The sequence below is a fragment of the Peromyscus eremicus genome, chromosome 7 (genome assembly GCF_949786415.1).
Source record: "Peromyscus eremicus chromosome 7, PerEre_H2_v1, whole genome shotgun sequence".
Taxonomy (NCBI): Eukaryota; Metazoa; Chordata; class Mammalia; order Rodentia; family Cricetidae; genus Peromyscus; species Peromyscus eremicus.
The window spans coordinates 72,696,758-72,751,164 of NC_081422.1; the positions used below are offsets into that span (position 1 = coordinate 72,696,758).

Consider the following 54,407-nt stretch of genomic DNA (forward strand, 5'->3'; position numbering starts at 1 on the left):
TGGAGAGATGGCTCAGAGGTTAAGAGCACTGACTGCTCTTCCAGGGGTCCTGAGTTCAATTCCCAGCAACCACATGGTGGCTCACAACCATCTATAATGAGATCTGGTGCCCTCTTCTGACCTGCAGTCATACATGCTGTATACTAAAATAAATAAATCTTAGGGAAAAAAAAGAAAAGAAGTAGACGAAGGAAAAGGATAGAGACACAGGAAAGAATCAGAAGGGTCCTGGGTCAAAACCCAGTCACCTCATGTTTGTTTTTTGTTTTTTTGTTTTTGTTTTTTTGTTTTTTTGGTTTTTCGAGACAGTTTCTCTGAGTAGCTTTGTGCCTTTCCTGGAACTCACTCTGTAGCCCAGGCTGGCCTCGAACTCACAGAGATCTGCCTGGCTCTGCCTCCGGAGTGCTGGGATTAAAGATGTGCGCCACCACCGCCCTGCTCACTGTTGTCTTCTAATGCTGACAAATCTATACCTGGCTGCCCTGAGAACAAATGTATTATGCATATGCTTGAATAGTCTATTTCATTCAGAGACATTGGCTATCAAATGGGAAACCCTTTCAATTGTCGCATTACACCGTGAGCAGTGTGTATGCTGAGAAGGTTTGGAAATGAGAAGGTGCTGATGATTTAGATTTGTTTCAACATGTAGGGAGAATGGCAGGATGCCTTCCTGCAACAGGATGCCGTTTGTGGCATTTTGGCTTGATTCTTTTTTGTTTTGAGTAACATGTAGCCTGGCTGGCCTCAATCGAGGCCTGAGAATGGCCTTGAATCTGACTCAACTGCCTCTACCTGGAATTACAGGAACCAATTCAGCTTGATTATTTTGTATTATTTTAAAGGCCTTTAGCAGCAAGGCTATGGCTTTTATGTCCCATCTTCTTCCTCTTGCTCCCCTTTGCCATCTTTCTTCTCTCCAGCGGCATGGCATAGCAGCCCAGTCCACACTTCCATCCACTTACATCCACATCAAGAAGGCTCCCTTGTAGTCACATGTAGTGGTACATGCCTGTAAGCACTTGGGAGGCAGAAGTGGGTAGATCTTTGAGTCTGAAGTGAGCCTGGTTTATAGAGCAAGTTCCAGGACAGCCAGGGCTGTCTCAAAACAAACCAACAAAAAAGAGGGCTGCTTATTGGGTCTTTTTTTTTTTTTTTTTTTTTTTTTTTTTTTTTTTTTTGAGACAGCGTTTCTCTGTGTAGTTTTGGAGCCTGTCCTGGAACTCACTCTGTAGACCAGGCTGGCCTCGAACTCACAGAGATCCACCTGGCTCTGCCTCCCAAGTGCTGGGATTAACATACCAACAGTTCCTCTGCTTCCTCCTAGATTTTCCAGGTGGCATTCCCGTGAAAGAATCTTGTAGTGTAAGTGTCTTTGTGTCTCTTCTCTAAAATACAGCTCTATTTTCAGTCAATGAGTATTTTATTCTTTAAAAGGCAATTTCCTTGGTGGGTGGAGCTCAGTGGGCAACTCCTACTGATGCATCTATGGCTATCTACTAAAATTTGCATCACCACATCCACTATGGGAAAATCAGAGCAATGTTTTCCTCCGACATGCTTTGCCTTCTAATTCTGAAGATTGTGTTCTTGTTAGTGTATGGACTTGAGAATGCATTCTGCAGAAGTGCTTCCTTTGTCCACTCGTTCTCTCTGTGACAGCTTTGAGTACAGGTGACCCCTGAGTGAGCCACTGTTCTGTTTGGTTTTCCTAAATCAAGAGAAAGTCAGGACACCGGTGCAGTGAACAACACAGGCTGATCCTCACACTGTTTTCTTTAACTTTGCAGCAGCATGAAAACCAATGGGGCAGTTGTAAGTATCTGAAATCCCTCTACTCGTGGAGGACATATCTTCTCTTTCAGCCCTGAGACCCTGACTCAGGGTTCCTGTGGGGAAGGAGGGTGGGAGATTCTACTGGAGGAAATAACTCCTGTCGAGAATTCTATGACCCAAGAAAAGCTGAGCTTGATCTTGGGTAAGCCCCTGTGGCTTTAGCTAGTGTAGGAAGGAACAGGTATGCCACTTTCTTCTGACTTTCTTCCAGGTATCGCCCAAGTTGGTGACTGGGAAGTTATTAGTATAAAGACTAACGAGGAGGTTCCAGGTATGTAGAACATCCCCATTGTAGACATTGGCAGAGGATCCCAGGTACACTCAGGCCACACCTTTTCGGGTGGATGAAAAAGTGGAAAGGTCTCTGAGGACAAGGAGATGGATGTGCAGGTTTGGGTGCACTTCCTCTTTCAAAACATAATGATGGTCAGCAGCGCTGCCTGTCATTTGAAAGGCTTTGCTTCTAGCTGTAATCTCAAGATGCTCTTTGCCAGAACAACCGCTTCTTCCTTCCTCTGCCACCACCAAACCTACAAGCTTTTGGTTATTTGGTTATTATCAGTCGTAACTCTCCTTGGACTTGTGCCCATGGAGTGTCATGCTCACTTGGAGTTGTTGACAGAGAGGGAATCACCTATAGGGCACAGTTCTCTCAAGGCCCTGACAGAGTTTTTTTTTTTTTGTTTTTTTTTTTAAAGATTTATTTATTTATTATGTATACAGTGTTCTGTCTGCATATATCCCTACATCCCAGAAGAGGGAACCAGATCTCATTATAGATGACTGTGAGCCACCACGTGGTTGCTGGGAATTGAACTCAGGACCTCTAGAAGAGCAGTCAGTGCTCTTAACCTCTGAGCCATCTCTCCAGCCCGAGACAGAGTTCTTACAGCAGATCCTCGCACTCTGTCTTTCATGACTTAGAGCAAGCACCTTCATGGTCCTCTCTTCCCTGTTTAGTCCTGCTTCAGAGGGCAATCCCAGGGTGGGTGGCAGACTGGCTGCTTAGTTGGGCTCATGCAAGAGATTCAGTGTCCTGTGAAGTCTATGAACCAGAGGAAAGCTGGAGCTGATCTGGTATGATTCCGTGTGGTGTCACACGCTGCAAGCAGGAGTGGGGGGGGCCACTGTCTCTACTGACTTTCTTGCAGAGGTGAAGCAAGTGGAAGAATGGGAACTACAAAGCATATCAAGTGTGGAAAATCTGGGTAGGTAATTGCATTCCAAGCCTGTCTGTCAGGTTGTAACTTCTACTTGGGATATGCTCAGTGGGTAGGTAAGGACACGGACAGGGGATAGATATTTGACTGTGACTTCATTTGTATGTGTTCCTCAACCTGGGCTGATTTACAGGGTTCATGAGGGAAGGGAGGAGAGAAGCCCAAGGTTCACCTTGTAGCCTACGGGATCTAGTGTAGGAGGAGGTGTCCAGATTCTCAGGCTCAGTTTTGGCCCTGTCTTAGGCACTCTTGTTTAAAGCAGCATGCAGAGGGTAGGTTTGGGAGTTCTTTAAACCATTTTCCATGTTCTTAACTAAGCCTAAGGGTGTAGATATGTGGTTATTGCTTCTCCTATGATCTCTCTCACATTGGTCTAACACCCCATGTCCTATATTCTTGATCTGTCTCATCATATCACCATTTCAGGTCTGTCTGGGGTCTGTCTCTCCTCTAACCATTCTGGGACTCCTGTGTCATCTACTTAGGATAGTTCAGACATATCTTACATTTGCGGAGAGGGGGATGCATTTATAATCTGAGGAGCCCGTTTCTCCCAAATGTGGAGCTTTTCAGAAGAACAAGGGCCTGTGCTTACCAAAGTATGTCTCCTCTCTTGCACTCACTTACCACGCAGCGGGATTTAGGCCTACTGTTCACAGGCCACATTTGAAGATTTACCACACTGAGTCCGCCCTCTGTAAACTCATGGGCTTCTGCTTTTGAGCAGTATATCCCACGGAGACCCAGGAGTCATCTACACCCCGACACTCTCCAGTCATACTTCTCCTGACTGCCTCTTACCCATCTGCTTCTCCATCCTATTCCTCCTGCTCCCTCCTCTCTGTTGGCTCTGGGTAGTCTGTGGAGGGTTAGAGATCTCATCCCCTTGCTACCTTGTTCCTGATCCTGAACCCTGGGTCAGTCGGGTCAGACTGTCCGCAGAAGTTTACCTAACGTGGTTTCCTAGCCTCAGTCCTGAGTGTTCCGGGTCTCTGTGTCTACAGGAATTTTATGTACTTCAGTGTGAGTTATCACCTTCCCCGTGAAAAATAGCTCCATTCTCTCTATCACAAAGCTTATCACACAGACACAATGCCACGGGTAATGATAATCAGTATAATTCTTAGAGACAACGGACCCAGAAAAATGGACAGTTGAGTCTCCATAGGTCATGTAATTCAGGCCTTTTACTTGGGACAGAGGGGAAAGGTTGCTGCTGGTGAGCAGCTGAGTGTGGTGATATATTGTGTATCCTAATAAAATTTGCCTGAATATTAGAGAGAACAAGCCACTAGATTAAACATAGAGGCCCGGCAGTAGTGGCACACACCTTTAATCCTAGCACTCAGGAGGCAGAGATCCATTTGGATCTCTGTGAGTTCAAAGCCACCTTGGACTACATGAGATTGACTCAGTCTAGAAGAGAAAACAGAGCCAGGCAGTGGTGGCACACACCTTTAATCCTAGCACTCAGGAGGCAGAGATCCATTTGGATCTCTGTGAGTTCAAAGCCACCTTGGACTACATGAGATTGACTCAGTCTAGAAGAGAAAACAGAGCCAGGCAGTGGTGGCTTACACCTTTAATCCCAGGACGTGATGGCTGGGCGGAGAAAGGTATATAATTTGTGAGGAGACAGGAACTAAAGGCTTTTCGGCAGAAGCATCCCTTTCGCTAGAGGCTTTTTTGGCTGGAGCCTTTTGGGTGAGGACTCAGAGGATTTCAGTCAGAGGATTTGTGGAATTGGTGAGGTGAGACATGGCAGTGGCTTGTTCCTTTGTCTCTCTGATCTTTCAGCATTCACCCCAATATTAGGCTCCGGGTTTTTTGTTAAAAGACCTTTAGAAATTCAAGCAACAGCTGAGAGGCAAGGAGAGCTGAACAGAGAAGAACCATGTTAGATGTCCTCTCCCTGGGGTGAGACACAACACAGATAAAGAACAAACAACAATCAAATATCACTGGAAAAGTTTTCCAAACCTTGAGGACAGCAAGGAGGAAGTGGGAAGGAGTCACCTACCTGTATGATTAACTTGATCCTTTCAGGAAACAGCCAACACTGTGACATATTTGAACAGGAATACCTCTCTAACTTGACTCTTTCCCCACTCTTCCCCAGCTCTGAGTACTATATACACAGCCCCTGATGTAGAGCCATACAACATATGTGAAGAGAACTGTAAGGAAAGGTGAGTGGAGATAGTGCCTTCCTACACAGGAACATTTTACTGCCTTAGTTACTTTTGCTGTGATGAAACCCCATGACCAAGGCAAATTATAGAAGAGTTTATTGGGGGCTCACCCATGCAGAGGGAGAGTCCACAACCATGGCAGAAAACAGGGCAGCAGGCAGGCAGACAGCGCACTTAAACAGTAGCTGAGAACTCATATCTTGACCAGAAAATAGGAAGCAGAGAGAGCTAACTGGGAATGGACCTAGTCTTTTGGAACCTCAAAACCTGCCCCCAGTGACACACCTCTTCGAATAAGGCCACACCTCCTAATCCTTTCCAAATAGTTCCACAACTGGAGACCAAGTATTCAAATACATGAACCTATAGGGGCCATTCTCACTCAAACCACTACACTCACCATCCCTGGCTGTGTCAAGTTACTTGTAGCAGTCACTCTTCTTGAGGATTGGGCACCCCCAGAAGCCTTTCCCATTTGCACTCCTCAGGAGGACTCACTCACCTGTGAGGCCTCATCCACTTTCATGCCCCTAGGACCAACTAGACCCAAGAGTTTCTAGTCCCAGCAGATGCACCGAGAAGAACTACGAGGCTATGATGGCTGCAGATCAGCCCATAGTGTGGTGAGTACTCTGTTTCTGGGAGGTTCCAGTCCCATCTTCACCTCTGTAGTGATGGGGAGCTCTTGTCATCAGCTGTGACCCTCCCTAGTACCACAGCTTGCTTGGGAGGCTCCAGCCCCACCCATTGCCCCAGCACAAACTAAGTACCTACCAAGGCTCCTGCTTGGCCAAAAACCCCAATGAGGGCTTCACACACTGAGGTTAGATCACAGCCCCACAGGTGTCCTACCAATGAGGTCAGCATGCCCAGGAAGCTTTCTTCTTGCCCAACATGCAGGCAAAGACTGCATATATGTGAAGCCATGGTCCTGGCCAATCGCTCTGCTGAGTCCATGACTCAAGCAGGCTCTGGTTTCTCCTTCCACCTGGCCAGGACCTCACCCCCATGTGGTTCCTGTGTAACCCACTGCAGAGTGTTAAGGCTGCCTGCCCACAGTGCTTCGGCTATACCACTGGCTTGGTGAGCATAGCCTACTGGAAGATTCCAGCCCCACCTATTGCCTCAGCAAACTCTTCATAGCCAGGGAGGCTCCTGCTTTAGCCCTGGTGAGTAGAATAGCCATGGAAGCTACAGTCCCCTCTTTGTGAACAATGTCAATTGTGAGCCAGCATGGTTCAGCCCCGCCCACACTTTGGGAAAGTAGCAGACTTGTGATAGATCAGGGATACTGAGCAAAGACCAAATTTAAAAATCATGGGCATGAAAAATGGTGAAGAATTCCATTCTAAAAGCAGAGACACCTTTCCAATGAAATCATTGCAGAAAAAAAAAATCTCTAAATGAGGAAAAGTGACACCAATCCAGAAAAAGGAGCCATTTAGAATACCAGCCAAATTTTAAGAGAGCAGAAAAGAATGTCCCTTCATGCTATCAGTAATAAAATGTCATGGTTCGATGGATAAAGGCACTTCCCACCCAAGCCTGACACCTGACTCTGATCCCCAGAACCCATAGTGGAAGGACAGTACTTACTCCCAAAAGGTGTTCTCTGACCTTCCAATGCCTGCCCCCCAAGCCTCAATAGATAACAGGAAAGTCTTTTAATAAATTCCAGTATTCCTTCATGATAAATATTCTGAAGAAGCTTGATAGAAACTCTGATAGAAACTTGATAAATAGGAGAGGTGGCCCAGCACTAAGAGCATTAGCTGCTCTTCCAGAAAACAGGGTTCAAGTCCCAGAACCCATATGGCAGTTCACAACCTTCTAACACGCCCCCTTCTGGCCATCTTGGGCAGTGCACAGACATACACACCAGGCAAAACACCCATACACATAAAACAATAAAAAAACGTAGAAAGCTGGGTGGTGGCGGCACAGGCCTTTAACCCCAACACCTGAGAGGCAGTAGCAGGCAGATCTCTGAGTTCAAGGTCAGCCTGGTCTACAGAGTGAGTTCCAGGACAGCCAGGGCTACACAGAGAAACCCTGTCTGGAAAAACAAAACAAAACAAAACAAAAACTCCAAAAAAAAAAAAAAAAAAAAAAAAAATATAATCATGCCAGGCACTGATGGCACACATCTATCTTTTTTTTTTTTTTTTTTTTTTTTGGTTTTTCGAGACAGGGTTTCTCTGTGTAGCTTTGTTCCTTTCCTGGAACTCACTTGGTAGCCCAGGCTGGCCTCGAACTCACAGAGATCCACCTGGCTCTGCCTCCCGAGTGCTGGGATTAAAGGCGTGCGCCACCACCACCCAGCCAGACTCTTTTTGGTTTGGTTTGGTTAGGTTTTTTCAAGACAGGTTTTCTCTGTGTAACAGTCCTGGCTCTCCTGGAACTCACTCTGTAGCCCAGGCTGGCCTCAAACTCACAGAGATCCATCTGCCTCTGTCTCCCGAGTGCTGGGATTAAAGACCTTGAACATGCAATCCTCCTGCTTCTGTTTCCTCAATAGCTAGGACTTGTGGGAATTTTGAAAGGATTAAATGAGAAGCCTGGCAAGCTGCATGTACCCAACAAAAGAGCTCCCTTGTTACATGTGGTAAGTGAACCCCTATGTGTGGGTGTGTGTCGGGGGGGGGGGGGGGGTGAGGGTGGGTGGATGGGGGGGGGGGGGCGTGTTCCCAGTTAGGCTTTTGGCTGAATTCACACATCAATTTCTAACTAATTCCAGGGGGTGCTCTGAGAATCAGGGGGTGCTCTGCTGCCCTCTCCTGCTGTGGCTCAGATGCCAGTCTGGTGTAAATGGGATTCAAGTATACAACTAAGCTTTTCAGAGAATCTGGTCCCGGAGCAACCCTGAAAGAAAGCAGACAAAGGCAGGTGAGGCAGAAGATGAAAAGGCACTGACCTGTGTGTGTGTGTGTGTGTGTGTGTGTGTGTGTGTGTGTGTGTGTGTGTGTTTCACTTCTCCCTCCCATGCGGAGGCTGGAATCACTGCTGTGGACACCTCTGAGAACACCAGAGCAAAGTAGAAGTGGGTGTAAACTTTCTACCTGAACAAAGGAAACTCCTCCGAAGGCTCAGTAGGTTAAAATTGAGTGGGTATCCTGCCCCTCCTTTTAGTCTTCATCCTTTCCACTGTCTGGAGGGATAAAATAGGAGGTGGATGGACCCAAAAGCCTTTCAGTCTGAAGTATTCTCTACTTGCTTAGTGAAAGCCCTCCCAAATCATGGATTGAATTGTTCCTAAGTGAGTCTACTCCCCCCCCCCCCAAACACACACACACACACACACACACACACACACACAAAAGGTTTAGTGACACAGATCTGGGAGGAAAAGTGCATTTGCTCTGTTTTGTGAATAGCACACAAAAGCAGGAAGCATGCTGTTACCTAGAATTACTGTTGATTTCGTTTATTCCTCCCTCGCCTTCCCTCCCCCTCTACTCCCTACTGGGAATCTTCAAGATTTCCTGTTTACTCAGCAGCCTTTCCCTCACTAAGGTGGAAAGCCTCCCCATCCCAGAGCAGTACATCTGTTACAGTGGAAGACACTGGACCTCGGAGGTAGCAAATGCCTCTCTGCTTCTAGTTTCTGGCCTTCTCAAAGGAGGTAGCAAATGCCTCTCTGCTTCTAGTTTCTGGCCTTCTCAAAGGAGGTAGCAAATGCCTCTCTGCTTCTGGTTTCTGGAAAAGGTTCTATGGAGGCATCATCAACAATGCCAATACTAGACAAAGGCATGGCAAGAAAACTGCTAACAAAACCTCTCATGAGCACCCATGCACGATCCCTCATCAATGTTCGCACATCAAAGGAAAGTCATTTCCAAAGGCTGCTAACCACCATTTCAGATGAAGGATCAGATACTGTACAGAGTTGCTCTACTCTCCTCACTTCTCCTTGCTCTCCTGTGCCCACACCTCATTATTTGCTGTTTGAATTTATTATTTTATATCGCTGTCTGGGGGGGCCAGCCTCCAGCAGCACAGGACTCAAAGAGTTGGGCATACTAGACTTTTTTATCTGAGGGAGGTCAAGGAAAAGACACTCACACACTCTCTTGATGGTTTCCTTCAGACCTTTTCTTTATTCTTCTTCTGTATTCTCTATTCCTTATTTTCCTGGTGATTTCCTTCTCTCATTCTTGATATTTTCCTTCTAACTCTATCTTTTTTCTCTTTTTAATTAAGAATTTTTTTATTCATTTTACATACTATTCACAGATCCCCCTCTTCCTCCTCCCACCCCTCCAGCCTTCCCCTGCCCACCTCTATCTTTATTCTTAATGTTTTCCTTCTAACTCTATCTTTATTCTCAATGTTTTCCTTCTAACTCATTTTAACTCTCTCATTCTTGATATTTTCCTTCTAACTCTCATTCTTGATGTTCTCCTTCTAGCCCATGTTAACTCTATCTTTATTCTTTCCCTTACAGCTTATATACCCCAGCAAAATCTTTCAGGCAATATAAAAATTACAATGTGGTTACATTCTGTTTTTCAAGTGAATGATTACACTGAATACAAAACAAATGGTAAAAAAAAAAAAAGCATGTTTTCCATATCCCTTACATGATTAAACATTTGATGTATTACAGGTGAAAAACAAATTATCCCAAGAACCCACATACATTCATACCTAAGCAACTTGTTATAGATTAACCATGTAGGCCAGCAAGATACTTTTTTCAGTCAAGTCTTTTACTGGCAGGCTGCAGTTTTGCAGTTACAAAGAAAAGGCCAATTACTTTATTACTTACCTTGAAAGGTAATCTTATAAGGAATCTTAAAGGAATCACAAACCTAAACTTTTATATATGAAAAAGAATCAGTCAGCTCTACTTTAAATCTTTGGGGTACATAACCACTCATCAATAGTTTCTTATATCAGGAGATTGAGGGCAAAAATGGGCACAACAAATTTATCATAACCTTTGATCACCAGCCAAACCTAGCAAGGAAAGTACATCAGCTAGCAACAATTGGGCTGCTTTGTATTTTTGACCCTAACTTAATGAATCTAAAACTCAACTATGTGTCCTTGTGAACTTTAGATTGTTTTCTGGGGCTTTTCATCTCAAAGCTATTATCAAAACATCTGATCTAACCTGAAGTTAAAGACTTTGTTTCAGCTAATGATGCACACTGAAACCTGTGACTGCATTATTCAACATTAAGAGAATTAGAAGCAGCCTGGCTCCTGGGGACTCAATTGTTTTCCTTAATTATTAACCTTTACTGTGATCTATGCAGCTCATTAGGTGAATCTCATAGGCCTTAGCTGTGTGACATTTCCTTGTATTTATCTGTATTCATCAAAACTCTGTAACTAACATTATTATCAATTAGACAGTACAGCTTAGGAAAGAAACATCTCACAATAATCCACAGGTAAAAATGCCCAGTAGAACGAGATGTTTCCAAGAGATTAAATACACTACATTACAGGTAGTGGGGATCTCCCCATACCCATTCACACCATGCCAGATACTAGAGGAAGATGGCAGGGGCAAACCTGTGAAAGGCACAGCAGAAGCAAAGACACTCTAGGGTCTGTAGTCTCAGGGCCTTGCCTATCCAAGATTCACTGATCAAGGATTTTCCTCCCGGTGGGATGACACCCTGAAGTCAATTGCCACCTGCTGCTACTCTGACATGGCCATCAGCAACTTTAGATCTTCAAGCATAGTCAAGACATGTTTTGTGATTGGCTTATTTTAGTTTGATTTTGTTCAATGTTTTCGTGTAATTCCAAGGTGCTTTGATATAGCTTTATTCACATTTCCCCAGAGATTCTTGTATCAAGAGATACTGCTCCTATATCTGGGTATGATAACAGTCATCTGTAATCCCAGCACTTGAGCCCCTGAGGCAGGAGGATTAAAGCTAGCTTCAGGAAACCTAATACTATAGTTAATTGTAATTTATTTTATCCAGGATGGACCCAATCCTACACTTTTCCCCCAGTCCCTATAAGCATAGTGCTAAAATTATTTTTGTTGTTGTTGTTTTGAGACAGGGTTTCTCTGTGTAACAGCCCTAGCTTTTCTGGAACTAGCTCTGTAGACCAGGCTGGCCTTGAATTCACAGAGACCCACCTGCCTCTGCCTCCCGAGTGCTGGGATGAAAGGCGTGTGCCGCCACCACCTGGCTTAGTACTAAGATTCTAAGCTGTTTGATGGATGGTTGATGGATGGTTGACCTGAGATCTCTTCAGACAATTCGAGGATCCCAATCCCAGCAGGGACGCTATGGTTTTAGCCCAGCCCTGAAGGAGTGTGTCCAGCTCCAGAATCCTTGCAAAGCTGGGGGTGCTTCAGTCTTGCTTCTATTCTTTTACTTACTGAGGTATGGGGGATTGTGCTATAGGGTCTCCTATGGTAAGGCAAGCGCCGCACACCTGAGCTGTATTCCCAACGCTTTCATCGATTTATTTTTATTTTTAGAGTCTTACCAAGTTGCCAAGCTGGCCTTAAATCCATTGTCGCGCAGACCCTCCTATCCCAGATCTCAAGCCCGCACCATCAGCCCGGCTTGAACGTGAATTTCGAGGCACGGTTGGGATCGTTTCCGAGGCTCCGAGGTGCGACGTCTTCAGGCTGGGGATTCACCGACACGAGGCCAGACAACCAGGAGCGGCGCAGGTTCAGGCGGGCCGCGTGATTGCGAGCGCCGATTGGCCAGACCGGGCAGGCCCCGCCCCCCCGGGCAGGCCCCGCCCCCCCCGAGGCGCGACGGCCAATGAGCGCGCCGAGGACCGGCGGGCCAGCTCGCGGGCGGCAGCGGAGCTTCTTCGACGCCGCCGCGGCCTGTGCTGCAGAGTCGGGAACGACGACGTGCGACGTGCGACGCGCGGGTCTCCTCAGAGCCATGTCTAGGCGGGAACCCGCAGCCAACGCTTCCTCCTCGGGCGTTGCTCCCCGGCGAAGCTCGACGGGGTCCCGCGGCGCGGAGCGGACGGCGGCGGAGGAGCCGAGCCGGAGAGGCCGGGTCGGTAGCAGGAGGGCGGGCGGCGGCTGGAGAGAGCCTGCGGGGGCCGCTGCCGAGGCCACGGCCGCCGCCAGCCGCCGCGAACCGCCGCTCTGCTTCGGGGTGAAGAACGACGTGGTGGGCGCGGTGATAGGTGAGCGCGGGCCGGCGGCAGCGCGGGGCGCGGTCCTGGAAGACTCGCGCGATCTCCGTGGGAAAGCGGGGTGCTGACGAGCGGGCCTTTCCGGTTCCCCCTTAGAGGGGCAGCGGCAGCGCGGGGCTGAAATCGGGCTGTTTCGGACGGACACCGTCGAGGACGTTAGCACAGACAGAGGGTGCGGTAGAGCCTCGGCTCTGCCTCTGCCTTAGCTTAACTTGGGGTCCATTGAACGGCGGGAAGCTGCACACGGGGACTCTCCCAAGTGCAATTTTCAGCTTTTCTGAGATGCATTTACAATGATGGGGATGTTTCCCTCAGTATCTGGCGTTAATTCCTAGTTCCAATCACAGTTTGTTTTTTTTTTTTTGTTCCCTGGGTCCTTGGAGTTAATATTTTTAGTAATAAAAGCCTGCTTTGTGGCGTACTTATCATATGTTTTAAGGCTATTTACTTAGTAGACAGATTCTGTTTCCAAGGTTCATGCCCAAAAAAATCTGAGCGAGAACCCCGATATTTGAACGAGAACCTCACCAGAGAGCTAATAGGTTTGTAATAGAAATTAGGCCGACTGCAAGAAACAATGAAGTGTATGAACTGGAATACACACACTTGTTGTTGGGCGTGCATGCTACTGTTTTTATTTTTTTTCTTATTCTTGGTATTGAACCCAGGGCATCCCAAATAACTAGGAGCAGACTCTGCTACTGAGCTACATCCTTAGCTTTGCAAGCTATATGGTTTATTCGTGGGTGTGGGTGTGTGTTAAAATATGACAGACTTTTCTCCCCTACTTTTCTTTCTTCCTTTTTGTTTTTTGTTTTTGTTTGTTTGTTTTTGAGACAGGGTTTCTCTGTGTAGCTTTGGAGCCTGTCCTGGAACTCACTCTGTAGACCAGGCTGGTCTCGAACTCACAGAGATCCTCCTGCCTCTGCCTCCCGAGTGCTGTGGTTAAAGGCGTGTGCCACCACAGCCCGGCTTCATCTACTTTTCTTCTTCTCCTTTCCCCCTCTCTTTCTTTTCTGTCTTCCCCCTCTCTTTTCCTTCCTGTTGTACTCAGGATTGAACCCAGAGCTTCATAAAGGTTAAGAAAATACTTTACCCAGCCGCACCTTGTTTTTATACTTAAAAATAAATATACAGTGCAGTATTAATGATAAACAGAAGATTGTGTCCCATCTCTTTCATGATTAGAACTATACCGTTTCTCAGCTCATTTCTCCTTGTTCCTGTGCCTCCATATGGACATTCTGTGCTGTCGGAGCTTTTGACTTTAGATCCTCAAGTAGAATCAAGACATTATAATGTTTGTGATTGGCCTACTGTGGTTAGCATAATACCCTCAATCATCACCTGTTTCTTAGTATCTGACAGAATTTCCTTTTTAAGACTGAAAGTTAGGTCCATATTGTTTATCTCTTCCACTGTTTAGCCACTATCCCTTGGTGATGTTTGAGTTGCTTCCAGCTTTTTACTGGTGAACAGCGCTTCTGTGAGCACAGCAGTACAGATATTCACCACCATGCTTCCATTTTTTTACAGGTGTACCCAAACATGGCAATGCTGGATTAGTTGGTAGGGTGTTTGTTTGTTTTTTCCAATCATACTAGTAGTTCACAGGTTTCCTATTTGACCAGATCCTAAGTAAAGCATGTATATTTGCTTTATTTATTTATTTATTTATTTATTTATTTGTTGGGGTTTTTTGTTGTCCCCCCGCCCCCCAGATAGGGTTTCTCTGTGTAGCTTTGCACCTTTCCTGTGTCTTGCTCTGTAGACCAGGCTGGCCTCGAACTCTGTATATTTGCTTTAAATAATAGCCATTCTAGGGATAGTGATAAGGGTCCATGGTAGAATACCTGCCTAGCATGCACAGAACTCTTGGTTTAATACCAAGTACTGCAAATTATCTCAAGGCAGGAAGACAACATGCCTATGATCCGGATCTTAAGGCTGGAAGATACAGGCTTTTCATTGGGATCTTGAGGTGGGATGGCATGTCTTTAATCCAGCCCTTGATGCCGGAAGGCACACCTTTAATCTGGGCCACATCTCCTGCTGGAAGCCTGTATAAGGACAATGGAAGAAGGAAGTGTTCATTCTTTGCCTGCTTGCCCTGGCCTTGTCAGCAGATCCATTCCTTTACTGGCATTGGAGCCTAATTCTTCAGGATTCCCGCATATGCAGAAGACCATCTGAGACACCCAGCCTTGGGACTGAGTAGCTACTAGATTATTGGGCTTTCCATTCAGTAAGCCTTTCTCCAGTTCTTCCCCAGAGAGACCTATGGCCTTTTACAAGGGTAACTGTACACTGGGGGAAAGGAAACAGACTTTCCGGGGTCTATTGGATACTAGTTCTGAATTGATACTGATTCCTGGGGATCCCAAGAAACACTGTAGCCCTCCAGTTAAAGTAGGGGCTTATGGAGGTCATATGATTAATGGAGTTTGGGCTGATGTCTGACTCACAGTGGGTCCCTGAACTCATCCTGTGGTTATCATCCTGTGGTTATCATCCTGTGGTTATTTCCCTAGTTGCAGAATATATAATTGGGATAAATGTACTTAGAAGTTGGCATAATTCTCACATTGATTCCCTGACCTGTGAAGTGAGGGCTATTATGGTTGGAAGGGCAAATGGAACCCTTTAGAGTTGTCTCTGTTAAGGAAAATAGTAAATCAAAAACAATCCTGGAGGAATTGCAGAAATTAGTGCCACCATCAAGGACTTGAAAGATACAGGGGTGGTGGTTCTTACCATATCTCCCTTTAGCTCTCCTATTTGGTCAGTGCAGAAGACAGATGGATTGTGGAGAATGACAGTTGACTCAACCAGGTAGTAACTCTGATTGTAACTGCTGTACCAGATATAGTATCCTTAACTTGAGAAAATTAACACATCTCCTGGTACATGGAGCTGTTGATTGATTTTTCTCGGTGCCTGTCTATAAGGACCACCAGAAACAATTTGCTTTCAGTTGGCAAGGCCAGCAGTATACCTTTACAGTTTTGCCTCAGGGATGTATCAACTCTCCTGCCCTGTGTTAAAACTTAGAAGGGATATTGATCGTTTGTCTCTTCTACAAAATATCACTCTGATGAACTATATTGATGACATTATGGTGATTGTACCAAGTGAGCAAGAGGTAGCAACCACTTTGAACTCATTGGTAACATATATGCATATCAGAGGATAGGAAATAAATCCATCCAAAATTCAAGAACCTTCTACCTCAGTAAGATTCTTAGGAGTTCAGTGGTGTGGGGCATCCAGAGATATTCCTTGTAAGGTGAAGGATAAATTATTGCAGCTAGCCCCTCCCACCACCAAGAAAGAAGCACAACGTTAATTTGGATTCTGGAGATAGCGCATTCCCTACTTTGGTTTGTTACTCCAGCCCATATACCAAGTGACTCAGAAAGCTGCTACCTTTGTGTGGGGCCTGGAGCAGGAGAAGGCTTTTTGACAGGTCCAGGCTGCAGTGCAGGCTGCTCTACCACTTGGACCATATGATCCAGCAGACCCAATGGTACATGAGGTGTCTGTGGCAGATAGGGATGCTGTTTAGAGCCTTTGGCAGGCCCATACAGGTGAATCACAGGAGAGAACTTTGGGATTTTGGAGCATGGCTCTACCATCATCTGCAGGCTATTCTCCTTTGAAAAACAGCTCTTGGCCTACTATTGGGCCTTAGTGTAAACTGAACGTTTGACAGTGGGCTACCAAGTCATAGTGTAGGACATGCACAGAAGCAATCTATTATCAAATGGAAGTGGTATATATGAGATTGGGCCCAAGCAGGTCCTGAAGGCACAAGCAAGCCAGTAAGCAGCTCCCCTCCATGGCCTTTGCATGAGCTCCTGCCTCCAGGTTCCAGCCCTGCTTGAATTCCTGTTCTGACTTCTTCCATCATCCAGTGATGGACTATGATCTGGCAGCCAACTTGCTTTTTGGTCATGATGTTTTGATACAGCAATAGGAATCCTAACTAGGAAATCCTGTTTTAAGAAGTAATCTTTTTGTAGTTACAGTCTGTGTTATACTCTTTAGAGGTATTAGATACCTTATAGACTTAAATGTTTCTGAAGAATGCCTGCTCAAACCCCTCACCTTTTGAACTTGTTTTATTGGTCAGGGATCCCAAGGGTCTTAGGTATGCTACTCAGGCAAGTGCTATACCACTCAGCTGTATTTCATCCTCCCTTGCCCACCCACTTTTTAAAAAACTGAATGATTTAGCTGGATATGGTGGCTCAGTGCTTGAAATACCACCACTTAGGAGGCAAAGGCAGGAGAATTGCCTTGAGTTTACAGCCAGTATGGGCAAATGTGAAATATCTCCCGGGTGTGTGGCATATGTCTTTAATCCCAGACTTGTGAGGCAGAGGCAGGTGGATCTCTGTGAATTTGAGGTCAGCCTGGTCTATAAAGTAAGTTCCAGGACAGCCAAGGCTATTACACAGAGAAACCCTGTCTCTGAAAACAAAAAAACAAAAACAAAAAATGTGAAATGCCATCCTCTTCCCTCTTCTGAAATAGAAAGTGTTACTGCACCCTAGAACCTTCCCTTGAATGATTTGGGTAAGAACCACATAAAGGCCTTTGAGGGAACTACACAGACCCCTTTTACTGATTTCAGTTAATAATCATATATTTCTTTATTTTTAAAAACAGGTCGTGGTGGGTCAAAAATTAGAGAAATCCAAAATACAACAAACACTAGAATACAGGTAAGTCACCTGTGTTCTTGAACCCTGAGAGCATAGCTCTTCATAAGGAGCACCTGACTAGCATCAGCTTGGTGCTTAGCATGGTGTTGAAGCAGATGGCCAGAGCTCTTCATAGGACTTCATCATTTGCCTGAATTTTATTATCTTTTCTAGGTGTAGGGTTTGTGACTCTTGGAAGTAAAAACTAAATCTTTAAATACAATCTCCATTTAAGAACAATAACTCAGAGCTGGACAGATGGTGTGGTGGTTAAGAGCACTTGTGACTCTTTGCAGAGGACCTCGGTTTGCTTCTCAGCACCTACATGGCAGCTCACAATCATTTGTTACTCTGTGGATATTCATCATGCCCAAATTCTCCCTGCCTGAGTCCATTACCTTAATCTGGTACCCTCTTCTATCCTCCCTAGGCACCAGGCACAAGCCATTAAAAAATAAATTCAAATAGCCGGGTGGTGGTTGCTCATGCTTTTAATCCCAGCACTCAGGAGGCAGAGGCAAGCAGATCTCCCTAGTTCAAGACCAGACTGGTCTACAGAGTGAGTTCCAGGACAGCCTTGACAGAAACCTTGTCTCAAAAACAAACAAACAAAACAATAGCAACAAGAAAAAAACCTAAAATACAGACAAAAAAAAAACTTTGTAAGGGGAGTTTGAGTGAAGTAATGGTAAGTGGATATGATAAAAGTACATTGTATAAGTATACTGTAAACATGGCCAGAGAGGGAATAGAAAGATTGCAAGAGTCAGAGGACCAGGAAGTCTGCTGAGATTGTATCTCCTGGAAGTTACAGGTAAGTTGCACCCATCAAACCTCAAGATGGCTGTCTAAACAAGATCTGAATGATGACAGCACCAGTAGACATGCTAACATGGAAGGGAAACCTGAAGGGGGAACCCAACCCCTAGATGAAGAGCTACAGGCGATTAATGACTCCTAAGAGAAGAAACAGTAGTTTTCCCCCAAATTGGTTAGCCAATACCAAATGGTCAGACCTGAAAACATATACATATACATATACATATACATATACATATACATATACATATACATATACATATGCAAGCAACACTAAAGGGTCTTAGCAGGCTATATTGATATACTTGTGTTTGTGTATGTATATATGTGACAATAATTAAAAAGAGGCCATGAATTTGAATGGGAGTTAGGGGAGGCCAAAGAAAGGATTTGGAGGAAAGAGAGGGAAGGGATAAATTATGTAATTATATTTTAATTTAAATATTAAAAATAAAAAATACATTGTAAATGTATGAGAATATCAAGGAATAAATATATACTTTTTAAAAAAGGAAACAATATAGAAACTCTTGCCTGTAATTTCAGCACTCAGGATGTAGAGGCAGGAAGGTCTTGAGTTCAAGGCCAGATTAGCCAATAGATCAATTCCTTACCTTAAAAATAAGTAGTTAATCTCTGTGGGATATTCATCATGCCCAAATCCTCCCTGAGTGAGTCCATTACCTCAAACCTTAATCTGTTCCTATTTTCCTAATCTTACTGACAGTGAATGGCATTGCTAAACTCTCAGGCCAAGAAAATAATCCTCATCTTCCACTGAGTCAGTCTCTATTCTGTCCTTTTCCTGGGGAATGCCATGATTTTCATCTTCCCTCAGTTGTCCACCTTTCTTCTTGTCTCCCCTAACCATTCTCTACTAGTCAAAGGAGTCTCCCTAAATATAATCCTACAGAAGATCCTTCGGTGGTTTCCTAGACTTGGATTTTTTTTAACTATTTAGTTGGGGTACTGGGGATTGAACCCACAGTCTTGTATGTATTTTAGGCAAGTATTCCACCACAGAACTACATACCAGACCTTGTATTTTTTTTTTTTTTTTTTTTTTTTTTTTTTTTTGGTTTTTCGAGACAGGGTTTCTCTGTGCAGCTTTGCGCCTTTTCCTGGAACTCACTTGGTAGCCCAGGCTGGCCTCGAACTCACAGAGATCCACCTGGCTCTGCCTCCCGAGTGCTGGGATTAAAGGCGTGCGCCACCACCGCCCGGCTAGACCTTGTATTTTTATTCTATTTGTTTATGTGTGTACATACGTGTGCATTAGTACACTAGCACCTGTGACACATAGAGGTCAGAGGGCATCATTCAGGAGTCAGTTTTCCTCTTTTAGTATGTGGTTCTTAGAGATCTAACTCAGGTTACTGGGCTTGGCAACAAATACCTTTACCCACTGAGCCATCTCACCAGACCATCCCTTTTATTCTTGAAGCAAGATCTCAATGTTTAGCACAGGCTGGCCTTGAACATAGTATTTAGTTCAGGTTGGCCTCTAACTCCAGAGTCTCCTGTGCTTCAGCCCCGTGAGTGGTGGGATTCCATGTGTACACTATCCCAGACAGCTAGGATCTGAGCCTGTTAATCCCAGACTCTTCGGCATAGTCCACTTGACCTGGCTTCTTTTAACCCTGCTACTCTTTGAAGACTGCCATCTACTTCCTAATATTGTCACACAGTAGTTGTCTCTTTCTAGGCGACTTCTGCTGAGCTTCAGGTGAGTCAGGTTAGGACCTCCTCCCAGCATCTTTTAATGGTTTCGTTTTAACAGTTAACACAGAGTTAGTTGTATATATCTGTAAACCCTGAAGTTGACAAACATTAAATAACCAGCCAAGACAACACTTGACATGCAGTAGTTTCAAGATACATATCTAATAAATGTACATTTGAAGGTGTCATTTGTTAGCCCTGGTGCTGTGGGCCTATAAACCCATCTGCTCAGGAAGCTCACAAGTTCAAAACCTGCCTGGGCTACAGTGTGAGTTCCTAGCCAACCTGGGTAAATTAGCATGACTCTGTCTAAAAGTAAGAAGTAAAAAGAGGACTGGGACATGGTTTAGTAACAGAGCACTTACCTGGCATGTGTGAAGCCCTGGAGTCAATCCTCAGGAGTGTAATAAATTGTTACTTATATTCTACCCTAGTTTTCATTACACTAGCCTTGAAAACCTGAATCTGCAGGACAGTGGTGGCACACACTTTTAATCCCAGCACTCAGGAGACAAAGGCAGATGGATCTATGAGTTGAAGGCTAACCTGATCTACAGAGTGAGTTCCAGAACACACAGAGATACACAGAGAAACCCTGCCTTAAAAAACTAAACAAAAAACAAAAGTAGCTCCATCATTGTATACATATATAATTAGAGAATCCTTTTAATTTAAAATTTATCTAACTTAAGTCAAGTTCAGCAAACTGTAGCTTATAGTTACTCTACTCCAGCTGTATCATTCTCTAAGATATGACCCCAAAAGTACTATTTTACAGGCTAGAGAACACCAACTCATAGTAATGTCGCCTGTCAGGTTAATATTTTCAATGTATGATTTGTGTGTGTAGGAGCACAAACACCAGAGTGTGTGTGTGTGTGTGTGTGTGTGTGTGTGTGTGTGTGGACTTCATAGGAAAACTTGTGGAGTTGGTTCTCTCCTATCTTTAGTGGGTACAGAAATGGAACTCAAGGCCAGGCTTTGGGGCAGTGCCTTTGACTGTTGAGCCATCTGGGAAGTACCTGTATTAATGTTGTATGTTTTCCTCTACCAGTGTGTTCTGAGTTAAGTTTACCGAGGGTCATTGTTACCCAGCAGGAGACAAAGCCAGGTGGATGCATAGGATCCCACTCAAACTGGACATGAAATAGTAGCAAGGCCGTGTTTGTGTTCTTTCTTACTATTTAAAGTTGAGTAATTATTGGGGCTTGATGAGGAGACTTCAATCTCACCTGTGTTTCTCCTTTTGCCTTTAGGTAATAAAAGGAAATCCTGAGGCAGAAATCAAAATTTTTGGCAATAAAGCCATGCAAACAAAAGCAAAAACAGTGATAGATAATGTTGTTAAAAAACAACAAAATTACATTCCAGGACACAGAGTTGGTAAGTAATCTTTATACACTTAAGTGCTTTTTGTTGTTGCCGCTGACAGATCCTTACTGTGTAGCCTTGGCTGTTCTGGAACTCTCTTGTAGATCAAGCTGGCCTTGAACCCATAAAGATCTGCTTGCCTTTGCCTCCCAAGTGCTGGGATTAAAGGCATGTACCACCATGCCAAGCCTACTCTAGAAAAAAATTTTAAATTTATTTATTCTCTCATTTATTACATCCCAGCCAGAGTTTCTCCTCCCTCCTCTCTTACCAGTCCTTTCCACCACCTCCCCTCTCCCCCAGATCCACTCTGCCTCCATTTCCCTTAAGAAAAAAGCAGGCCTCTCAGATATATCAAACAAACATGGCATAACAAGTTACAATATGACCAGGCACAAACCCTCATCAGAGCTGACAAGGCAACCTAGTAGGAAAAAAAGAGCCCCAAAAGCAGGCAAAAGAGTCAGAGACAGCCACTGTTCCCACAAGAATACTAAGCTACATAACCATAACATATATGCAGAGGACCTAGGTCGGATCCATACAGGCTCCCTAGATAGTCACTTTAGCCTCTATGAACCACTGTGAGCCCTGGTTAGTTGATAATATGGGCTGTGTTCTCCTGGTGTCCTTGGCCCCTCTGGCTCCTACAATCCTTCCTTTCCCTCTTCTGTGAGATTCCCTGACCTCTACCTAATGTTTGGCTGTGGGTCTTCTCCCATCAGTTGCTGGATGAAGCTTCTCTGATGATGATTATGCTAGGCTCTGGTCTACAAGTAGAGCAGAATATCATTAAGAATCATTTCATTGATTTTTTTTTCTCCCTGATATATTTTAAAGGTACTTTTTACCAGTGTTTTTGTTGGTTTTGTTTTGTTCTGTGATATGGAGTCTCCATACGTAGGACAAGGTAGCCTCAAATTCCTAATCCTCTTGGCTCAGCCTCCTGAGAGATGAGAATTCAAGTGTGCTTCAACATACCTGGTTCTTTTCCAATGTTAGAAACATCATACTTGATTCCTTTCCTCAGACAAAGCTTTAGATTTTCCAGATCTATACTTTTTTTTTCAATAAAAAGCCAGATTACTTTGGCTTTTTAAAATTACATAATATCAGCAAAGGTGCTTGTCACAAAGAATAACAAATTGACTTGAGTTCTATCCCCAGAATGCACACAGTAGAAAGAGAAGACTACTTCCTACATGTTGTCCTCTAACATGTGCTCCATGGCATATTCAGGGACATGTGTGAATGCACACACATGCACACATACTGCAGATAAGCAAATAAATAGATGGATGGGAAAAAACATACTTAATACCCATGGCTACTTAACTATTATGGTTAAATCTAGTTTCACTTTTAACCTCAGGTAAGTTAAAATGAAAGAACTCTTTAGCATCCACCTTAGTATTAAGGGTAAAAATTGGTCCTATGTGTGTTTATGCCTCTGTGTGTGTGTGTGTGTGTGTGTGCTCTATCTTGGTTCAGAGGCCAGCAGTAGATCTGAGTGCTCTCTACCTATCTTCAGGTATGGTCTTTCTTTTGAATCCAGACTTCACTGATTGGGCTACTCTAGCTAGCCAGCCTGCTCTGAAGAACCTCTGTGTTTAGCTCCCTAGTTCTGTGATTCAGGAGGACCGCCATGCTCACTTGGAACTGACATGGGGGCTGGGGATCCAAATCCAGTACTCATGCTTGCTTTGTGTTTTACACATAGAGCCACACATTTCCCTAGACCCTCAAAATTATAGATTTTTACATTTCAAGTATTAATGTCCTTTTATGAATAAACACAATAAAAATACTACATTGGGGATTTTATGCCATCAGGATTTACTCCAAAGCTAATTTTGTAAAAATCTTTTAACAGATATTATTGCATTCCAACCTTCTGTTGGAACAGATACCAGTACAAGTGACAGTGTAACAGAAGATCAGCCATTGATAGATTGGGATCAAATTCGAGAAGATGCTTTGAAATGGGAAAAGAAAAAGTGGGCAGGTGAGTGCTGTATCTTAGCATTTATATGCAGTGATGCTATTTCTTTACTGAAGTTCATGTCCTCTGTGACCTGTGGGTCATGACCTACGTAATACATAAGGTCATGTAACTGAATTCAAGGGTCATAAAAACTGTGGCAACAGTACAGGTTTCTGAACACTCAGTGACCAAACATTAGTTCAGAAGCAAAAGCATAATAGACCTGAGGGGTTTCAGGCAGGGCTCACGTGTGTCACAACCCAGGCAGGCCTTCACCACAGCCTTGGTTCTGACACAACATGCGCTCTGCCTTGTACATTGCACCTTATCACACAGCGTCACCAGATGCCTCCTGAGTACCTCTGCTCAGGGTTGATACTCTCACATGTTAGGAATTGCAGTGAGTGTTTTTTACTGTACATGCGAAGTGTTCCGACCTTACAGAAACATAATGCTTTAACTACAGAAAAAAGGAGTTGGTATTTTTTAAACATTCCTCAGCATGTTAAATATCAAATTAGTGTGTCTTTGAATTATATTGTTTTAGAATGTTTGATTCTAAAAATTGCCGGCCAAGCATGGTAGCACACACCTTTAATCTCAGAACTCTGGAGACAGAGACAAGGAGATCTCTTTAAATTTGAGGCCAGCCTGGTCTACATAGCAAGTTCCAAGGCAGCCAGGGCTATATAGTGAGACCCTGCCTCAAAAAATAAGTAAACAAATAAATAAAATAAAAAATTGCTATTTGAGTTACAGAGGAATTTCAGAGCAGAAAAATATGCAGTGAATTTGCCATGGGAGTAAGATAGAATATCCAACAATTTACAAAATGACCATTTCGTAGTATGTATTTGTGTGAAGTGGCATTCTTAAGTATAGATGATTAGAATATTAAAATACTGACAATTCTGAAAACTATTGACAATGCTTTATACCCTGCAGTGTTATTCAACTAAGATTTAATTCTCTGTATAAAAAATAAATAAGCTGGGCAATGGTGACGCACGCCTTCCAGCATTTGGGAGGCAGGCTGATCTCTGAATTCAAAGCCAGCCTGGTCTACAGAACAAGTTCTAGGACAGCCAGGGCTATGCAGGGAAACCCTGTGTCAAAAATAATAATAATAATAAATTAAAAAAATAAATAAGCCGGGCGGTGGTGGTGCATGCCTTTAATCCCGGCACTTGGGAGGCAGAGGCAGGCGGATCTCTGTGAGTTCAAGGCCAGCCTGGGCTACCAAGGGAGTTCCAGGAAAGGCACAAAGCGACACAGAGAAACCCTGTCTCAAAAAACCAAAAAATAAATAAATAAATAAATAAATAAATAAATAAATAAATAAATAAATAAACAAACAAACAAACAAACAAACAAACACATCTATCTCATTAGAATACAATTTTACCTTAATCTTAATAAATGGTAAAATTCTACGTGTAACAGAATTTTTGAAGTAAATCTCTGGTTTATTATCAATGATGTTATATATTTTATATATATATATATATTTTTTAACATAATATCCAGGGTTATGTAAAAATTCCACCAGTGAAATGTGTTTCTGAGAGAAAAGTTTAAGAAGCCCTGCTTCATAAAATGTTCACTTTTAGGCTCAAATTGAGAACTAAGTTTAGCTATTAAAATGAGGCAACAATACAACATCATTATTTATATTTGGTTGTATAGGCTGAAGAGATGGCTCAGTGCTCAAGAGTACTTATTGTTCAACCATGAGGACCTGGGTTTAGCTCTAGCATCCCACGCACATAAAAAGCTGGATGTGGTCCTGTGCATGCCTGTAACTCTAGCATGGGGATAGGGAGATGGAGCCAGGAGGACTGAAAAATTTGAACTCCAAGTTCACCAAGACAACCTGCCTCAAAAGAATAAGGTAGAAAGGGATAGAGGGGGATACCTGATAACCCTCTGGCCTCTACAAACTGGAATATACTCTCACACACAGATGTTTGTATACACATCACACATACTTCACATGCACACAAAAGATAATACACTATTAACGAAGTAATCAAAGTGTTAATAACTATATTGTTATATGGGCCTGAACCTCTCTCTGCATGTTAAGTTTTAGGCCGTTGATGTGTTATGGGGGGCACTGTGTAAGGATTTAAGCTTAGAAGAGGCGCTTTTACAACCTCGGGCTGCAGAGAGTCAGAACTGTGCTTGCCATATAAGCATGAGGACTAAGTTCAGATCTCCAATACCCACATATAAAGTAAGGTGGGTGCTGATCATCTATGATCTCATGGCTGGAGGAATGGAGACAAGTAGATCCTAGGAGTTCACTAGCCCACCAGTCTAGCCAGTTGGTGAGCTTCATATTCCGTGAGAGGTCCTGTCTCACTTAATAAAATAGAGTGCAACTAAGGAGGACACCCACCATCCTTCTCTGGCTTGCACATGCACACTTATATGCATACACACATACACCACACTCAACACACAGAAAGACTCAGATAGAGACAGCCTCAGAAAATTGAATGAAGATCTGTATTTAAGGCCTAAAAGTAGTAGTACGAGGGGGCTAGGAATTTGTGGATCAATGGTAGAATACTTTTCCTGAACAAGAAGGTCTGGATTTGATTACCAACATTAGAAAAATAAACACTAATGGTATGGGACTGAAGAGATGGCTTAGCGGTTAAGAGTGTATGTACTGCTCTTGTAAGAAGACAGGAGTTTGGTTCCTAAGACCCATGTCAGTTGTCTCAGAACCAGCTCTAGGGCAAATTCAATGCCTCTGGTCTCTGCAAGCTTCACTCCCATACCCACACATAGACATACATTCATACACATAATAAAAGTATCCTGGTGTGGTAGCAGATTCCTTTAATCCCATCACAAAGGTGGCAGAGGCTGGTAGGTCTCTGTAAGTGTAAGCCCAGCCAGAGCTACATAATGAGGTGTTGTCTCCAAAACTAATTAAAATCTTTTAGTATGGACCTTTGAAAAAAATTAAAATAAATCTAAAGTGTTTGAGAGCAAATTCAATTGTTGCAGTAATTTGGACTTCTTTAAAAATCATGCTCTTCAGCCAGGCTTAGTGGCGTACATTTAATCCCAGCATTCAGGAGGCAGAGGCAGGTGGATCTCTTGTTAATTGGAGGCCAGCCTGGTCTACATAGTGAGTTCCAGGACAGCCAGAGCTACACAATGAGATCCTGCATAGAAAAAAAAGAATCATGCTTTCCTTTCCTTTAATGTAAAAGACTTCTTTGTGGAGGCTGCAGACATGCCTGAATGTTAAGGATACCTGCTGCTCTGCCAGAGAACCCTAGTTCAATTCCCAGCACCCTTGTTGGGTGGCTCACAACTGCCTGAGACTCTAGCTCCAGAGGTTCCAATTGCCTTTTCTGGCCACCATGGGCACCTACACACTGATGGCATACACATATATAATATGTAACAAAATACATATTTTTGAAAAGATTCCTTCCTGGGTGAAAAAATGTAGTTGAAAGAAAAAGCAAAAGGAGATCTTTTAGACTGGCATAAGCCTAGATGGCAACATGTAGACCTATCTAAAACTTTATGCATAGAAGACTTAATGTTACTCTAGTTTGATACCTGTAGTTTTGAATAAGTGTTAGTAAATGTACATTCTCATTATTTATCAAAGTTTGGATTGTCATCTTTGTCTCAGATTTACCTCCAATTAAGAAAAACTTTTACATAGAGTCAGCAACGACAAGCTCAATGTCACAAGTGCAGATAGACAACTGGAGGTGGGTAGTTGTTTCATTACCTCAGTGTGTTCTTAGGTTCTTACTGTTGACTTGTTCGGCACGGACTCTGAGTGACTGTGTTGGAACACTATACCCAGCTTCCGTGTTTGCTCAACTGAAAACTTAGCTGCACATTGCATGATGAATTTTAGAGCATTGTTGTCAGGTACCACGGTGGAGCATGGTGGCACATGCCTGTAATCCCAGCACTGAGGTGGCAGAGGTAGGAGAATCATGAGTTCAAGATCAGCAAGACTGTCACAAACAACAACAAATGTCTGATTTTGATGATGGAAGCTGGTCTGTTTATGTCTCGGAGGCCATACATAGCAAATGAACACGTATTGTGGTTCTTGTAGCCGAGTAACTAAATACAATATATGCTGGGGATTTAACAGTCAACCTCAACCTGCATGATAGTGACCCCATAAGATTATAATAGACCTGAAGAATTACTATTTTGAAGTGATTGTAGCTGCCATAAAGACAATGCAATGCATTATTCACGTGTGTGGTGACAGTGGTCTAACTAAAGGTATGCTAGTCAGAGTATAGTGTGTTTATGTACAGCCTGTAAAACTTTATAATGAGAACAGACAACTGCTACTAGTATAATATTTGCTATACTTCCACTATTATTTTAAAGTGTATTCATTCTGACGAAAGTATACTAGGGCTGGAGGTTTATCTCAGCAGTAGAGTGCTTGCCTGGCATGTGCAAGACTCTGCATTTGCTCCCACCCCACCCTCATTAAAAAGCAGTACTGTAGGACTGAGGGTATAGTTCAGTTGGTGGAGTGCTTGCCTAGCATGCACAAAACCCTAAGTTTGGTCCCTAGTACCACATATCTAGGCATGATAGGACATGGTGGCACATGCCTGTAATCCTAGCCCTCCAGATAAAGGCAAGGATCATAAGTTGAAGATCATCCTTACATACATAGTGAGCTTGAGAACAGTTTGAATTACAAATCCCTGTCTCAGAAAAAAAAAAGAATTGTTGTGTGTCACATTATACTATCAGAAAACACCTATCTTTCTCTGTATAAAAATATTTATTTTTATTTTATGTGTATGCATGAGTGCTTGCATATATGTATATGTACTTCATCAGTGTCCTTTGTGGATGCTGGGACCCACACCCAGGTCTTCTGCAAGTGTAACAAGTGCTCTTAACCTCTGAGCTGTCTGTCCATTCAAACTCATATATCTTGTCTTTATTGCAGACTAATGATAGCATTAAGAAGCAGGTTGTTGGGGGAGGACTTTGTAGAAGATGAATAAGAACAAAGTAAAAGTATATGTATGAAAACGTCATAGTGACACCCATTGCTTTGTGGGCTAACTTAAATTTTTACTTATTTTTTATTACATTTGTGTATGTGAGTGAAGGGGAGTGGTACTCCTGTCAGGGATAGAGGTCAGATCCTGTGTGTGGAGGTCAGAAAACTTGCCAGCTCACTTCTCTGTTTCCACTGTGTAGGTTCAAAGAATCAAATTCAGGTCATCAGGCTTACTGGCAAGTGTCCTTACCCACTGACCCATCTCTCCAAACCAAAATTAATTTTGAAAGGGAGCTTGAGAGAGAGTTCAGTTAGTAAAGTGCTTGCCACAAAAACAGAAAGATCTGAATTTAATCACTAGAACATAAAAAGCTGGCTTAGTGAACATTAGGGGAAGTGAAGAGAGCAGGCAGATCACTAAGGCTTGACGGCCAGTTAGCTTTCCTACCCTACTTACTTAGCTCCAGGACAGTGAGAGACCCTGTCTCAAAAAAACAAGGTGCACACCTCCAGAGGAACAATATCTGAAGTTGACCTCTGTCCCACATAATCACACATACACATACACACTTTGAAAAGGCCAGATTGAGGTACTGGAGAGATGGCTCAGTAGTTAAAAGCACTGGCTGCTCTTGCAGAGGACCCAGGTTCAGTTCCCAGCACCACACAGCAGATCACAGCTGGAGACTTCATGCACATTGTACACATAATTGTGCAATTGAAACGCTTACAAACATAAAATGAAAATAAATCTTTTTTTAAAGGCCAGGTTGGGCTAGAGAGTTTAAGAGTTTTAAAGGACCCAGGTTTGATTCCCAACACCTGAACATCCGCTCACAATCTTCTGTAACTCGTTCCCAGGAGAACCACCATCCTCTTCTGACCTCTACAGGCACTTGACATGCATGTGGGACACTCATACACATGCAGACAAAACATTTATACACATAAAATAATAAGATAATTTTTGAAGTACATAAAATTATAAAGGCCAGGTTATATTTAACAATCACATATGGGTTTGTGTAAGTACACTGTCATGTTTATGAAACAGAGAAATTGCCTATCAGTGATCTCTCAGAGTGTATCCCCCAATATTAATTGACATGACTGTATTTTAATTTCAAATTTAAATTGTCACTTGTGGGTGATGCTGTTATATTAGATAGTAGTTTAGAGAATTCTGTCTCCAATACTGGAAAATTGAGGAGTTTGGGGGGCTGGCAAGATGGCACAGCAGGTAAAAGCACCTGCCATGACACCTGGAGACCTGAGTTTGACACCCTGAGATCCACTATGTGCAAGTTGTCCTCTGACCTCTGAATGGGCACTGTGGCAGGTGTGCGTCCCACCCCCAACACACACACACACTAAGTAAATAAATGTAATTGATTTTTTTTTCCTGAGACTGGCCTCCCAGACTGGTCTCAAAGTTACTATGCAGCTGAAGATGCCCTTGAATTTCTTATCATCCTGCCTCTACCTTCCTTATGATGAGATTATAAGTGTGCACCATCATGCCCAGCTTAGGTTGTACTTAGGAGTGAACTCAGGGCTTCATGCATTCTAGACCAGTACTCTACAACTGAGCTATATCCCCAGCTAACAGTGAAAAGTAGAAAGGTAACAAAAATTTAAATACAATAATTTTTTTCAACGAAACCCATTACTTTTTTTTTTTAAAGATTTTTTTTATTTATTATGTACACAGAAGAGGGCGCCAGATCTCATTACAGATGGTTGTGAGCCACCATCTGTGCTGGGAATTGAACTCAGGACCTCTGGAAGAACAGTCAGTGCTCTTAACCTCTGAGCCATCTCTCCAGCCCCGAAACCCATTACTTTTTAATTATACTTATTTATATATGCATGGCATGGCACACATATGGAGGCCAAAGGATCACTTGCAGGGATTGCTTCTCTCCTACTCTGTGGGTCTCAGAGATGGAACATTAAACTCACTGTCATGCACCTTTACTCACTGAACCATCTGGCCAGCACTGTAATTTCTTTTTTTTTTTTTTTAATTTTTAAAAATTTCACAAATGTGTACTATATTTACATAATTTCCCCTTTCCCTCCAACTCCTCATGTGTCCCTTCTACTCCCTCTCAAATTCATGGGTTTTTTCCTCTTTGTTACTGTTATATATCATTGTTACATGAATTATACAACCTGCGGAGTCCATTTATTGTTGCTTATATATATGTTTTCTAACTTGGTTAGAAAAGTTAGATAACTGATTAGGGCCTTTGTCCTTGGGGAAGACTGATTCTTCCTCAACAGTTATTGCCTGTAGCTCTTCATTTGGGGGTGGGACCTTAGGACATTTCCCCCCATCAGCCTTGGTATGTCAACTGGTATAATTATTCAGGTCTTTATTTAGGAGCAATATAGTTGAGATTTCATGGGTGCATCTTCCCTCTCATATCTAGAAGGCACAATTTCACCAAAGATGCCCTGATCCTCTGGCTCTTACAATCTTTCTACCTCATCTTTGGTGAAGGTTCCCCTAGGCTAAGATATAGGGCTTGTCTTGTAGATACATCAATTGGAGCTGGACATTCCAGTCAGTTTGTTGTTTGAGTTTTAACCAGGTATGCTTTTCTGTAATTATCTGTCTGCTACAAAACAAAGAATAATTCCTTAAACTCTTGTTCTTATCTGAAGTCATAAGAATTTTTTTTGGGTTTGTGAGAGTTTAGCCTGTGTGTGTGTGTTTGTGTGTGTGTGTGTGTGTGTGTGTGTACATATACACCATATGCATTTGGTTCTCAAGGAATCCAGAAGAAGGCATTAAATGTTCTGGAACTGGAGTTATAAACTGTTAATAGCCACCATGTGGGTACTGGGAACTGAATCTCAGTCCTTTGTAAGAGCAAATAGTACTCTTAACCACAGAACCATCTCTCCAAACCCTTAATAACAACCTTAAAAACTGACACAAATCTTAAAGACAATAAGTCTGTTCTAAAAATAAAGGCTGGGCATGGTAGTGTACGTCTGTAATCTTAAGACTTTGGAGGTTGAGGTAGGATGATCAGGAGTTCAAGGTCGTTGTAAGCTACATGTGGAGTTTGAGGCTAGCCAAGGCCACATGAGGCTGTGCCAAAAAATAAATAAAATAAATAAATAAATAAAAAATAAAAATAGGTGTAGCAGAAAGATGATTGAGATAATGCTAAGCCTTGGCCAAATAACTAATCTTAGGACTACTTGTTAGTCTAGTTTTGTGTATAATGCACATATTTGGGTTCCATTTTCCAAATTCATTCACCCATATAATTAGGTTTTCCTTTACCTCTGCACCTTCATTTAAGAAGGAAACAGGCTCTTATTTCTCTTTCTGTTTGTCCATTTGTTTATTTGTTTTGAAACAGAGCCTGTATATCCCAGCCGGCCTCAAACTTTCAATCTTCCTGTCTCCACGTCCCAAGTGCTGGCATTCCAATTTTGTGCCACCATGTCCAGCCCCCCATTTCTTAGTCTATATCTCCTTAGAATTATAAAAAGTCTGGTTTGAATCAGTTGCAGATGCCTTTCTAGCTATTACCTGAACTGATTGTAAGAAATAGTTTTCTTTCTTGAGTAAATTGAGCAAATCCACTAATCCTTGTGTTTTCTATAAAGGAGAGAAAATTTTAATATAACATGTGATGACTTGAAAGATGGTGAGAAACGTCCTATCCCCAACCCTATATGTAAATTTGAAGATGCCTTTCAAAGTTACCCAGAAGTGATGGAAAATATTAAAAGAGCAGGCTTTAAAAAACCTACACCAATTCAGGTATGCTTTTGTTACCTCCAGTATTTCATTAGCATTTTCCCCCAGATAATGTCTGTCAGAAGTTAACAGGGAAAAGCTGTCTCCAAAGCATGTGCCCAGGGCCTCCTGCCAGCACTGCCAATGACTAACATAAGATGTGTTTAAACATAGAGCTAAAGGGCACAGACAGATGGCAAGAGGAGCTGTGATTCCTGTCTCAGTGTTTATCATTCTTTTTCAGTCACAGGCGTGGCCAATAGTTCTACAAGGAATAGATCTTATTGGAGTAGCACAAACTGGAACAGGAAAGACACTGTCCTATTTAATGCCCGGATTTATCCATCTAGACTCTCAACCACTGTAAGAATTCCTTTGGCTCTATTCTCATATTAGGGATTTAATAGATACATAACCAAAACTATAATTAAGTTCCTGTCATTTCTTGCATTGGTTCAAAGTGATACTTCTTCTTGGCCAGGCTGCACATAGCTATGTTGATGAAGTATATGTTCATAAAACCATTTTAGGAAGCAATAGGCAATCTACCAAAAGTCATAGTAAAAAAAAACAATGGAGCCGGGCGGTGGTGGCGCACACCTTTAATCTCAGCACTCGGGAGGCAGAGCCAGGCGGATCTCTGTGAGTTCGAGGCCAGCCTGGGCTACCAAGTGAGTCCCAGGAAAGGCGCAAAGCTACACAGAGAAACCCTGTCTCGAAAAACCAAAAAAAAAAAAAAAAAACAATGGAATCAAATTGCTTAAATTGTCCTAAATCATGTTATTTAATTAAAATTATATGAATATATTGTCCAATATAGCTCTATTCAATGAGAAAAGGTTTAGCATTTAGCTTATTTTTTTTAGGTATGTTAATTGTGATTAATAAACCAAAGTCTACAGGAGGAACTTTTTTTGGATTTTTGAGACAGGGTTTCTCTGTGTAACAGTCCTGGCTATCCTGGCATCTGCTTTGTAGACCAGGCTGGCCTTGAACTCACAGAAATCCACCTGCCTCTTTGTCTCTCAACTGCTGGGATTAAAGGCATATGCCACCACTGCCCGACTCTACTGGAGGAACTTTTTTCTGCATCTTTGACACTCATCATTATAAGTCTTGCACTTAATGAACTTGTCATGCATTTAAGACAAATAACTTAATATTATTGTTTCCCTTTTAAAGAGCTAGAGAACAAAGAAATGGACCAGGCATGTTAGTCCTTACACCCACCCGGGAATTAGCCCTTCAAGTAGAAGCTGAATGTTCTAAGTATTCATATAGTGATCTTAAAAGGTAAGTCATTTCTATATAAGTGTTATATTCACCTACACGTTTGTAGTAACTTTATTTAAATTGTGCATGCGTGCGTGTGCGTGTGCGTGTGCGTGTGTGTGTGTGTGTGTGTGTGTGTGTATTTCTTGATCCAAATTCACAATCTGCATATTGGCCAAGTATTCAACCACTGAGCTTTCACTCCAGCTCTACAAATTAATTTTCAGTTGGTACACAACAACAAAATCATGCATATTAATGATGTACCGTGTCATGCTTTAGTATGTGTATGCATTATTTAATGTTTAGATTGGATTAAACCTTTTTTTTTTTTTTTTTTGAGAGAGAGAGGGTTTCTCTCTGTAGCCCTAGCTATCCTGGAACTCACTATGTAGAGGCTTGCCTCAAACTCACAGAGATCCATCTGCCTCTGCCTCTGCCTCCCAAGTGCTTAGATTAAAGGAATATGCCAAAACTGGGCTTCTTAAATACATTTTTTGGGTTGTAAACCTTCAAAAGCCTTCTAATTCTTTAAACATACATTTTATAGATTGGCAAGATAGCTCAGCAGTGAAGAGTGCTTACTCCTCTTACAGAGGACCCAAGTTTTTTTCCTAGCACCCAAGTCATTCAGCTCACACCCACTTATAACTCCAGCTCCAGGGAAATCCCACACTTCTGGCTCCAAGAGTGCCTACACTCATGTGCACATACTTGTGTGCAGACAAACACATAATTAAAAATAGTAAAAATACATCTTAACATACATTGTAGCCATGCAATGGTGGTACACTCCTTTAATCCCAGCACTTGGGAGGCAGAGGCAGTAGGATCTCTGAGTTCAAGGCCAGCCTGGTCTACAGAGCGAGTTCCAGGACAGCCAGGGCTACACAGAGAAACCTTGTATTGAAAAGCAAAAATAAATTGTATTATTAAAATCACTGCTGTATGGGACTGGAGAGATGGCTCAGCTGTTAAGTACACTGGCTGCTCATCCAGAGAACCTGGGTTCAATTTCCAGCACTCACATAGCAGCTCACAACTGTCTGTAACTCCAATTCCAGGGGATCCAACACCCTCACACAGACACACATTCATGCAGAACACTAATATAAATTTTTAAAAAATTGCTAAAGTCACTGCTGTGCTATAATACAACAAGTTCTTGCTCTGAGTTTACCTTTTGTTATCATAGTTTCTGACATCTTCATTAGTTTCACACCTTCAGAATCTGATTTGATTAACAATACCCACGTCATAGAGCCAAAAAATGTAGAAGCATGGTTCTTTAGGAAACACTGTAGGCTGGCGGTGTGGATAGTTTCCACAAAGGGGCAGCTATTCCTAAAAGCATCAAATATTCTATTTCATCTTATCCTGTAACCACAGTGCTTAGGTTAGTTGTGATTTTGAGTTATAATGGGATGTTCTTTGCTTAAACATGAACTTCTGGATTTTTTTTTTTGAAGTGTTTGTGTATATGGTGGTGGCGATAGAGATGGACAAATACAAGATGTTTCAAAAGGTGTAGACATCATTATTGCAACTCCTGGAAGATTGAATGACCTACAAATGAATAACTTTGTCAACCTGAAAAGTGTAACCTATTTGGTAATCATGGAGTAAGGGTTTGGAATATTGGGAGGAAAAAGAATGGAATTTGTAGAAAATGGGGGTGAGGATGGCTGTTTTATAGTGCTTTATATTCTGGGACTATTTTCTCGTTCTGTTTAGCATAGTAAAGAGTAGGAAAGTTAAGACATTCAGAAGCGATTGGGAATCAAGTGAAACAAATCAGTCTAGATTCTGTGTCCACAGAAAGTTATTCTGGTATCTGAGAAGTTTCTTAGGTAATAGGGAAAATAAGTATTTAGATATGAGATTGGCCACATTCTTCACTTTGAATACAGGTTTTAGATGAAGCAGACAAGATGCTGGACATGGGATTTGAACCCCAGATAATGAAGATTTTGTTAGATGTACGTCCCGACCGGCAGACTATTATGACAAGGTAAATATGCCTAATTATGTAATCAGAATAGAAATCAGTGGATTAAAAATCTGTTCTATTAAGTTGCTTTCTCAACTATCTTTTGTTTGTTTCTTTGTTTTTTTGTTTTGTTTTTGTTTTTGTTTTTCAAGACAGGATTTCTCTGTGTAACAGCCTTGGCTGTCCTGGAACTAACTTTATAGACTAGGCTGGCCTGCCTCTGCCTCCCAAGTACTGGGATTAAAGGCATGCACCACCATGCCCTGCTCAACTATCTTTCAGAGCATTACTTGAAAGTATTTTGAGATTCTTAAGTGTAACAACTTCTACTTTATCCCTGACTGTTATACCGTTCATACATAATAGATGGTTTTGTTATTTTTGTTACTTTTTTTTTTTTTTTTTGAGACACTATGTAGTTCTGCCTAGGCTGGAACTTTCCATGTAGACCAGGCTGGCCTCAAACTCACAGAGATCTGCCTTCCAAGTGCTGGAATTAAAAGCATGCACTGTCTTGCCCAGCTGTTTATTTTTGTTTGTGTGTGCATGCACTGTGGCATATATGGAGAGATTCGATGACTTGCAAGAGTAGGTTCCGGCCACCATGTGGGTTCTGGGAATGGAGTCAGGAAAGCAAGTGTTTTCATCTGCTTGAGCCGCTCAGGATGGATTTTACATGAAAGCTGCATTTCATGGAAAGATTTTATGTTGAATAAATGATCACTTATCTTTAGAGATAAATATTTGATTTCTGATTACCTTTCCTACTATAAAACTGAGATTGTGTGATATATAAAAAAATAATTCTTCCTAGGCCTATATTCTTTGTCTTAATTATTAAGACTAGGGTATGGGGCTGAAGAGATGGCTCAGAGGTTAAGAGTACTGGCTGCTCTTCCAGAGGTCCTGAGTTCAATGCCCAGCACCCACATGGAAGTTCACAACCATCTGTAATGAGATCTGGCGCCCTCTTCTGGCTTGCAGGGATACATGCAAAACAGAACACTGTATACATAATAAATAAATAAATCTTTAACAACAACAACAACAACACAAAAGACAAGGGTATAGAGGCTGGAGCAATGGTTCAGTGATTAAGAATGGTTGTTGCTCATGCAGAGGATCCAGATTCAGTGCCCAGCACCTACATCAGGTGACTCACTCCCACCTGTAACTCCATTTCCAGGAAGTCTGATGCCTCTGGCCTGAAGGGGCACCTGCAGTCATAAGCTTACAATACACCCATGTACACATATACATATAATTAAAATAATAAAAGTAAATCTTGTTTTAAAGAATAGTGTATGACTCCCCCTCCCACAAGGCTCAGAAACTGTCACAGAAGAGGGGGCAGAAAGAATGTAAGAACCAGAGGTCAGGGAGCACTGTAAAACAGTGTCTTCTGAACATGACAAGCAGTTGCTGCACAAGACCTGCATACAGTTGATCTAGTCAGGATTCTATCATGGACTGAACAGGGTGGGGGTGGGGGACCCAAGGCAGTTACCAGCTGCCAGTAGAAAGTCGGTTTTCTTCAGGGGTGGGGCCATGGTAGGTTGCCTATGCTAAGGTGAATAGCCCTATACCCACATATATGTGGCAACACATTTGAACTCAGTTGGTTGTGTGTATGTGTGAGAGAGGAAGAGAGAGACATATCTGCCATTTAGAAAAAAATGAAGTTATATTTCATTGTATATGAAGGTACAAAAGGTGACCAATTTCATTACTTTATGTTGAAGAAAAGTATAAATTTATATAGCCTTTGACCGATATACTTAAAATGATTTGTATTGGGCCTAAGCTCCTGGTTTTCCTTGTTGACACTGTATGATAAATATTGTTTTGATTTTGGTGGTTTGTTCATTTTGACTTTTATAAAGGATGAGATACAACTAAACTTTTATTACCTTTTTACATATGAAAATCCATTTGAAGTTAACTTTTATTACCTTTTTACATATGAAAATCCATTTGAAGTTATATAGGCATCCTTAACCTTTGGATAATATAAACAAAAAATAAGTAAATGAAAAACAACCTTTTATTAAACTTAAAGGTTGTGTCCAGTAGCTTGACTGTAACTAGACAACTCTTCTTTTTTTAAGATTTATTTATTTATTATGTATACAGTGTTCTGCCTGCGTGTGTCCTTGCAGGCCAGAAGAGGGCACCAGATCTCGTTACAGGATGATTACCATGTGGTTGCTGGGAATTGAACTCAGGACCTCTGGAAGAACAGTCAGTGCTCTTAATCACTGAGCCATCTCTCCAGCCCCTAGACAACTCTTAATAGAATGTAACTGTAAATTTGTTTCACTTGTTTAGAAGATTAGAAATTTAGAAATATAAAGATGCCTTTCATGAGTAGCATGGTTCACAGCATGCTTCAAGAAATTTGGTAGCATGTTATAATAAAGTTTTGATGTTGGTGTGTCTTGTTTTGTTTCCAGTGCTACTTGGCCATATGCTGTCCGCCGCCTTGCACAGTCTTATTTGAAAGAGCCAATGATTGTCTATGTTGGTACATTGGATCTAGTTGTAAGTTTGTTTTTAGTGCTATTAAAACTTTATAATTACACTTAAAGAACATAGTTAAAGGCAGGGGGGTGTACTTTAGTGATGGAATAGATAGCATTCATGAGGCTCTGGGTTCAGTTCCCAGCACCAGAGGGAAATAGCTGATTTTGATATATCTATTTTGTTGACTCATTAGTGTATATGTGTATGTGTATAATATATATATGTGTGTATACACACACACACACACACACACACACACACGTGAAAATAGAGGGATTGGGGAGAGGGCTCAGTGGATACAGTGCTTGCCACTCAAACGTAGAATTCATATTCTCAGAACCCAAGTAAAAAAATCAGGCAAATGGTGGCAATCACAAAGACAGCATCCCCAGGACAAGCTAACTAGTGAGACTAGTCAACGTCAGAGAGAACTCCAAGTTCAGTGAGAGACCCTGCCTTATTTAACAAAGTGGGGAGCAATTGAGGAGGATCCTGTCAACTTTGGGCCTCCACACTCATGTTTCTGCACACATAGGCATAAAAATAATAGTAAATGTAAACTAATACTTTATGAAGTGATAGGTAGACATTCAGGAAAAAACTATGAGTGCTACTACAATGTAGTTTATCCAAAGAGTTCTTTTTTTTTTTTTTTCATTATGGTTAAAAAATGATACTAGTCAATTTTGTATTAAATTGACAAAGTACTTGCTGAATTGAGATTCATGTTTCATCTCATCCATCACTGAAAGTTTGATATGCAATGTTCAGGAAGATAATTCTTGCAAACATAGTATTACTTGATGGTTGTTCTTACAACAGTAGTCAATAGCTTTTAGCATGCCTCCTGATCATTCATGTGTTCCCAGACTCAGTGTGGGTAAATAAATAATAAAAATCAAAGACTGAGCTGTAAGTATTGAATAGAAATAGTAATTTTGCTATGCTCACAACTTTTCTATTTTCAAAGTATTAACTGACTAAAAATGCATTTTTGATTCCCTTGTGGGTGGTGCTAATGTACTGTGATCTCTCAATTATTTAGGCTGTTAGTACAGTGAAGCAAAATATAATCATCACCACAGAAGAAGAGAAACGAACTCACATCCAAACTTTCCTAGAGAATATGTCACCTAAAGATAAAGTCATCGTCTTTGTCAGCAGAAAAGCTGTGTAGGTATTTCTTTGTGCTTTCATTATCCTCAGCAGTCCAGTTGATTTACTCATGCCTGGGTCTGTATCTAATTTCAAATGGGGAAGTTGGCAGATTGTTTGCTAGTTGACGATGGTATTAGAATAAGCACTTAAGATCATTAACTTTATTCTTTACTTCAGTGCTGATCACTTATCAAGTGACCTGATCCTCCGACACATATCAGTAGAGTCTCTGCATGGCAACAGAGAACAGAGTGACCGAGAGAAAGCATTAGAGAACTTTAAAACAGGTGAGTTATAATTGCTGTCTGTGTCAGTTTCAGGGAATTCCAGTACCTAGGCTTGACTGAGTGATGATACTTTTCATATTTCTTTTTTTTTTTAAAGATTTATTTATTTATTATGTATACAGAAGAGGGTGCCAGATCTCATTACAGATGGTTGTGAGCCACCATGTGGGTGCTGGGAATTGAACTCAGGACCTCTGGAAGAGCAGTCAGTGCTCTTAACCGCTGAACCATCTCTCCAGCCCCCTTTTCATATTTCTTATTTCTCAGTCTGTCCTCACCTTGTAAATCCAAAATAGACTTGTTAGAGCTCTGAATATTAATCTGCTTCTGAGAAATAACCAGCTAATACCACAAAGACCAATACATGAACAAGCGTCAGAATATTAACTTGTAGCGGAGACTGTATATTAGTTTACCTGAAAGACATATGTCTTAGTTACCTCACTACTGCTGTGGTAAAACATCTTGACCAAGGCAACTTATAAAAGGAAGGCTTTATTTGGGACCCATCACCATCATCATGAGGAGCTTGACAGCAGGCAGGCGTGGCGTTGGAGCAGCAGCTGAGAGCTCTTGAAACAGAGAGCTACACTAGGGATGATGGGAGGCTTCTGACACTTCAGTCCCTCCCCCAGTGATGTATACTTTCCAACAAGGCCACACCTCCTAATTCCTCCCTCAAATTACAACAGGGACCAAGCATTTAAACATAGGAGTCTATGGGAGCCATTTTCATTCAGACCACCAAAATAGTCTCTTTCCCACATTGTTCAGAGGAGAGTTCAGGAGAGAACCATTTGCTGAGCTGTGGTATGTTGTGCTGTGACTTGCCAGTAGTTTAAACAGCTTTCTTTTCCACTTTCACTATAAGCAATAATCATCTAATTAAATAATAAGAATAATTAAATTTCACATGTCTTGGACTGGCAGTTACCAGACAGGTTTAGTGTTTATTTGCCTTTACTCTTTAGGTAAAGTGAGAATACTCATCGCTACTGACTTGGCATCTCGAGGTCTTGATGTCCATGATATCACTCATGTCTACAATTACGATTTTCCACGGAACATTGAAGAATATGTACACAGAGTAGGACGTACTGGGAGAGCAGGGTAAGCCAGCTGGGTCTACCCAGGAGAGAAGCCAGTTCTACTTCTGGATTCCCTTCCCTCCCTCAGAGACTGTTCTTGCCCAGAAACCCATTTTATTCTCTTGTAAATGCTAGACCCCAATTGACTTTTTTATCCCTTTTTATCTGGAGGAACTAGATCTGGTGTGACTGGCTTCTTGTACTTTGAGTTTTTTCAATTTTTTGTTTATAGTTGTTGTTCGTAGGTTTTGTGAGTGTTTCATTTTTGTTGTTATTTAACATTTTGTTGTTTTTTTAAAGACTGTTTATGTATATGGGCACTTTGTCTACATATTCATCTACACATGAGAAGATCCCATTTTAGATGATTGTAAGCCACCATGTGGTTGCTGGGAATTGAACTCAGGACCTCTGGAAGAGTGACCAGTGCTCTTAACTGCTGAGCCATCTCTCCAACCCCTGTGTGTTTGGGGTTTTTTGAAGTACTGGGGATTGAATTTAAGGCCTCACACATACTAGAAAGTGTTGTATCACTAAGCCACATCGCTGGACTTTTTGTATTCCCCCACCACACTTCCTACCCCCCCCAAGTCTTACTAATTCACCAATGCAAGCCTTGAACTTTGTGATCTTCCTGCCTTAGCTTCCCAAGTATGTAATTATTTATGCTAATATTTTAAGCCTGCAGTACAGTATTCCAACAGTGAGCTGTGCTCAGTGATTATTTTTATTGTTATTGACAAAGTACAAGTTTGCATTAACACAAGAAGAGAGCTTTTTACCCTGTTGAACCCCTGGGCTGTTTTTAAAGTAATTGAAAATTCCACCAGCCTTCTGAACCCAGAATTTCTGTTTCAGACCTGACCGACCATAAATCAAAAAAAATTTTTTTTGGGGGGGGAGGTTTGGGGTTTTTGGGGAGGTGGTTGTTGTTGTTGTTGTTGTTGTTGTTGTTTTGAGATAGGGTTTTTCTGTGTAGCTTTGAACCTTTCCTGGAACTTGCTCTGTAGACCAGGCTGGCCTCGAACTCACAGAGATCCGCCTGTCTCTGCCTCCCGAGTGCTGGGATTAAAGGTGTGCGCCACCACCGCCTGGCCAAAAATGTTTTTTAAAAAGTGCCTGTGTGGGGCTAGAGAGATGGTTCAGTGGTTAAGAGCACTGGCTGCCCAGCATCCACATGGCAGCTCACAACTGTCTATAACATCTGTTCAGGGCATCTGACACTTCATGCAAACATACATGCAGGCAAAACACCAATGTACATAAAATAAAAATAAATAATGTTAAAAAAAAACCTTCCTGTGCTGAACATAGATTTTTTTTCTTGTCTTTGTTCCCAAGATAAAAGATTGTGACATCTGTTTTAGAGTGTGTGTACACTTGTGCAATAAGTAAGCTAGGTGTGATTTACATTATGCAGGACAATGTATAAATGTGATGCTATTTTATGTAAGAGACTTGAGCATCCTCTGAATGGATGTCCTCATGGGGTCCTGGAGCCAACTCCATTGAATGCAAAGGGATGACTTTATTCAGATTCTAAGTTGCTGTTTATGTGATATTAACTCTAAAACACGTGTAAAGGTTGAGGTTTCTTTTTTTTTTTTTTGTTGTTCTGTTTTCTGTATTAACCGAATTATGAGTACGGTATAAAATAAATTACATAAACCTTTTCCCTCTTCAAGGCGGACCGGCATGTCAATTACTCTTGTCACAAGAAATGATTGGAGGGTTGCCACTGAATTGATTAATATTCTGGAAAGAGCAAATCAGGTGAGAATATACAACTTATTAGAAATTTACATGTTAATGTTTTAGTTATATGTTATGTCAGGTACTGAAGGCCCTGCTTGGCAAGTAAGATGTATAACAAAACACTAATATGAGGGTTATAACATGGCAAAGACTGTGAGCTATGGAAGTATATGATTGAGAAACCTAATGTGATATGAGTGAGCAATAGATAGCAGTGGGAACATTCTAGGTCCAGTGGTAAGACAGAATACATGAGAAATGATACCATTAGAAAGAAAGGAGTGTTGGAAACTGAGGGAGAGAAGGAGAGTTGACCAGAATGGAGGATGTATGAAAAAGCCATATAGTGGAAACCTACTGTTTTATGTATGATTCAGTTAAATCATACATATAAATATAAATATAAAGGGCATCGAAATGGCTCACCAGGTAGGAGCAAGTACATGTAGGGCCTGACAACCTGAATTTGATCCCAGATCCCTCAATATAGCAGGAGAGAACTGACTCCCAAGAGTTGTCCACGAACCTGAGCCTTAGCATACACATACACAAAATAAAATATATAATTTTTTTTAAGATGTGTTAGAGCTGGAGGGATGGCTCGGCAATTAAGAGCGCATTAACAGAGGACCCGGAATCAATTTCCAGCACCCACATGATGGCTCACATCATCTGTAACTCTAGTTCTAGAATCCCCCTTCTGGCCTCTGCAGACACCCAAGTGCACAAGTGGTATATAGACATACATGCAGGCAAAAGAGTCATACACATAAAACAAAAAATTTGAAAATAGAAGCATGTGTTAAGGAAACTGTTAGGCAGCTAGGAAACAATAGAAATGGAGTAGAAAAATGATGGGTACATTGGTCTGTAGCTTAGAAATATATTTAGGACTTAACGGTAAGACTTTTCTTCCCTTATTTTTTTCCTTTTTTGAAAGATAAAATTGTGGGATTCTCTAAAATAATTTGAAGGTCATTTAGCATGTTGTAGGAAGGAAGGAATCCAGAATCCTAGTAACACATTTAATAATTTCAGAGTATCCCAGAGGAACTTGTCTTAATGGCTGAGAGATACAAAGCAAATAAACTAAAAAGAGAGATGGAAAAAAAATTGGGAAGACCTCAAGGAAAGCCACAGAAGTTTTACTAAACGTCTAGTGTAGCACTAGCGTGCCACAGGTAAACTTTTATGATGTAGACATTCAAATCACTGTCTTTGTTTTTTGTTTGTTTTGTTGTTTGTTTTCTGAGACAGGGTATCTGTATGTATCACTGGATGTCTCAGAACCCTCTATGTAGACCAGGTTGATCCTGAACTCATAAAGAGTTCTCCTTCCCAAATTCTGGGATTAAAAGTATGTACTACCACACCCAGCAAATCTCTGTCCTTCAAAACTAGGTTCAGATGGTGTATGTGTTACAATCATCATAATCTCTGAAAACCACTAACATAATAAGTGATGAATTCTTACTCTTTCACCTATTACCGAAGTCTGATTAATAAACCCTTTTTTAGACATGCTACCCAGGCTCGCCTCACACCTGCCACCCTTCTACCTTTCCTGCATTAGCCTCCCAAGTGCTAAGGTTACAGGTGCATAACAAAATATACAACCCAGAAGTAACTTATGTATTTATCAAATGACTATTAGAAAATGTCAGGTGTTGGCAAGCATGTGGAAAAATTGGACCCCTTGTTCACTGTTGGTGGGGTTGTAAATTAATTTGTCTCCTGTAGTAAACACTGTAGTGCTTCCTTAGCAATCATATGACGTCACAAATCTACTTCTGAGTATATATTCAAAAGAATAGGAAGTAGAACCTCAAAAGTGTATGCGCTCATTTCATAGCATCATACTTAAAAATCGGCAACCCTGTTGCAGAATATTTGTAAATTATTCCACAACATAAACAAATGCAACATATCTTTACATAGTTAAACAAATGCAACACATCTTTGCATAGTTAAACAATAAGTACACAACTTTAAACTCACCAAGATAGGATAGATAATGGAGTATCTTCTCCAAATTTGCCAATGCAAATGGACTGGATATTGTAATGTAATTTTTTTTTTTTTTTTGGTTTTTTTTTTTTTTTTTTTTTTTGGTTTTTCGAGACAGGGTTTCTCTGTGTAGCTTTGTTCCTTTCCTGGAACTCACTTGGTAGCCCAGGCTGGCCTCGAACTCACAGAGATCCGCCTGGCTCTGCCTCCCGAGTTCTGGGATTAAAGGCAAGCGCCACCACCGCCCGGCTTTGTAATGTAATTCTTTTTTTTTTTTTTTTTTTTTTTTTTTTTTTTTTTTTTTTTTTAAAGATTTATTTATTAGGTATACAGTATTCTGCCTGCATGTGTCCCTGCAGGCCAGAAGAGGGCGCCAGATCTCATTACAAGTGGTTGTGAGCCACCATGTGGTTGCTGGGAATTGAACTCAGGACCTCTGAAAGAGCAGTCGGTGCTCTTAACCACTGAGCCATCTCTCCAGCCCGTAATGTAATTCTTACTTGATAATTGTTCTTATTGTATATAGTCTTACTATGTTAAAGCTAAAACCTTTTTATTTAGACAAAAAGGGGGAAATGTTGCAGAATATTTGTTTAACTATGGAAAGATAGACATGAGGCCTGAATTTCCACATAGGACTGAGAAAGCTGGAAAAAATCAACAACAACAATAAAAAAACCAACCAACAAACAAACAAACAAAAAACGATACATCTCCTTTAAGAGGCACTGGTGTGCAGCAGAACACTTGAGCAGCCAGCATGCTAAGTAGTAACAGCAAGCTAAGTAAAAATGCCTGCCACAGTATAGGTACCACCTCCCTAGAGCTGGGGTGGTTAAATGCAGCTCTCAGTTAAACACAGCTCCCAAGCCGGGCGGTGGTGGCGCACGCCTTTAATCCCAGCACTCGGGAGGCAGAGCCAGGAGGATCTCTGTGAGTTCGAGGCCAGCCTGGTCTACCAAGTGAGTACACAGAGAAACCCTGTCTCGAAAAAAAAAAAAAAAAAACAGCTCCCAGTTATACACAGCTCACTGCCAGAGCCACAAGGCAGAGGGCCTAGCTGCCACTTAGCAGTTTAAGGTTTGTAAGAGAACACTACAGGTGCACAGAAAACATGTTCAGACCAAAAAAATTAAAAAATAAAAAATAAAACAGGTTACAGTATGTGTAGGTGCTTATGAAAGAAAAAATGGATATAGACAGTCATAGGAAAAAGTAAATAGTTTAAAAATAATTAAAGTCTTTCAAGAAAGAGTAAAGTAATATAAAAATATTAAGCCACATAAAGATGGAAAATACACAGGGAGTCTGGATCCTGTATGGTGCTTGGTTGACTTTGAATTTTTTGAGTGCTGATGAGTGAACAACAGCTGCTGAGAGACATAGGATTGTAAAAGGAACTGCTGAATTAAACCAGCATAGATACTTGAGGGATGTCTTAACTTTTAAATGGAATTCAGAAAATTGCATTGGGGGAGAGGTTATACTTTTGTTTCCACAGGAAATGAAAGCTATGGATTCCTTCAAAATTAATAGAGGCCAGATTTGATTAGGGGAGACCCCCTGAAAATTCTGGCTATACACATAAAGAAATAAACCTACAAAAACTACAAGACAGGTGATGCATATTCTTATCCCTCTATATGGGAACAGCTCTCAGACTGGATGAGACATGATAAATCTTGTTGGTTACAGAGTCCTCTTGACTTACTATTACATGCCGTCCTTTCATATGGCATGGATAGAGGTTTGGTTTATACAGTCCAAACTAACTTAAAAAGTTGACAGATGTCTTTTACCTGCTCAAACATAAAGTAGGAGGAGGAATTTAGGCTCAAAGAATGAAACAGACACCAAGGAGACACCAACAGCCAGAGAGACAGACACAGAGGAAGCAGGAAAGTAGGACATACAGAATAAAAGAAAGGTAAAAGCCCCAGGCAAAATGTAGATGAATAGAAACAGGTTAAATTAAAAGAGCTAGTGGGGCAAGCTTAAGCTAAGGCTGAGCCTTCATAATTAATAATAAATCTCCATGTCTTTATTGGGGAGCTGGTTGACAGCCCAAAGAAAATTCTAACTACACAATACAAAGGTCCAAGAGTAAGTTAATACAGTGCATCACATACATAACAGTGGGACATGCAACCTTAAAAGGGTATGTGGCCTGTTGCAACCAGAGTCAGTCTTGAGGATATTATGCTTTAAATGAAAAAGTTGCAAAAGAACTAATACTATATATATGAATCCAGTATGCAGAATCTAAAATAGCAAATTCCAGTGGAAGCAACAGGATCAGGAGTTCTAGGGCAGCCTAAGCTTACATGAGACTCTATCTCAAAGAAGAAAAGTCATGGAAACAGAATCATGCTTTCAAAGATGAGTGGGGGTAAGTTAAGCAAAGCAGCATCACTGTTTAATGGATATAGAGTTTGAATTTTGCAGGTTGCACAACCGTGAATATAGTCATCAGCACTGGTGAATATAGTCATCAGAACTGAACTGCACACTTGAAAATGGTTGAGATAGTGTATTTTATATTATATAATCACACCACCTTTTAAAAAAAGAATTTTGAGCTGGGTGGTGGTAGTACATGCCTTTATAAGCACTTGGGATGTAGATGCAGGCAGATCTCTGAGGCCAGTCTGGTCTACAGAGCAAGCTCCAGGACAGCCAGGACCACACAGAGAAACCCTGTCTCAAAAAACAAAACAAAACAAAACAAAAACCAAGAATTTTGTAAATAGTAACATTTTCCCCCACTTATTTTTCAGGATTCAAGATTTTATTCAAAGTGGAATTGTTGAAATGTATATCAATATGAAGAGACAAGGCTGATTCTTAAAATAATAGTGTTTTTAATTGTAGAATTCAATGTTTTGTACTTTCTTTAATAAAAATCATAGTTTTTAACCTTGTTGAAATTTTTTCATGGATATTTGTTAAGGTTTTATTTATAATGTTTTCTATTTAAAAAGGAGAACTTTGGGGGCTGAGGATGTAGCTCAGTGGTAGGGCGCTTGCCTAGCATGTGCAAGATCAAGGTTTCAACCCTCAGCACTGCAAAAGAAAAAAAAGACAGTTATCACCTGTAATGTTGCTGCACCAACATCTGTGAAGAGTTTGATGCTTGTTCAGATGTTGTCATGGCAGTGAAAAGATACTGTGAACAAAATGTTGATTTTTGCAATAAAAAGAAAAGTTGGGTTTTTTTTTTCTTTCTAGATGATATTTTAGTTTTGTATTATACAAACAGTATTTTATCTGGATATACTTTGTTCAGGTAAGTACAGATCACCTTTTGGAAGTGTGAAACAAATAGAGAAAACATGAACCATTTGTCCGTCTTTATATTTCAACCCATAACTCTACACTGGCATCCTGAGAAAATCAAACTGCGTTTATATTAATGCTTCTTCAATCTCATCTGTCTTACTGCTCCCGTATGGTTCTGTTACCTGTTCCACTGTAAATGACAGTTGCTTGTATATTTATAAGCTCTAGGGTTTGTGTAGCTTTAATCTCTCTGTGTATGTAATTATATGTGTGTGTATGTTATGTGTGATGATGGTAAGCCATCCTCATGTCTACATCATTCATCCACACAATGTTTACTGAGATTCAGTGGCAAGATTAATAATAGAACCAAAAGGAATGTCATGTATCCTAGGCCAGCCTTACTATGTAGCATGACTATTGACTTTTGATCCTCCTGCCTTCACCTCCTGAGTGCTAAGATTACATGCATGTACCACCACTCACATTCCTGTCATTTTAAATGTCTTTCTTTAGGTACCCTTTGAGTTGTGGCAGTTACAGTCTCTTATTTGAGGGCACTGCATTCGAAGCCCTCCAGTAGATGCTTGAAACTGGATAGTACTGAATCAGATGTGTGTTGTTTCTGTGCATACACATCTATGATAAAGTTACAGGCACTGAGGGCTAAGTATTGTCACCTTGAAGAATCTAGAATCACTGAGGAGGCAAGCCTCTGGATACAGCTGTGTAGATTACTTACATTGGTTAGTCTTTGACCAGGTCTGTGAGGAATTATCTTAATTAGGTTTATTGAGATGGGAAAAGCGAGCCTAAAGGTGGGCAGCAGCATCCCAAGGGCTTGGGTCCTGGAGTGTATAAAAAGGGAGCTAGCTGAGTATGAACACTGATTACTCTCTCTCAACTGTATATGCAATGTAACCAGCTGCTTCATATACCTACAAGGAAGTCCCTGCCATGATGAACCATACCCTGGGAACTACGAGATAAACCCAAAATATTTTATCACAGCAACAGAAAAAGTAACTGAGACAGGCACTGTACAAGATTTTCCACAGGTACACAGTGTATGTGCATATGTATATGTGGGTGCACGTGCCTGTGGAGGCCAAAGGAGGGCACTGGGAATAGTCCTCTATCACTACCCTATTTTTTGAAATAGGGTGTATCACTAAACCTGAAGCTCATTGGTTTGGCTAGACTGGCTGGTCAGCAAGTTCCTGGGACCGACCTGTCTCCATCCCCAACTCGAGTTGGGCATATGCAGTCAAGCCCAGCTTCTATGTGAGTTCTGGATATTTGAAGTCAGGTCCTCTTGCTTTCACAGCCAGAAGTCTTACCCACTGAGCCATCTCCCTAACCCTCCCCCCCCCTTTTTTTTTATTTGGTTTGGGTTGTTTTCAAGGTTTTTTAATGTATCACTGTGTCTGCATGGGTATGTTGTGCATGTGTGTCACGTCACACATGTTGCGGGTCAAAGAGCAACTTCAGAGTCAGGTCTCTCCTTCCACATTTGTGTGGGTTCCAGGGATTGAACTCAAACCACCAGGCTGGTATGGCAAGTTCCTGTATCTGTTGAGCCATCACACCAGCCCCTCTTGGGTTTTTTGGGTGGGTGGGTGGTTGGTTGGTTGGTTGTTGGTGTAGTGTTTTTGTTTTTTTAAAGACCTTTATGTGGCTGTTTTGTCCCCTAGGCTGATCTTAATCATTGTGCCACAGACTCCCAATTGCTGGAGGTACCATGCCTGTTTTGGTGGGGGCAGCAATGGTGCAAGGGATCAAAGCCAGGGCTGCTTCCCATGTGATAGACATGTACTCTGTCCTAAGCTGCATCCCCAGCTCTCCTCTGTATCATCTTAAATTCTGCTGGAAATCCAGTCACAGCTTTCTCCAGTGGTAGACCTGGGCTCTCCAGCAATCTGTTTTCTGACCCTGTTGAGCCTGCATCCGTGCCTGCACCGAAGAGCTCAGCAGCATTGCTTCAGGGCCCGTTTGCTAGTCTTCTTCATAGGGGACATACTGTATGGGACACGGATTTCCAATGAAACACGTTTTCTGTTGATGTTTCCCACCAACAAAGTTAATACCTTTTCCATCTTAACTGAGCACTTATGCATAGTTAAGTAATTGCAGCAAAGCCAGCACATTTTTACCTTTTCTTCATACTTTCAGATAGATCATTGTTACTGTAAATCTTAGAGATGTTTGGATATTAGTTTTCCTTATTCAGACCATTTCACTTATTTAAATGTATATGGATGTTTAGCTTGCATAAACATAGTTTGCAGTGCCCATGGAGGCCAAAAGAGGGCATCAGATCACTTGGAGTTGTACCTAGGCCTGGAGTTACAGATAGATGTGGGTGCTAAGAATTGAACCGGGGTCCTCTAGAAGAGCATCCAGTACTCTTAACCACCAAGCCATCTCTCCAGCCCCCCTTTTACTTTTTTAAAGCATTGCTACCTTTCTCTTTGGCATAGCCAAAGTTGCTAGTGTTAGTGCTATTGCATTTTAGAGCCATTATTAAATAACAGGTTTAAAAACACAAGGACTGCAGGGATACAATAATTGTTGATTTGAGTGCAATTGTGGTGACCCACACCTTTAATCCCAGCACTCGGGAGGCAGAGGCAGGCAGATCTCTGTGAGTTTGAGGCCAGCCTGGTCTACAAATCGACTTCTAGGACAGTCAGGGCTACACAGAGGAACCCTGTCTCGAAAATCCAAAAATCAACCTGCAATTGTAGGAGCTGAGGAGATGCTCAGTGGTTAGAGCCACTTGTTGCTCTTGCAGAGGACTCAGGTTCAGTTCCCAGCACTGAAATGGCAGCTCAACCACCTGTAACTCCAGTTCCAGGGAACTTGACCCCCTCTTATGACCTCTACAGGCATGCATGTGGTGTACATGCATACATTAAGGCAAAAAAACTAATACACAAGAAAAATCTAAAAAAATTCTAAGGGTGCTATTATGTAAGTAATGGTAAGGTAGCATATACAGTATGCATATGGTGAACAAAGGAATGATTCATGTTCTAGTAAGTTTGAGCAAGGTACTGTAGGTAGAGTATGATGGTGCAAGATTCCAACATGCTACTCAAGCAACATACAACTTTACACGTACATCTTTTATTTCCAAAGTTTTCCATTTCATGTTTTTGGACCACAGTTGACTGTAACAGAAATCATGGAAAGCAAAACTGCAGATAAGTGGTCTTATTGTAAACAATCATAAGAGGCTGAGTGCAGGGACAGTGACCTGCTTCCCTGAGAGCGACAACTGTACAATCCAGGTATTGGGTAGCTTCCTGTCACTTTGTCTTCTTATAGAACCTGCATCCAAGTCCTGAGGTGAGGTGAGCACAACCAGAGCTTCAATAACCACTAGATAACCTTCCTTTAGAAAAAAAAAAAATGCAGCCTTCGCCGGGCGGTGGTGGCAGACGCCTTTAATCCCAGCACTCGGGAGGCAGAGGCAGGCGGATCTCTGTGAGTTCGAGGCCAGCCTGGGCTACCAAGTGAGTTCCAGGAAAGGCGCAAAGCTACACAGAGAAACCCTGTCTCGAAAAACAAAAAAAAAAAAAAAAAAAAAAAAATGCAGCCTTCAATCTCAGGACTCCAAGGCACACAGTTCTCTGAGTTCAAGGCCAACCTGGTCTACAAAGTGAGTTCCAGAACAGCCAGGACTATACAGAGACACCCTGTCTCAAAACAAAAAACACCACTTTTTAAAGTGGTAAAGTGCTTGGTCATGTGTGGGGTCCTAGGTTCTATCCCGTTTGTTTGTTGGGTTGGTTGGTTGGCTTTTTGTTTTTTTCCAAGACGGGTTTTCTCTGTGTAGCTTTGGTGCCTGTTCTGGATCTCGATCTGTAGACCAGGCTGGCCTCGAACTCTCAGAGCCTGGCTCTGCCTCCCAAGTGCTGGGATTAAAGGTGTGCGCCGCCACCGCCTGGCAGTTCTATCCCTTTTTGTGGCAGAAAATGAACTGCAACCATCACATTGAAGATGAATTGGCAATACTTTGGGGCTGAGAAGATGGCTTCATAGCCAAGAGTACTTTCTGGGAATGGAAAAATGGCTCAGTGACTAAGAACATCACTGTTCTTGCAGAAGACCCAGGTTCACCATTGAACTGTACCCTTCAAATGGTTAAATTGTGTTGGGTGCAGCTGGGCGATGGTGGTCCACGCCTTTAATCCCAGCACTCGGGAGGCAGAGCCAGGCAGATCTCTGTGAGTTCGAGGCCAGCCTGGTCTACAGAGCGAGATCCAGGAGAGGCCCCAAAACTACACCAAAACCCTGTCTTGAAGAAAAAAAAAAAGACATCAGAACAGTAAGGAACTAGTTTTCCAAAATCTAAGCATGAGTTGAACTCAGAAGAGCAGTACAAACCCAGCCTGATAGTGTATGGATGTAATCCCAGATCTTGGTGAGGCTGGGTCAAGAGGATCTGAAACGCAAGGCCTGTAATTTTCTTTTTTCTTATTTAGGTGCTGGGAACTGAATCCTGGGCTTTGTGTACCTTTCTTTTTTCGGGAGGAACAAGGACTCACTTTAAGATATTAAATAGAGCTTGGATTTTTTTTTTTTTTTTGGTCTGGCATTCTACTTGTTAATTGTCCTCAAAACTTTCCTCCCCATGTTGACACTTTTTCTATGACATTCAAACCTAGTGGTTGTTAAGTACAAGGCACAAACTCTAAGACTGATAAGTTCAACTACATTAAAACTTTTAAATCTTATTTACTGTAAGATACCAAAAAAGTGAAGACAACACATGTGGTAGACATGAGTTGTTACACAGGGAACTAACAAGTACAGGACACTGAGAAAGAGGCTCCCGCAACAGTGCAGACCAAAGTTCTCCAGAGTTAGTGAGCATCACTTGTCACTGGTGAATGCTGCTTGAATACAGAGGGGAGTCACCCTCTGCCCCACACTCATTTCTCTGTGTTAGGTACCAGTGCTTTTGGAGAAACACATAAAAAACAAAAATAAATTAAAAATAAATTACAAGCTTATCCACACATGATAGGGTACCTGAAGTAGAGGTGATGCAGAACTTAATTTTCCTCTCCTTTCCTACCCTGGGACACAGGACCAGACACTGCTTTCATGTCCATTTCCTGTATTTGAACAAGGCTTCAATCAACCATTCGATTATGGTCTCTCATAGCCTTCTGCAGACTTACACTAGGTGAGAAGTGATATTCATTAAGGACTTAATGCATTTAGTTAGGGAAAGATATATATTTGTTTTCCCTTTCCCAGATGGCAAGGTTTTCATTTTTATTTTTAGTATTTAACTTTTATTATAATCTTTATATTTGAGTGAATGAACGAAAAACTGAGAACTAAATTATATTCGTTTTAGTTATTGCTGTGAGCTTTTGCATTATTAGAATCACATTGTGGGGGGGTTGTTTTGTATTCAAAGAGGACATCAGCCACTTGATAGATAAGCAGCCATGTGGTGTATATGTGTCGAGGGGTTGGAGGGAACTTCAAGAGAAAAAGTAAGGAAGCACAAATACCAGGAAAAGCCTCCTTACGTTCTGACCAGCATCCAAAAGAAGAAAAAAACAAAACACTGTACCCTTCTGAGTCAGGACGGGTGAGCAGACCCAGCCCAAACACCATGGCGACTCATAGGGACTGCTGCTGGCTTTTGGTGTTTTGTTTTTTGAGACAAGATCTTATTCTGTAGTCCAGGCTGGCCTTGCATTCATGGCAACCCTCATATCTCAGCTTCTCAAGTGCCAGGATTATAAGTGCCAACACACTTAACATATCGTGGGATCGTATCATAGTTTCATTTTCTATTTTTTGTGCTTTTAAAAAGTATTTCTCTTGCATATGAGTTTGTGTGCATACGCCATGTACAAGCAGGATCCTGCAGTGAGCAGGCTAGACTTCCTGGAACTGGAGTCATGGTTATAACCTGCCATCGGGTGCTGAACACCAAACCCAGGTCCTCTGGAAGAACAGTAAGTGCTGTTAACCACCCAGCCATCTCTCCAAGCCCCTTTTATACCTTGCCTTAAGCAGGTTTCATGTAGCCCAGGCTATCCTTGAACTAGAGATACAGCCAAGGATCACATGGGACTGCTGTTCTGCCTCCGTTTCTCATCTGCTGGGACTACAGGCACACACCACCACAATGGACTCGAACCCAGTTTCACTTCAAAATATAGTCCCAGGCTGGGAAGAGGGCTCAGTCAGTACAGTACTGGCTTTGCACACATGAGGACCTGAGTTCAGATCCCCAGCAACAGTGAAATGCTGTCTAGGTGATGCTCATCCATGATCCCAGGGCTGGAGAAGCAGAGACAGGTGGATCCCAGGAGCTCACTGGCCAATCAGCCTGGACACGTCCATGAGCTCTGGGTTCAGAAGCAGACTTTGTCTCAAGAAAGTGAAGTGTGATTGAGGAAGACATCTGGCATCCACCTCTGTCCTAAACACACACCCATAAGAACACATTATAACATACAGTTATACATAACATACAGACAAATACATAACTTCAAAACTTGTCAAAAATTGGAAATCCATTGTTTCTTTCATATTCAATTTTCTCTAACAGAAATTCTCTACTTTTTTGGTCAATTTCTTCTTGAGAGAATAGATTGAACTTTGGAATAAAATAATGCATCAGTTTCTCTGTCCTGAGGCACTCAACAAAGAACGTCAAAAACTCATCAAAGCAGGTGCTCAGTTGCTTGGGGTCCCAATGACTGTCTTGTGGGTTCTCAGTCCACATGTGAAAGATTGCAGTTTTCACATAGTAAGAACAGAATTCATCTAGTTCTTGATACTCTTTTTTCAACTGTTCCAAAAGGTGTTTCATTAATTTTAAACAGTCTTTCCTGTTAAATAAAAAAGACAATAATGTTTACTTATTTGCAACCTGCTTCTTTTGAGACAGATCTCTCTTTGTAACCCTGGCTTTCCTGAAACACACAGAGGTCCACTACCTCTGCCTCCCAAATACAAGTGCTGGAATTAAAGATATGCACCACCTTGTCTGTCTTTTTCCTTTTTTAAACATACTTTCTTCTTTATTTCCAGTTTTTTGAGGCAGAGTCTCATATAGCTCAGGTTGGCCTTAAACTTGTCATGTAGCAGAGGCTGGCCTTCAACTCCTAATTCTCTTCCCCCTCTCAAGTGCTAGGATTATGGTGTGTACTACCATCCTTGACTCAGTCTCACTTCTTGACGGTGTATATTCTAACAAGAAAAATGACCCACTTAGTGTGATTTCAA

At 41.7% G+C, this 54,407-nt stretch overlaps 2 protein-coding genes across 2 annotated transcripts in view; one reads left to right on the forward strand and one right to left on the reverse strand.

Annotated features, from left to right (window-relative positions):
* Positions 1 to 11,984: 11,984 nt before the first annotated feature.
* Ddx43 (DEAD-box helicase 43) lies at positions 11,985 to 46,778 on the forward strand. Its single transcript, XM_059268268.1, has 17 exons — positions 11,985 to 12,379; positions 17,060 to 17,115; positions 20,892 to 21,018; positions 22,880 to 23,011; positions 26,655 to 26,736; positions 31,650 to 31,806; positions 32,027 to 32,145; positions 32,965 to 33,075; positions 34,524 to 34,665; positions 34,965 to 35,065; positions 37,498 to 37,585; positions 38,613 to 38,740; positions 38,903 to 39,012; positions 39,984 to 40,122; positions 41,786 to 41,873; positions 42,894 to 43,036; positions 46,640 to 46,778. The coding sequence occupies exons 1-16, from the start codon at positions 11,998 to 12,000 to the stop codon at positions 43,005 to 43,007; spliced, it is 2,076 nt and encodes a 691-aa protein (XP_059124251.1). The 5' UTR covers positions 11,985 to 11,997; the 3' UTR covers positions 43,008 to 43,036; positions 46,640 to 46,778.
* Positions 46,779 to 53,648: 6,870 nt separating this feature from the next.
* Cgas (cyclic GMP-AMP synthase) overlaps positions 53,649 to 54,407 on the reverse strand; it is a 10,769-nt gene continuing 10,010 nt past the window's right edge. Inside the window, exon 5 of the mRNA XM_059268269.1 lies at positions 53,649 to 54,010. Within this exon, the coding sequence (XP_059124252.1) occupies positions 53,668 to 54,010 (343 nt within the window). The 3' untranslated portion in view covers positions 53,649 to 53,667. The remainder of the gene's footprint in view (positions 54,011 to 54,407) is intronic.

Excerpts from the sequence above, each read along its gene's own strand:
- Ddx43 (XM_059268268.1), top strand. The coding sequence starts at position 11,998 with ATGAGCGCGCCGAGGACCGGCGGGCCAGCTCGCGGGCGGCAGCGGAGC. Across the intron at positions 12,380-17,059 it reads CGTGGTGGGCGCGGTGATAG|GTCGTGGTGGGTCAAAAATT; the intron begins GTGAGCGCGGGC and ends TTTTAAAAACAG. Across the intron at positions 31,807-32,026 it reads AAAAACCTACACCAATTCAG|TCACAGGCGTGGCCAATAGT; the intron begins GTATGCTTTTGT and ends ATTCTTTTTCAG.